The sequence below is a fragment of the Coregonus clupeaformis genome, unplaced genomic scaffold (genome assembly GCF_020615455.1).
Source record: "Coregonus clupeaformis isolate EN_2021a unplaced genomic scaffold, ASM2061545v1 scaf0018, whole genome shotgun sequence".
In the NCBI taxonomy this organism is placed as follows: domain Eukaryota; kingdom Metazoa; phylum Chordata; class Actinopteri; order Salmoniformes; family Salmonidae; genus Coregonus; species Coregonus clupeaformis.
The window spans coordinates 1,303,665-1,375,753 of NW_025533473.1; the positions used below are offsets into that span (position 1 = coordinate 1,303,665).

The following is a 72,089-nucleotide window of genomic DNA, read 5'->3' on the forward strand; positions in this document are numbered from 1 at the left end:
ATCCCACCCCGACTAGTGCCAAACAGGCTGCCTAAGTATTGTCCCCAATCAGAGACAACGAGATCCAGCCGCCTCTGATTGGGAATCACCCTGGCCAACATAGATGTAAACGATCTAGAAAACACAACATAGAAAATATGACATAGAAACTCCACACCCTGGCTCAACATTTAAGACCCCCCCCCCCAAAGGCGCGGACTGCGACCGCGCCACACAAACACAACAGGGTAGGGGCCGGGTGGGCATTCCGCCTCTGAGGTGGATCCGGCTCCGGGCGTGACCACCACTTTCTCTCCACCTCCCCGTTGCGCCCCTGGTCTGGTCTGGCACCGCTGACTGGAGCTGGACCCGACGACGGTGGATCGATCTGTACAGGCTCCGGACTGGAGCCGCTGGCCGGAGCTGGACTGGGCACCAGTGGAGCGGATTGCTCTGGCTCCGGAGTGGAGCAGCTGACCGGTGCCGGACCAGGCACCGGTGGAACAGGCACGGGCCGTGCCGGACTGGACACATGCACCACTGGCTTGGTGCGGGGAGCAGGAGCGGACCGGGCTGACGACGCGCACCACTGGCTTGGTGCGGGGAGCAGGAACGGGCCGGACCGGGCTGACGATGCGCACCACTGGCTTGGTGCGGGGAGCAGGAACGGGCCGGACCGGGCTGGCGACGCGGACCACTGGCTTGGTGCGGGGAGCAGGAACAGGCCGGACCGGGCTGACGACGCCGCACCACTGGCTTGGTGCGAGGGGCAGGAACAGGCCGGACCGGGCTGGCGACGCGCACCACTGGCTTGGTGCGAGGGGCAGGAACAGGCCGGACCGGGCTGGCGACGCGCACCACTGGCTTGGCGCGAGGGGCAGGAACAGGCCGGACCGGGCTGGCGACACGCACCACTGGCTTGGTGCGGGGAGCAGGAACGGGCCGGGCCGGACTGGGAACACGCACCACTGGCTTGGTGCGGGGAGCAGGAACGGGCCGGGCCGGACTGGGAACACGCACCACTGGCTTGGTGCGGGGAGCCGGAACGGGCCGGGCCGAACTGTGGAGGCGGACTGGAGGTCTGGAGCGGAGAGCTGACACAACCCGTCCTGGCTGAATGCCTACTTCCACACAATACGTGTGAGGCATCAGCACAGGACGTACGGGGCTGTGCACTCGTACTGGCGCTACAGCACGTGGCACTGGCGCAGGATATACGGGACCGAGGAGGCGTACTGGAGACCACGAGCGTTGAGCCGGCACACCCCGTCCTGGCTGAATGCCCATCTTTGCACGACACGTGCGTGGTGCTAGCACAGGACGTACAGGACTGTGCCGGAACACTCGTGGCACAGTACGTGGCTCCGCATAACACGGAGCCTGCCCAGTCAACCGCTTCCTAGCCCGAGTACAGGGAGTTGGCTCTGCTCTAACCCTAGGCTCCGCCAACCACCTTTTAGCCCCCCCAAAAAAAATTATTGGGGCTGTCTCTCGGGCTTCCTCCTCGGCCGGTACCCTCTGCGTTGCCGCTGCTCCTCTCTATAGCGCGCCTCCACAGTCTCCTCCCAAGGACGGCGATCCATTCCCGCCTGAATCTTCTCCCAAGTCCAGGATCCCTTCCCGTCCAGGATCTCCTCCCAGGTCCAGGCTGTCTGTTCCTGGACACGCTGCTTGGTCCTCTTTTGGTGGGATCTTCTGTCACGATCGTTTACTGATGAGACGGACCAAGGCGCAGCGTGATAAGCGTACATTTTATTAAGTACTTAACTCACACAAAACAACAAACAAACGAAATGTGAAGTCCTAGGTTACACAAAACAAACCTTAACGGAACAAGATCCCACCCCGACTAGTGCCAAACAGGCTGCCTAAGTATTGTCCCCAATCAGAGACAACGAGATCCAGCCGCCTCTGATTGGGAACCACCCTGGCCAACATAGATCTAAACAATCTAGAAAACACAACATAGAAAATATGACATAGAAACTCCACACCCTGGCTCAACATTTAAGAGTCCCCAGAGCTAGGGCGTGACACACAAGGCTCAATTTCTCTGCTGTTTTGGTCCCGTGGTGTAAAGTACTTAATTAAAAATACTTTAAAGTACTACTTAAAGATCCACTCCAGATCTTAAGCACAACAAATTCGCACAAATTGGATTTGTAACATATCACACTAATTGCAAAATTAATTTGATATCATACAAATTGCAAAATTCGTGACATATCATATGAAATGGATGATGTAGTACACAATTGAATGATGTAGTACACAAAAAACGGGGAACCGTTTTGACTCGTGAACGCCACTTTCAAAACTACTGGCTGAAATTATACAAAAGTTTGGGAGTGCATCTTTAAAGTAGTTTTTTTTGGGTATCTGTATTAAACTTAATTATTTTATTTATTAATTTATATTTTACTTCAGTCATTTTCTATTAAGTTATCTTTACTTTTACTCAACTCCTGTATGGAAATTGAGTACTTTTTACACCACTGCCCGTGTGGCTACCACGTTGTAAAAGCGTGAAGAGAACCCGTGCACATGTGCAGATACTGTGTGTGACTGTGTGGTAGCGACGTCTTGCATCTTGCTCATCGCAATATCTGCTGGTTTCTTGGACACAGATTAAGACAAATACTGGTCTAAAAAGCAGTGGAGATTCTCCTTTGAAAGTGCTTCTTAGTCCAGGACTAAACTTAATCTGAGTCTGTATACTGTAGATCTGAGCATAGACCTTATTGTCACTGGCCCCCTAGCTGTATAATACTTTAAAAACAAATATTTAGATTTTCTCGGAAGTCTATAGCTTTGATGTCGCATGCAGATTCTCGTCTCCGTAACCAAAGATCCCATTTTCACTTGGAAGAGACCTTATGAGCCATGACTGCCTGATGTACTTTCCCTTTCTTTCTGTTGATTTAGCTGTAATACTTACTATGGTGATGACATATATTCTTTTATCGTTTTTTTCTAAAACTCCTTTGATTTCACATCCAGTAGAAAATGAAAAGCGATGTTCGCTTACAAAAATATATGGGGCGTGTTTGTGAAACCCTGTGAAATCACGTGTATCTGATAGGGGGAAAAAATGCTAAGTGGAAGACAGCAGCTTTAAAAGCAGACGTTGCCACCGAGGATGGTCATTGTCGGTTATTTATGACTCCCTCCCTCTCTTTCTCTCTCCTCTCTTTCTCCTTCCCTCTCTTTCTGGGTGAGTTCCAGCCTGAGGGAGAGTTGGCATTATGTGTCTCCTCTCTCTGACTCCTGCAGTTCCCACACACTCTGTCCCAGACTGAGTCATACGGTACTGCCACACACGCAGAAGCGCGCACACATACTTGCGCACATGAATCCATGCACACGCACACAACTGTGTTTTCAGAACACAGACTGCTCTATGAGGGGTGCGGTTGCGATGTGTGTATATCTTTCCGAGTAGGCATTTTCCTTCAACAACTGTAAGCCCACTCTTTTCTCAGCCAAAGCATTTCTAAGAAGAAGTGACTTCGTTTGATGTCCTTATCAAAATGTAAGGAGCAAATGTATCATCAAGCCAGCCATGTCGAGCATCTTAACATCTTTGCTCATGTAATTGAGTATACCAGAATCAGGTTTCTGTGACGGATTAAAGTAATGTAATATCAGTCTGGTCTCATAGACTGTCTAGTCTATGAGACATAGTAAAAGCAAATCCGGGACACTTAAATTAATATGATTTGTTAGGTTAGGTATTTATTTATTTTTATTTATTTCACCTTTATTTAACCAGGTAAACCAGTTGAGAACAAGTTCTCATTTACAACTGCGACCTGGCCAAGATAAAGCAAAGCAGTGCGATAAAAACAACAACACAGAGTTACATATGGGGTAAAACAAAACAAAGTCAAAAATACAACAGAAATACATATAATATACAGTGTGCAAATTTAGCAAGTTATGGAGGTAAGGCAATAAAATAGGCTATAGTGCAAAATAATTACAATTAGTATTAACACTGGAATGATAGATGTGCAAGAGATGATGTGCAAATAGAGATACTGGGGTACAAATGAGCAAAATAAATAACAATATAGGGATGAGGTAGTTGGGCGGGCTAATTTCAGATGGGCTGTGTACAGGTGCAGTGATCGGTAAGGTGCTCTGACAACTGATGCTTAAAGTTAGTGAGGGAGATAAGTGTCTCCAGCTTCAGAGATTTTTGCAATTTGTTCCAGTCATTGGCAGCAGAGAACTGGAAGGAATTGCGGCCAAAGGAGGTGTTGGCTTTGGGGATGACCAGTGAGATATACCCGCTGGAGCGCAGACTACGGGTGGGTGTTGCTATGGTGACCAATGAGCTAAGATAAGGCGGGGATTTGCCTAGCAGTGATTTATAGATGGCCTGGAGCCAGTGGGTTTGGCGACGAATATGTAGTGAGGACCAGCCAACAAGAGCGTACAGGTCACAGTGGTGGGTATTATATGGGGCTTTGGAGACAAAACGGATGGCACTGTGATAGACAACATCCAATTTGCTGAGTAGAGTGTTGGAGGCTATTTTGTAAATGACATCGCCGAAGTCAAGGATCGGTAGGATAGTCAGTTTTACGAGGGCATGTTTGGCAGCATGAGTGAAGGAGGCTTTGTTGCGAAATAGGAAACCGATTCTAGATTTAACTTTGGATTGGAGATTCTTAATGTGAGTCTGGAAGGAGAGTTTACAGTCTAACCAGACACCTAGATATTTGTAGTTGTCCACATACTCTAGGTCAGACCCGTCGAGAGTAGTGATTCTAGTCGGGTGGGCGGGTGCAAGCAGCGTTCGGTTGAAGAGCATGCATTTAGTTTTACTAGTGTTTAAGAGCAGTTGGAGGCTACTGAAGGAGTGTTGTATGGAATTGAAGCTCGTTTGGAGGTTTGTTAACACAGTGTCCAATGAAGGGCCAGATGTATACAAAATGGTGTCGTCTGCGTAGAGGTGGATCTGAGAGTCACCAGCAGCAAGAGCGACTTCATTGATATACACAGAGAAAAGAGTCGGCCCAAGAATTGAACCCTGTGGCACCCCCATAGAGACTGCCATAGGTCCAGACAACAGGCCCTCCGATTTGACACATTGAACTCTATCTGAGAAGTAGTTGGTGAACCAGGCGAGGCAGTCATTTGAGAAACCAAGGCTATTTAGTCTGCCAATAAGAATGCGGTGGTTGACAGAGTCGAAAGCCTTGGCCAGGTCAATGAAAACGGCTGCACAGTACTGTCTATTATCGATCGCGGTTATAATAACGTTTAGGACCTTGAGCGTGGCTGAAGTGCACCCATGACCAGCTCGGAAACCGGATTGCATAGCGGAGAAGGTACGGTGGGATTCGAAATGGTCGGTGATCTGTTTGTTGACTTGGCTTTCAAAAACTTTTGAAAGGCAGGGCAGGATGGATATGGGTCTGTAACAGTTTGGATCTAGAGTGTCACCCCCTTTGAAGAGGGGGGATGACCGCGGCAGCTTTCCAATCTCTGGGGATCTCAGACGTTACGAAAGAGAGGTTGAACAGGCTAGTAATAGGGGTTGCGACAATTTCGTGGCTAGTTTTAGAAAGAAAGGGTCCAGATTGTCTAGCCCAGATGATTTGTAGGGGTCCAGATTTTGCAGCTCTTTTAGAACATCAGCTGTCTGGATTTGTGTGAAGGAGAAGCGGGGGGGCATGGGCAAGTTGCAGCGGAGGGTGCAGAGCTGGTGGCCGGGGTAGTGGTAGCCAGGTGGAAAGCATGGCCAGCCGTAGCAAAATGCTTGTTGAAATTCTCGATTATTGTAGATTTATCGGTGGTGATAGTGTTTCCTAGCCTCAGTGCAGTGGGCAGCTGGGAGGAAGTGCTCTTATTTTTCCATGGACTTTACAGTGTCCCAAAACTTTTTGGAGTTAGTGCTACAGGATGCAAATTTCTGTTTGAAAAAGTTAGCCTTTGCTTTCCTAACTGCTTGTGTATATTGGTTCCTAACTTCCCTGAAAAGTTGCATATCGCGGGGGCTATTTGATGCTAATGCAGTACGCCACAGGATGTTTTTGTGCTGGTCAAGGGCAGTCAAGTCTGAGGAGAACCAGGGGGCTATATCTGTTCTTAGTTCTGTATTTTTTGAATGGGGCATGTCTATTTAAGATTGAGAGGAAATTACTTTTAAAGAACAACCAGGCATCCTCTACTGACGGAATGAGATCTATATCCATCCAGGATACCTAGGCCAGGTCAATTAGGAAGGCCTGCTCGCTGAAGTGTTTTTGGGAGCGTTTGACAGTGATGAGGGGTGGTCGTTTGACCGCGGACCCAGTACGGACGCAGGCAATAAGGCAGTGATCGCTGAGATCCTGGTTGAAGACAGCGGAGGTGTATTTAGAGGGTAAGTTAGTCAGGATGATATCTATGAGGGTACCCATGTTTACGGATTTAGGGTTGTACCTGGTAGGTTCGTTGATAATTTGTGTGAGATTGAGGGCATCTAGTTTAGATTGTAGGATGGCCGGGGTGTTAAGCATATCCCAATTTAGGTCACCAAGCAGTACAAACTCTGAGGATAGATGGGGGCAATCAATTCACATATGGTGTCCAGGGCACAGCTGGGGGTTGAGGGGGTCTGTAGCAAGCGGCAACAGTGAGAGATTTATTTCTGGAAAGGTGGATTTTTAGAAGTAGAAGCTCAAACTGTTTGGGCACAGACCTGGATAGTATGATGGAGCTCTGCAGGCTATCTCTACAGTAGATTGCAACTCCACCCCCTTTGGCAGTTCTATCTAGACGGAAAATGTTATAGTTGGGGATGGAAATTTCAGAATTTTTGGTGGCCTTCCTAAGCCAGGATTCAGACACTGCTAGAACATCAGGGTTGGCGGAGTGTGCTAACGCAGTGAATAACTCAAACTTAGGAAGGAGGCTTCTGATATTTATGTGCAGAAAACCAAGACTTTTACGGTTACAGAAGTCAACAAATGATAGCTCCTGGGGAGTAGGAGTGATACTGGGGGCTGCAGGGCCTGGGTTAGCCTCTACATCACCAGAGGAACAGAGGAGGACTAGAATAAGGATACGACTAAAGGCTTTAAGAACTGGTCTTCTAGTGCGTTGCGTACATAGAATAAAGGGGGCAGTTCTCCGGGCGTTGTAGAAAAGATTCAGGGCATTATGTACAGAAAAGGATATGGAAGGATATGGGTACAGTTCAGGTAACCCTAAGCGTTGGGTAACAATGAAAGAGATAGCGTCATTGGAGGCATCGATTGAGCCGGTCTCGGCGTGTATGGGGGGAGGAACAAAGGAACTATATGAGGCAGTTTGAGAGGGACTAGGGGTTCTACAGTGAAATTGTATAATAAGAACTAACCCAAACAGCAATAGGCAAGGCATAATTGACATGGGAGAGAGGCATAAAGCAGTCACAGGTGTTATTAGAGAGAGCTAAGACACAACTGGAAATAGCGATAACGTTTGGGCTAAGACTAAACAGAATAAACAGGACAGGGTACCGTGTAAAGGAACAGTCCAGCAGGCATCAGCTGTGCAGCTGAGTGATCATAAGGTCCAGTGAACAGCAATATGTGAGTCCGAGAGCAGTTCAAATTGGTGCTTCAGCACAGCTAGCAGGGAGCACAGTTGTAGTTTGCGTGTGCTAGCGGGCCGGGGCTGGCAGATGGATCTTCGTGGTCGCCGCAACGGGAAGCCTGTTGAAACCACATCAGACTATTTCGTCGGCAAACCAGTCGTGTTGGATCGGCGGGGCTCAGTGTCAACACTAGGAGGTCCCGTCCGGTTGACAGAGAGGTAGATAGCCGGGAGATGGGCCTGAGGCTAGCTCAAGGCTAACTGGTGCTTGCTATAGGGCAATGGTAATGGTAATCAGCCAACAACAGGTTGCAGCTAGCTAGCTGGTTGTGATGATCCGGCGCTAGGGTCCAGTGATTCCGGCAGAAAGTCCAATAAGCTCTGGGTCGATAGCACGCTGGGTCGATAGCACGCTGTGCAGACTGGCCGACGAATTGCCCAGGCTAGAGCTAGAGCTGGCTGGTGGATAGTGTAGGCCACGGACAGTGGTGAAGACGCTAACGTTGACTAATAGTAGGTAGCCATTCAGATTGCGGCTACACTCGTTTCAGCTTACGGTTCTTGATGAAAGTTATAAAGAAATAATAGAATCCTTTCCACGTTGGGTGAGGCGGGTTGCAGGAAAGTATATTTAGTTAAAGAATGAAAGTAAAAAATTGAGAAATATATACAAAATAGACAAAAAAAACAAGAAACGGGATATTTACACAGGACGAAGAAATAAAAGCGACCACACTGCTACGCCATCTTGGTTACATAAGAGAGATGGTTACATAAGACAAAAACTAAACGAAATTAGGGTGGTTGGTCGGGGTTGAGGATTAGGTGTATAACCCAAAGGTTGTGAGTTCGAATCTCATCACGGACAACTTTAGCATTTTAGCTAATTAGCAACTTTTCAACTACTTACTACTTTTTTGCTACTTTGCATGTTAGCTAACCCATCCCTAACCCTAACCTTAACCCTTTTAGCTAACCCTTCCCCTAAACCTAACCTTAACCCGTTAACCTAACTCCTAAACTTAACCCTAACCTTAACCCCTAGCCTAGCTAACGTTATCCACATAGCCACCTAGCTAGAATTCGTAATATATCATATGTTTTGCAAATTCATAACATATTGTACATTTTGCACATTCGTAACATATAATACGAATTGTAATTCGTTACATATCATATGAAATGGGCGATGGACATCCTCAAATGATTACATACAATACAAAATGTAACATATCATACTAAATGGAGAGTCTCGGATTTACATACAGAATAATACGAAATGCTCTGAGACCAGGTTGGTAATATAGCCACAACAGCATTTGCTTCTCACAGAGGATAATCCACTGAGGTAAAGTAGGTTTTACATTCAACAGACCAGACATTCGCTGTTAGCCTATTTAAACATTGACAACAATTTCCATTCCGCTCTTATTACTACAAAGGATCTTTCACGAGCGAATGTTTTTGTTAGGGACCAGACAGATTATTATTGAAATGTTTTGACTGGTGTGAAAGTGCAATCGCTATAAGGGCCCTTGAGGCGATGATTACGTGTGTCAGTTCCATTGAGGGTCTGGTTTGAATAATTTGGATTTACTTTGATGTTTCTATGACAATCCATGAAAAAGTTATAGCGGAAAGAGATTTAAATGCAATTTTACATGATTTGATTATTTATATCAAATCAACACTTTACTTTTTATGCAAATCAAAGGTTGTAAAAGTAGGCCAGATGTTTTTACAATAACTTGCACTTGTTTTTATGTTTCTATGACAATTGCTGAAAACAATATTGCGAACAAAAGATTGAAATGCATTTATATATTATTTTACTATTTCTATCAAATAAAAACTTTTGTTTATCGTTTTAATTGTATTTGAGGTTTTTGTAACAATCAATAAGAAAGTTATTGCAGTTAAAAGATTAATACAACATTTTAAAAAAGGGAATCAACCACATCACTAACCACATTTCCATCCACAGTTTTTATGCGAGTAAAGTCATACTGTATAAAAACAAATCAGACAGCTGTGATGGAAACAGGAAGTTTTGGTACAATTGTATAAATGCCAACAGATAATTCCTTCGCTCGACATGGTGGAATCTTTTTGTGTCTGTAAAATATATTTGGAATGGGGCGGCAGGTAGCTTAGTGGTTAAGAGCGTTGTGCCAGTAACCGAAAGGTCGCTGGTTCTAATCCCCGAGCCGACTAGGTGAAAAATCTGTCGATGTGCCCTTGAGCAAGGCACTTAACCCTAATTGCTCCTGTAAGTCGCTCTGGATAAGAGCGTCTGCTAAATGACGTAAATGTAATGAATGGAGGTGGAAACGCCTTTATGCACAAATATTGATATAATAACCATCATATAGAAGTAAAGCTGGAGTCACGCAATGATATGTTGTGTGGTCCTCCCACTATGACTCAGTGCAGTTTGGCTACAGATTGGTGAAAGTGCATGGTGATCTTGATGCTCATTTCTCTTGATTTGATGATGATGCTTGACTGCCTTTTGACAACAACAAAAATATTCTCGCTCTCATCCATAATAATCTCATCATGTAGACTACCTGTATCTGTAAACTGTTGGCTAGAGCGCACGTAACAAACCCAGAGTAGGCACATTTGCTATTTAACTCAACAGTTTTTGTGACAAAAACTATCCGTAGAGTTGAAAATGCGATGGAAACACATAGAATTTTAGATTTTTATTTGGTACATGAAAATGTAAGTGAAAAAGTTAATTTTGTGTGCACTACATGATCACGCACTGATTTTGATCTGCAACAAGTCCATTTGGTGGAAACACACCACTGGTGGGAAAATTCACATATTTTCTTTATGCAGATTTTAGAATATTTGCATGAAAATCTGTTGCTAATTGGATGGAAACCTAGCTACTGAGACGTTCATCTCATGATAAACTGTAGACCACACTATTTACCAAGAGAGTTTTCATCTATATTTTTCGTAGCTGTCTATTTACCACCACAAACCGATGCTTGCACTAAGACCACACTCAACGAGCTGTATAAAGCCATAAGCAAACCAGAAAATGCTCATCCAGAAGCGGCGGTCCTAGTGGCCGGGGACATTAATGCAGGGAAACTTACATCCGTTTTACCTCATTTCTACCAGCATGTGTGTAACAAGAGGAAACAAAAACTCTAGACCCCCTTTACTCCACACACAGAGACATGTACAAAGCTCTCCCTCGCCCTCCATTTGGCAAATCTGACCATAATTCTATCCTCCTGATTCCTGTTTACAAGCAAAAACTAAAGCAGGAATTACCAGTGACTCGCTCAATACGGAAGTGGTCAGATGACGCAGATGCTAAGCTACAGGACTTTTTTGCTAGCACAGACAGGAAGGAATATGTTCTGGGACTCATCCGATGGCATTGAGTAGTATACCACATCAGTCACCGGCTTCATCAATAACTGCATCGATGACGTTGTCCCCACAGTCACTGTACGTACATACCCCAACCAGAAGCCTTGGATTACAGGTAACATCCGCACTGAGCTAAAGGGTAGAGCTGCCACTTTCATGGAGCGGGACTAACCCAGACGCTTATAAGAAATCCCGCTATGCCCTCAGATGAACCATCAAACAGGCAAAGCGTAAATACAGGAATAAGATTGAATCCTACTACACCGGCTCCGACACTCGTCGGATGTGGCAGGGCTTGCAAACCATTACAGACTACAAAGGGAAGCCCAGCCGCGAGCTGCCCAGTGACACAAGCCTACCAGACGAGCTAAATGACTTCTATGCGCGCTTCGAGGCAAGCAACACTGAAACATGTATGAAAGCATCAGCTGTTCCGGACGACTGTGTGATCACGCTCTCCGTAGCCGATGTGAGTAAGAACTTTAAACAGGTCAACATTCACAAGGCCAGACGGATTACCAGGACATGTACTCCGAGCATGCGCTGACCAACTGGCAAGTGTCTCCACTGACATTTTCAATCTGTTCCTGGCTGAGTCTCTAATACCTACATGTTTCAAGCAGACCACCATAGTCCCTGTGCCCAAGAACATCAAGGTAACCTGCCTAAAGGACCACCGACCCGTAGCACTCACGTCTGTAGCCATGAAGTGCTTTGAAAGGCTGGTCATGGCTCACATCAACACCATCATCCCAGAAACCCTAGGGTAGTGCTTACGGCCCAGTACTACCAGGTCCCCTGTAGCTCAGCTGGTAGAGCACGGCGCTTGTAACGCCAGGGTAGTGGGTTCGATCCCCGGGACCACCCATACACAAAAATGTATGCACGCATGACTGTAAGTCGCTTTGGATAAAAGCGTCTGCTAAATGGCATATTATTCTTATATTATTACATCACTGGGGCCAAGCTTCCTGCCATCCAGGACCTCTATACCAGGCGGTGTCAGAGGAAGGCCCTACAAATTGCCGAAGACTCCATCCACCCTAGTCATAGACTGTTCTCTCTGCTACCGCACGGCAAGTGTTACCGGAGCACCAAGTCTAGGTCCAAAAGGCTTCTGAACAGCTTCTACTCCCAAGCCATAAGACTGCTGAACAGCTAATCAAATGGCTTCCCGGACTATTTGCATTGACCTCCCCCTCTTTTTTTACACTGCTGCTACTCGCTGTTTATTATCTATTATCTATGCATAGTGACTGTACCCCTACCTACATGTACATATTACCTCAATTACCTCGACTAACCTGTATCCCCGCACATTGACTCGGTACTGGTACCCCCTGTATATAGCCTCGTTATTGTTATTTTATTGTTGCTCTATTATTTTTTGCTTTAGTTAATTTAGTAAATATTTTTTCTTAACTCTTATTTTTCTTAAAACTGCATTGTTGTTTAAGGGCTTGTAAGTAAGTATTTCACGGTAAGGTCTACACCTGTTGTATTCGGCGCATGTGACAAATACAATTGTATTTTATTTGATTCAAGGGCCCTTATAGTAATTGCACTTTCACCCCAGTAAAAAAATAATAATTAAAATTAAACATTCGCCCGTGAAAGATCCTTCATAGTAATCAGAGAGGAATGGAAATAGTTGTCAACGTTTAAATAGGCTAACTGCGAATGTCTGATATAAAACCTACTTTACCTCGGTAAATGCAGGGGTGTCTCATTTTGCCCCGGGGGCCGCATAGAAAATGTGTTATATTTCCTTGTCAAAATCTATCCACATTTATTTATATTTTTGATGCTACCTGATTGTCTAGCTTTCCTTTCGGTGATTGGAAAGGAGCTGGACATAGTCAAGAAACTGTATGAATGTAGGTCCATTATAATTCTACAGTTTTGATTTTATTTCATTTGAAAGTATATTGAGTAAGTTCCCCACCGAAAAAACAAAACAAGGTGTAACCTAATGTAGCAAGCATAAAAAGACACCTGAGCGGAGACCCCACATAGGTTGAAAATACTGTATCTTTAAAACCCGGAAACATCCGCTTTCTACCAACCTCGCGGAAAGCGCACAAAATGCTATGTTACAGGTCATAACTATGATGTTAGCTTGATTTTCTGAAGGGGCTTTGAAACGGTTATAGCCGAGCGGCTTTGATTTCATGACCTAGTAGCCATGAAACGGTTTCCCAATGTCGCTATCAGACAGCTGATCAATTGGGGTGTCTCGGTTTTTATACAGGACTATAGAGACCGAGGACAAGACAGGGTAGGGTGTCATTAATGTTTTGATAGAGCTCCCATTCATACACCAGCGGCATAAATAGACACACCCTTTGCATAAACAAAGACACACCCAACCACCCACAAACCTTACCCCCCTTAAAGTGCAATAAAAACATATTTTGCTGAATCTCCCACTGGCTGAGAAACCAGGAAGAGAGAAATTGGCAATCGTTGGCTGGTAGTCAGCTGAGAGATTGCGTCCCAAACGGCACCCTGTTCCCTATAAAGTGCACTACTTAAGCAGACAGAAGCAATAAAAAATTTAGAGCACTATATAAGGAATAGGGTGCAATTTGGGACACAGATTGAGAGAGTTGGGAACTATGAACTCTGAATTTTTGCATCCCAAAAGAATAAAAACAGAGGAGGCCGCAATCCCAAAAAGACGACTAAATGCCAACATCCTCTGCTCATACCCCAAATAATCTCCAGATCCGAAGAAGACTTTCACTACTTATCAGACTCCATCCTGTATGAGAAGTAGGCTATCCCTCTCCTCCCAATGACAAAGTTTGTGTAATTTGTATAACTGCAAATAAAAAACGCACATAAATGCTACTTTCCCATTTTTCAACCACAGCGTAATAGGTAGGGACAAATCTCAAAGTCAGGGTCAAGTCAAGTGGGAGGAAAAAGCTTGCTTGTTTTTTCCATTTGGAGTGATTCCTCTATACAGTGAGGGAAAAAAGTATTTGATCCCCTGCTGATTTTGTACGTTTGCCCACTGACAAAGAAATGATCAGTCTATAATTTTAATGGTAGGTATATTTTAACAGTGAGAGACAGAATAACAACAAAATAATCCAGAAAAACTCATGTCAAAAATGTTATTAATTGATTTGCATTTTAATGAGGGAAATAAGTATTTGACCCCCTCTCAATCAGAAAGATTTCTGGCTCCCAGGTGTCTTTTATACAGGTAATGTGCTGAGAGTAGGAGCACACTCTTAAAGGGAGTGCTCCTAATCTCAGTTTGTTACCTGTATAAAAGACACCTGTCCACAGAAGCAATCAATCAGATTCCAAACTCTCCACCATGGCCAAGACCAAAGAGCTCTCCAAGGATGTCAGGAACAAGATTGTAGACCTACACAAGGCTGGAATGGGCTACAAGACCATCGCCAAGCAGCTTGGTAAGAAGGTGACAACAGTTGGTGCGATTATTCGCAAATGGAAGAAACACAAAAGAACTGTCAATCTCCCTCGGCCTGGGGCTCCATGCAAGATCTCACCTCGTGGAGTTGCAATGATCATGAGAATGGTGAGGAATCAGCCCAGAACTACACGGGAGGATCTTGTCAATGATCTCAAGGCAGCTGGGACCATAGTCACCAAGAAAACAATTGGTAACACACTACGCTGTGAAGGACTGAAATCCTGCAGCGCCCGCAAGGTCCCCCTGCTCAAGAAAGCACATACAGTGGGGAAAACAAGTATTTAGTCAGCCACCAATTGTGCAAGTTCTCCCACTTAAAAAGACGAGAGAGGCCTGTAATTTTCATCATAGGTACACGTCAACTATGACAGACAAATGGAGAAAAAAAATCCAGATAATCACATTGTAGGATTTGTAATGAATTTATTTGCAAATTATGGTGGAAAATAAGTATTTGGTCACCTACAAACAAGCAAGATTTCTGGCTCTCACAGACCTGTAACTTCTTCTTTAAGAGGCTCCTCTGTCCTCCACTCGTTACCTGTATTAATGGCACCTGTTTGAACTTGTTATCAGTATAAAAGACACCTGTCCACAACCTCAAACAGTCACACTCCAAACTCCACTATGGCCAAGACCAAAGAGCTGTCAAAGGACACCAGAAACAAAATTGTAGACCTGCACCAGGCTGGGAAGACTGAATCTGCAATAGGTAAGCAGCTTGGTTTGAAGAAATCAACTGTGGGAGCAATTATTAGGAAATGGAAGACATACAAGACCACTGATAATCTCCCCTCGATCTGGGGCTCCACGCAAGATCTCACCCCGTGGGGTCAAAATGATCACAAGAACGGTGAGCAAAAATCCCAGAACCACACGGGGGGACCTAGTGAATGACCTGCAGAGAGCTGGGACCAAAGTAACAAAGCCTACCATCAGTAACACACTACGCCGCCAGGGACTCAAATCCTGCAGTGCCAGACGTGTCCCCCTGCTTAAGCCAGTACATGTCCAGGCCCGTCTGAAGTTTGCTAGAGTGCATTTGGATGATCCAGAAGAGGATTGGGAGAATGTCATATGGTCAGATGAAACCAAAATAGAACTTTTGGTAAAAACTCAACTCGTCGTGTTTGGAGGACAAAGAATGCTGAGTTGCATCCAAAGAACACCATACCTACTGTGAAGCATGGGGGTGGAAACATCATGCTTTGGGGCTGTTTTTCTGCAAAGGGACCAGGACGACTGATCCGTGTAAAGGAAAGAATGAATGGGGCCATGTATCGTGAGATTTTGAGTGAAAACCTCCTTCCATCAGCAAGGGCATTGAAGATGAAACGTGGCTGGGTCTTTCAGCATGACAATGATCCCAAACACACTGCCCGGGCAACGAAGGAGTGGCTTCGTAAGAAGCATTTCAAGGTCCTGGAGTGGCCTAGCCAGTCTCCAGATCTCAACCCCATAGAAAATCTTTGGAGGGAGTTGAAAGTCTGTGTTGCCCAGCGACAGCCCTAAAACATCACTGCTCTAGAGATCTGCATGGAGGAATGGGCCAAAATACCAGCAACAGTGTGTGAAAACCTTGTGAAGACTTACAGAAAAAGTTTGACCTGTGTCATTGCCAACAAAGGGTATATAACAAACTATTGAGAAACTTTTCTTATTGACCAAATACTTATTTTCCACCATAATTTGCAAATAAATTCATTAAAAATCCTACAATGTGATTTTCAGGATTTTTTTTCTCATTTTGTCTGTCATAGTTGACGAATTACAGGCCTCTCTCATCTTTTTAAGTGGGAGAACTTGCACAATTGGTGGCTGACTAAATAATTTTTTCCCCCACTGTATACAGGGCCGTCTGAAGTTTGCCTATGAAAAATCTGAATGATTCAGAGGAGAACTGGGTGAAAGTGTTGTCAGATGAGACCAAAATCGAGCTCTTTGGCATCAACTCAACTCGCCATGTTTGGAGGAGGAGGAATGCTGCCTATGACCCCAAGAACACCATCGCCACCGTCAAACATGGAGGTGTAAACATGCTTTGGGGGTGTTTTTCTGCTAAGGGGACAGGACAACTTCACCGCATCAAAGGGACGATGGACGGGGCCATGTACCGTCAAATCTTGGGTGAGAACCTCCTTCCCTCATTGAAAATGGGTTGTGGATGGGTATTCCAGCATGACAATGACCCAAAACACACAGCCAAGGCAACAAAGGAGTGGCTCAAGAAGAAGCACATTAAGGTCCTGGAGTGGCCTAGCCAGTCTCCAGACCTTAATCCCATAGAAATTCTGTGTAGGGAGCTGAAGGTTCGAGTTGCCAAACGTCAGGCTCGAAACCTTAATGACTTGGAGAAGATCTGCAAAGAGGAGTGGAACAAAATCCCTCCTGAGATGTGTGCAAACCTGGTGGCCAACTACAAGAAACGTCTGACCTCTGTGATTGCCAACAAGGGTTTTGCCACCAAGTACTAAGTAATGTTTTGCAGAGGGATCAAATACTTATTTCCCTCATTAAAATGCAAATCAATTTATAACATTTTTGACATGCGTTTTTATGGATTTTGTTGTTGTTATTCTGTCTCTCACTGTTCAAATAAACCTACCATTAAAATTATAGACTGATCATGCCTTTGTCAGTGGGCAGACGTACAAAATCAGCAGGGGATCAAATACTTTTTTCCCTCACTGTAAATGCATTTGCAAGTGTCTCATTCTGTTTATTTAGGTGAAAGACAGGCTTGTTCCCACGCAGGTTAGGGCTGTGTACAGTCCTTTTAAACTCTCTGACATGTCTGCTGAGACTGTGCGTGCATGTGTGAGAGAGGACAGGGATGGTCGAGGCTCAGACAAAGTCGTCATTGTTCAACACTCAACAGCAAATGCGGCTCATCCGCCATATCGTCTAGTCTACACCCGCCGACTTACGCCACCAGACAGAACCTTTGCCCCAGAAAGCAATGGAAAACACACCAAAAACGAAGTTCTCTTTTTGTACAAAATATTTTAATAAATATTACTTTCCAAAACAAAACAAGACTTATTGCCAGGAACAACCTCCCCCCAAAAATACTTTAATTCTCAAGTTCTTAACACACTAAAGTGAAATGTACACAAACACTTTCTCTTCTATCATGATCTTAAGGGCAAACGATTGAAATAAAAATTAAAAATGTTTACAGCCTCGTGGTCTCCGATCTAGAAAGGCTATGTGTCACATGACAGTTCTACAGTGTTCTTATTGGACCTCCTCTCTTCAAGTATCTCATTGGTCGAGTTCGTTTTGCATGGCCCGGTGAACAGAGTTTCCTCATTGTAGACCATTCCATTGGTCCTTAAGTGAAATCTCCACCCACCCGGGGCATGCAAAACGAATTCCACCATTTATTACAGTTCATTACCATATATGCAAAAAAAGATGCAAAGTAAGGACATTTTTTTCTGGCCCTGTTCTTGACACTTTCTTTTGTTATGCTGTACATGCAAACATCAAGCAACCAAAAAAATTAATAAATGTTGTTCCCTTAAAAGTATTTAATTGGCAAGCAATGTGTCTGCCACATTTAGTTGTTTTAAATGACCCTGCAGCAGCAATATCATCCTCCATGTTATTTTGTCCTTTCCCCTCCCATCCCATTTACATTTAAGTACTTACAAAAGAGTCCTGGCAAATATACCATAGAAATGGTTTCAAACAGACGTCGTTCAAAAACATGTTTTTTGGGGGGCCAAAAATGCCCATCCAATTGTTAAGAAATAAACTATTCTTTCAAGAACACTTTTGGCATTTATGAAACAAAGTGAGGTCCAAAAGTATTGGCTCTGTACTCCAGGACTTTAGATTTGAAATGATACAATGACTGAGGTTAAAGTGCAGACTGTCAGCTGTAATTTGAGGGTATTTTCATCCATTCATGTGGATGCTACCATGATTACAGAAACCCTGATTGAATCATGAATAATGAGTGAGAAAGTTTGAGGAATAAATATCATACCCTCCCGAAAAATGCTATTCTCCCGTTATTGTAATGGTGAGAGGTTAGCATGTCTTAGGGTATGATCTTTGTGCCTCCAACTTTCTCACTCATTATTATTCACAATTAATTCAGGATTATCTGTAATTATGGTAGCATCCACATTAATGTAGAAGTGTTCAGAAACATTCTTATTTAAAATAAAAGTGACTCCAAAATGACATTACATTAACATTTAATTCATTTAGCAGACGCTCTTAACCATAGCGACTTACAGTAGTGAGTGCATACATTTTCGTACTGTTCCCCACGTGGGAATCAAAACCACAACCCTGGCGTTGCAAGCGCAATACTCTACCAACTGAGCCACATGGGACATTATTTACCATTCAAATCTATTGGGCACAAAATAATCTGAAACTGCAACTGCATCCAACAAGTTTGTAGAGTCACAAGCTTGATGTAGTCATTGCGTGCTAGGAATATGGGACCAAATCATAAACGTTTAACTACTTTAATACACAAGTGAATTTGTCCAAATGTTGGTTCCTTGAAATACGTGGACCATGTACAAAAAGTGTGGTAATTATTTTAAAAGGTTCACCCATTATGGATGAAAATACCCTAAAATTAAAGCTGACCGTCTATACTTTAACCTCAGTCATTGTATCATTTCAAAACCCAAAGTACTGTAGTACAGAGCAAAAACAAAAAATTTCAATGTCCAAATACTTTGACCTCACTTTATATATTGAAACAATATTTTCATCAAAAATAAGGAAGTTGTAAGCTTACAAAGCTGTCAAACCTTCAAATCTAAACAATGCATATAAATAAAAGGAATGATATTTTAAGGCTCTTGATTATTAAGTTAATAAATCAAATATACACAATGATTAATAAAAAAATATTTACAGATCTATACAACATTCTACATTGACACAAATTCTTCATATCGGCAGCAACTGCTGACAGACTCAACCTGCCCCTAAACAAAAATAAATAATATTTTTTGATAGTTGCTGTGGTATGGTGATGCAGAAGCGCGTACAAATACAAAACCAGTTAGAGGCTAAACCCACATAAATATTCATCGTACACTTCGTAAGACTACTGGGAAAAAGCCTGTAAAAAGCCTTTGACAGCAGCTTACCGAACAACGTAGAGATGTTCTTACACGTACATCGATATCTCCATTTAAAGAAGTGGCGCCTCGAAGCTAGCTAGTTTTGCAAAAGACCGCAAACAAACGCAGCACCCGGAAATCCAGCCAAACCACAGCCAACCGTTATTGCCAGTGTGAGCCAGCTTGTCGAAACATAAATTAAACACAGGGAAATTTGTCTTCTTTGTGAAGGGTAAATCACAACTTTTTGATTCAAAAACGGTATCAACAACTTTGGAGCGCCCCTCAGTTGACCTTCCAACGATGATAAACCGGTTGAAGTGGCCGGGCCAAGGTCGCCAAGCTGTGCGCTATACAATGAATTCCATTCGGTTTAAGCTCTGCGCCGACTCCAAGTCTCTGTTGTCCTGTTTATTAGTCCAGTTGGGGTGTTTGCCGGCCGTGCTGAGGGGCTGTGGGCTCCGCTCCTCCCGGTCCACTAGCGTATACGGCGTTTGCCTGGGGAACCTAGCCTTCTGAAGCCTCTTCTCAGACTCCTCGTCATCCGAATGGTGGCTACCCACGTCGGAGTTGTTTGTTCTAATTTTGGCATTGACAAGAGAGTTCTTGTCCTCGTAGTGATAGTGGTGGTGGTTGGGGTGTTCTTTAACTGGGGGTAGGCCGTTGGTCGGACCGTGTTTATCGATGGGGTTCTTGATCTGGTTGAGCTGCTCACGCACGTTGTTGACCGCGTTGTTGGTGTCTTCGGCTGTCGTCGCTGGGGATGATGACTGGGTGTTGACACCCGTGTGGGTGCTGGGCTTCCGGCGCCGCTTGAGGCACCAGATAAACGCAGAGGCCACAGCCAAGAGCCAGATGACGATGACTACAGACACCAGCAGGGGAACCAGGTAGTCTGCTGGAAGGAGAAAGGGAGGGAGGGAAGGCGTCAGTTATCAAAGACTAGAACGAACGAGGGAGACTCACATATAAAAAACTATAGTCGAAGCAGAAGTTGACAGCAGCAGCAATGTCATCTTCTCCCTCTTCCCATTAACAATTTTGAATTGCAAAATTCCCCAAATCCTTCAACCAGGATTTCTGGAAAACCTGGGAAATGCTCAGGAATTTTTCAAACCTAGGTACATAAAACCATCCCACCACTAGTGAAGGTCAATGTCCTTGCAGAAACAAAAACTGGCTGCCTGTGCTCTGTGTTCTCACCATTGGGGTTGTGGCTCTGCCTCCTCTGGACTCGGACCTCGACGATGGCTGTGATGATAGTGCTGTTGCCGTTTCGCTTGCTGACCAGGTCTATGAAATTGTCTGTGATCTCCTTGATAGGAGCCTTGCCTCTTCTGGGGTCCTCCGTCGACTAAAAAATAAAAAAGTAATTGAGTTCTAAGTCTTCGTACAAGCAAAGTAACTACTATGTAGACTAACTTCCATATATCTCATTTGAAAGAATATTGAGTATACTGTGAGAAACAGGACAAATTCTTTAGTGAATGTAGTTATTCTTAGGATAAGAGTGTCTGCTAAATGACTAATGTATGTTTCAAAATGGCCATTTGCTTGTTCTTGATAATCATGGAATTGAGGGCAATATTTGAGCCAAGCGGTACTCACGATGGCTACATGGATCTCGTTGGCAGTTGCCGATGGCTCGCAGGTCATGGACACTGAGTACTCCGACGAGAGGTTCCTCACCACATACAGACTCCTTAGCTCGCTGCAGATGTGCTCAACAGTCAAGCCCTGCCACACACACAGAGGTCAAAAGGTTCAACATATAAGTTCAAAGTATCGGCATCACAGTTCATCCAAAACTGCATACTGCTCCTAGTCTTACCAAGGTATATGAAATGCTGCCAAACTGGATGTGACAATGTTTTGCCATTGGTTAAATGTACTTCCTAGTTTAAGTTAGAATACATTTCTATGATGATGTGGCTTGCGCCAACTCACCTGTGGCATGGTGTCCTTGTTGAAGGTGAAGGTGACGTTGGCACAGTTGCTCTCGGGGTGGCACTTGGCGTGGGGCGGGGGACTGTGGGAGGCCGACCAGCACTCGCCCTGGCTGGGGCATGGCTTGACGAAACAGCGCTCATCCCGGATGGGCACACACGTCTGACCGACTGGGCACTCGCCACCGCTGTGGCTTTTACTGTGGACCCGGCAGGATTTTGGACCGCACCAGATCTGGAGGGGGACAGGAATGTGGTCAACTGTGGTCAGAGGTGGTGAGAATTTGAGGTCATTCATTGCATAGCTAGCTCACATCACTATGGGGATGGAATATGGTACAAACAAAAGCTAAAAAAGCCAGCTTGTCGTAGAACCTGAGGTTTCGTACCTTTGTACAGGTGACCTTCCCATTGTGGCACTGGCAGGTGTTGCAATCGTCTTCCCATTTGGTCCCGTCCACGGCCACCAGACCGTTGACAACACAGGGTTTCCCAGTAACTGCAAAGCAAGAGGCGGCCATTTTAGTCTCTCATCACGATTGAACCTGAAACATTTGCTATAGATGCCCAAAATCCTAGATGTACTGCGTTTTATTCAGGTTGACTGTTTACACCTACATCGACTCTTGTTAAGACTTAGGTTCTTGTGATGTTATGGTAATAAAGCTATTGTACCGTGCACTTATACTTTGTTTATCTGATGTCCTGTAAACACCACCTAAAGAGCTATAGCACAAGGAACAAAAATTCAGACCAAGTTTCTGACTAAAATACAGTCCATTGTCATGCCAGAATCCAACAGGGATGATTACACTGCTGATCATGATGGGAAATGTATTTATTGAAGCAAGTATAAGGCTCCAAAGGAACACATGGAGGCTAGAGGTCTTACCTTCTTGGCATCTGGGGCCGGCCCTCCCTGCTGGACACAGGCAGCGGTAGCCGTTGATCTCGTCTACGCAGGTGGAGCCGAATGCGCAGGGTGACGACTGGCACTCGTTGATGTCTGAGGGGACAAGATCGGCAACTGTTAGGGTACTACTCTATTTCTGTCACTTCATCTGTTCATCAATCTATATGCATCGGTCCATCTATCCTACCGACTAACAGACTGAGTGACTACAAGTGAGACTTCCAAATGACACATGATACACGTCTTAGAACCATTTTGCTGAGACTGATATTTTGCAGAGCCACAGACCAAACTTTGCTAATTACAAACATATCAAACTATGCTAATTACATAGCAGTATAACTTCATCCCAAAAAAAAAAAATGTTGAAGATCAACTAATTCATTCAAAACTCTACCCTAGTTTCATTCCTAGTCCTTGGTGGTTAATAGTTGATAGTTGGACTATCTCTGGGTGGTCAAGTTATCATTGGGAATGAGTGCAGGTGATCAACTTCTCCATCTGAGCTCTCTTTAACTGGATCAAAGGGCTAACAGCAGCGTGAACTTATCTAGCCAACTTATAAGCCTCATCCTCCATTGTGTTGTCCTACAAGCACCACCAAATCCAAGAGACTTAAACCCGATTTAGCCCCGACTTAACTGACTTTTGTCACAGCTTAAGAATAGTGAGGGGGGTGGGGGGGAGAGGAACGCAAAGGGTTAATACTCACTAATCCTGCAGTCTGGTCCGGCGAATCCCGCGGCACACTCACACCGGTACCAGTTATCTCCGTCCACACAGGTTCCACTGTTATAGCTGCAGAGAAAATGATAGAGAGAGACAGAGGTCAGGGGTCACAGCTCTTAACCAATAATAATTAACTAAATGGGTGGGAAATGTCTTAGAAAGTATCTAAATAAGCATCAGTCAGAATTCCCTCTGTATTAAATGATTTCACCACAAAAATATTGTTTCTTTAAAAGATAAATGTATAGTATTCTTACAATGGTGTTGGGAAGAGGAGGAAGTGGAACAAGGTACAATGTCTGATTGTGAAGTCTTGAGCAAACAGGGTTATGTGAGTTGTTTGTGGCTCTTTGTTGACGCTGAGTGTATGCGCAAGTCTGTGTGTGTGTGTGTGTGTGTGTGTGTGTGTGTTATCAGCAGCAGGACATTCCTGAGGGAAGATATGTTTACTGGGCCTAATTTGGCTTGGGATTGACTTACCAAGGGTGGGGATTGCAGTCGTTGGAATCTGTAAAATGAGAAATAAAAGAAAGTTCGGTTAGACAGAGTGCACGTCAGAATACTAACTCAAGATGAATTTGTGGCTAGCTGAGAGGCCACGTGCAATTAATCTAAAAAATAAAACAAAAAAAAAGTTTCCTATCGTTAAGATTTAGCTAGATAAATTCTTTACATAAAGGACAAAGGCCAAACTGTGCAAATCTACTACGGCAGGTTAAAATGTAGTGCTACTGAATATTACACGTTATCAAGTTGTTATGAACAGCTAATAGTGCACAAGACTACAATTCTCTACCAAAGATGTATTACCTACCCCAGTTACTAGGACAAGTGAGGACACACATACACACTCTGGGGTCACTCACTTTGGTTGCAGGTCAGGCCCTCCCAGCCCTCTTTGCAGACGCAGGTGAAAGAGTCTCCACTGCCCACACAGGTGCCTCCGTTCTCACAAGGGCTAGGCAGACAGCTGCTGTTCTTAGCTGGAGAAGCAAACACAACCTTTAGCCAACATGCTAGCTAGCTGGAAAATGCTACACATTCAAACATTACCTTTAGCCATCCTGTTAGCCACCCAATGCTACATAGGCAAACACAACCTTTAGCCTACCTGCTAACTAGAAAATGCTGAATGGGCAAATGCAACCTTTAGCCTAGTTTTGGACCTAGCCTTTTGCTATAGCACTAGTTAACAGAGGCAGCTACCTCAGCCACCACAGTTTAGCAATTCAGTATCTAAACTAAGTGTTTTGTCAGACTCAAAATGTCTATTTTTAGGAATTTAAAATGTGCAGGACATTGCATTACTGTCAAATGTTGAGGGAAAACAAAATCATAGTGGTTGTGGTGAATGCTCAGGTGGAATAGCATTAGCTGCAATAATTTAGCACTGCCGGCTATGCTACATACCTATATTACAGGTGGCACCCTCCCATCCGGCGGCACACATGCATTTGAAGGTGTCCCCTTCATCGTAGCACGTTCCGCCATTGTTGCACGTAGCCTCGTCACACTGGCTCTCCCCTGGAAGTGAAAAAGACTACATGTTAGCAACTGTTCATAGTCAATGTCAGGAAACCATTAGTCCCTAACACACATACCTGCATATATAGGTTTCATTTATGTACATAAACACACCCTTTTTGAACACGTACAAGCATGCACACATGCTTACATCCCACCCACACGCATACTTCACACCACACATGGCCGCCCCAGGGCGAAAACAAAAAGCGTGCAATACTGTAGTAAGGGGTAAGGGGGTCTTACTTGAGTGACATGTCTTGCCCTTCCATCCGTTCTTACACTCACAGTAGAAGTCGTTTACCAGGTCCCGGCACGTGCCGCGGTTGCGACAGGGGTTGGTGTTGCAGTCGTCAATGTCTGAGGAGACAAGACAGAGACAAACATGAAATTTACAAAACAAAAAAAACAGACTGTTCAGCATCTTCAAGGAGAAGAAAAACAAGCAGGTGTTTTTCTGCCATTATAATCCTTGGGCGGGCTGCCTAACAGTTTTTTCCGGGTCGCATAAGTCAAACGTTCAGGATGGGAAAACGCTTTAAGTGTCAAATTCAATGACAAACCAGATATAAAGTATGCAGAAAAGATAATGGTCCTATATATTTTTTTATAATATGATCTTTGTTCGTTCTCAAATCACCTAAATAAAAGCTTGACAGTCAGCGAGAATAGAACATTTCCAAAATAATGAATTTAGCAGTATTCATTTTGTTATGTTTGAGCAAAAACACTGCATTATCCATGGCAAAATGCATAGAATTGCAGGACATTAGCTTTAAAGCTGCAGAAAAAGAATCTAAGCTCCACGGAGAAATGTGTAGAATTGCAGGAAATTGGCTTAAAAATGCAGAAATGTCTCTACAGTGACAAGATGGGGGGCCTCTACAATTTTCTCTAAAATGTAGCCGGCAACTAAATAACTTGTATATAACTTCAATAACATAATGTATTATCCACCGGTGGTTCAAAGAAAGTGAAAGCCATTATTCATATAAACAAATATGACTACATAACAGTAGTGTGTGGTGAGAAGACAATTCACTTACTGTTTTTGCAGTTGGGTCCCTCCCAGCCCTCGGCACAGATGCACTGGTACAGGCTGACTTTGTCAATACACGTTCCCCCGTTCTGACACGGGCCGCTCTCACAGTCATTTATATCTGAGAGAGTGAGTGAAAGAAAGAGGAAAAATAAGCACAAGTCTGAGAATATGCACAATATCAAGCCATGCAATCAAGGCGTGCACCAAGGACTTATTTACCATTTCCATTTACAATTTTTCTAGAGTTTCTTAGAACAAGTGAACAACTCGCATTGTTTCCACATTACACATTCAACGGAGGCCTTGCAGGTTCCCTAGTGCCCCATTTATTTTGGCTGTCGTCTCCGGTCAAGTAACCTCCCACCAATAGCCATTCCAAAAACTCCCTCTTCTGTCACCCAAAACCAAAACAGAGATCTTGGTGTTGGGTGTGTGTGTGAGTGCGTGGGAGAGACAAGGCCAGGCAGACTTCCTGGCTAAAGAGAATGAGAGTTAGGGGTGGGGAGGCATGGAGCCCCCCTCATTTAACAACTTCCCCACCCCCTGACAGGCTAGCGAAGGCTGGGCAGGGTCATTAATCAAGGCCTGTGTCTGAGAGACAGCATAGGCCTCGCCTGGGGCCCTCCAGTCCTCCATTAGAGCTGATAACCCAGTGACTGGCAGGGCCAGGGCTAGGCCGCCTGACCTCTCTGAGCTAGGGAGCCGGCGGCTAAAATGGCCATCCATTAAACAGGGAGCTAATAATTATCATCAAGGGGGTCACCACTCTCCCCTGAAAGAAGTGTTGGGGATAACAAAGTCTCCGGGTTTGGAGGGAGCAAGAGCATGTTTTGAACCCAAGGATGCATGTGTCGTGACAGAGGGAGATCGCTTGTCAAGCGCCAGGAACGATTGCTATAACGGGGAGGGAGATTCTTGTGGTGTACTTGTGGTCGGAGTGAAGGAGGGTTTGTAAAGAACATCCACTTCTCAAGAAGGGCCCATCCCGTCCTCTACCTCTGCAATAACATTCTTCCTCCATTCTCTGCCCTCTCCACTTCAACCTCAATTCTGCCACATTTTCTCCTCTATCCATGCCTCCATCACACCCCCACATTGACCCCTTAATTCACACTTTAACCATCCACCATCTATCCAAGGCTCCATCCATCCACCTCCCTAGCCATCCTCCATTCTGCCATTAATCCACCGTTCTTCACCTCTCGGTGGAACTGGTGGAGTGTAGGGGTCACTTACTCTCATGGCAGTAGGTCCCGGTGAAGCCCTCCTGGCACTCGCAGCTGAACTGGCCCCCAGCCTGGCTCCGGCAGCGCCCGTGGGGCCCGCACACATTGGACGAAATCAAACGCACGCCCCCAGGGGTGCTGTTGGATGCCACGGCAACCGTGCAGCTGTCAATCACTGAGGGAGAGAGACCGGGCGAGGTTAGGACAGTGTGCATATATGGCAATCACAAATGTTGATATCTATTGCACAAAACTGACGTTGCCACACATCGTATCAACCTTCACAAATGCTTTGGCTGCTACACCTTCCAAAAAATAAATAGTCAACAGATACAACACATGCCAAGGCCCTCCTAATTTATTTAGTCTGTGGTGTGTGTTTAGATAAAAGTAGTTAACTAAATACAAGGGTATAAACCCTTATCACACTGTTGTAATTACTCTCTCAAAAAATGCGCACGCACACACACGCCAGAGTGAGAAAACGAAGGGGGTCTATTGAGTATTTAGCAGGAAGAACACACACAGAGCACTTCACAGTTTGTCAGATTATTCTGGGGCGTTTTGGAGAGACGAACAAAGTCCAGTAGGGAGGGGAGGAAATATTTAAGAAGCAGAGGCAATTTGTCAGAAGGAGGAGGGGGGCGGTGGGGGTTCTTGAAGGGAGTGTCTTGTCAAAAAAGTATTCTGTCAGCAGTAGCTGCTCGAAGACAAGAAACCAAATCTTAACCCTTCCCATGGTAACGAGGCCCTGGGGGACCGGCGGAGAACGGGTTAGCGCCGCGCAGGCTTGCTAACCCTAGGTCTTCACACACAATAGTGTGACACACACACCCAGCACAATGGCCTTGAGTTAGCGGACTAGATTACAGGCTCTGCTCGGCTAAAAAGCCCCCCTCTCAGATTTACAGTTGGCTATAAAAAAAATCAAAGTGAGACGAGTGACCTCAAATTTTTGGTGTTACCTTTCATTAGCATTAGCCAAGCTAGCCGAAACTGGCTAGGCTAACACTGAAAACCAACAGACTTTTACAGCACTGTAAAGACTGCACAAGGCTAAAGCAAAAAGCTAATATGAACCTTTGCAGGGTGTGGTACGACAGTGGTCCTTCAAATGGGAACAGTTCTTGCCCTCGTAGTCTTCGGGACATTTGCAGAAGTAATCGGTAGCCAGGTTGAAACACTTGGCCCCGCTTTGACACGGGCTCGGCATGCAGTAGTCGATATCCAGCTGAGAAGGTGAGAACAGAAACAGAACGGTTTAGACATAAGCCATGTAAAGTAATACCTGCCATTTTACCTTTTCCATAATAACCTATTGTAGACTTCACCACGGAAACCTGCTAAAGAACCATAAACAAACGCTTAGCAGTGGGGAGTTGGAGGAGGCGGGAAAAGAGAAGACAGACTTAGCCCAGACAGAAGGTTCACAAGTGTTAACAAGCGCAACAAAGCTCTGGTTTAGAGTTGCAAAGAGAAACGATCGCAGAGCGAAACGCAGGTGCGATTACAGTGGGGCGAAAGGTAGCACCAAAAAAACTAACAGAACGGGGGAAAAAAGGAGGGAAACAATTGAAGAGGAGGATATCAATGAAAACAGATCATGGTGAGGAGATTCACGCAGGAGAGAGGGAGGCAGTCAAGGAAAGTTGGCCCTAACCACCGATCTAGGATCAGATTACCCCATCTCCAATCCTAACCTTAACCATTAAAAGTATGGGGAAATACTGTATCTGACCGTGGATCAGTGGTTTGAGGTGACTGCAACTTACTCTGGATTTACTCAAGATAAGTTGGCCCTAACCACAGATCTAGGATCAGATTATACTACCTCCTATCCTAACCATAAACCATTACAAGGATGGAGCAATATCTGCACCTGGATCAGTGTTGTGGTTTGAGGTGACTTGGACCAACTCTGGGTGGGCTCTGGGCACAGTGAGGGGGTGTGGTGCCAATCTCTGCTCACCTGACAGAAGTTGCCAGAGAAACCGGGCGGACACAGGCACTGGAAGCCGTTGACGTCGTCCTTGCAACGGCCACCGTTCAGGCACGGGCCACTGGCGCACTCGTCTATGTCCTTCTCGCAGTGCTCGCCGCCGAAACCCGACAGACACACACAGCGGTACCCGTTCACCATGTCCTAGGGAGGGGAGGGAACCGGAGAGAGGAAAAAATAAAGAGAGAACAGGGTGTTGGTGGTGAGTGTGGGAGGTACGGAACGGGGCGGTGAGGAAAACAAGCCATTGTGAAAGGGTTGGAAAAGAATTAAGACAGATTTCTTTTTCCTGGCAGGGGACGAGAATGTTTATGGTAATCTGATCTATTGTAGTCATGAAGACCTTCCGCCTATTCCCTCCCTCCCTCCCATCCTTCACAAGCATTCATGTCTTTCTGCCCCTCACTTTGTTAGCATTGCCCGAGCAACTCTGTCATGTCTGTGTTCTGAAAGCAGTTTGCCATTTTTAAAACTGCTATAAAAGGAAAAAAGGGGCAGAAAGAGGAGAAGGGGGGAGAGAAAGAAGCCAAAAACAACTCCAATATGCAAGGAAGTGTCCGAAATATGTAAATTGCCCAGGACCGGTACATTCCGGTAAAATAAGAAAACATCTGTGTCCCAAATGGCACCCTATTCCCCATGATAGGGTTCTGGTCAAAAGTAGTGCAATATATAGGGAATACGATGCCATTTGGGAGGAACCCAATAAACATACCTTGCAGGTTCCCCCATTTTGACACTGGTCCTGGCAGTCATTGATATCTGCGGAAACAATTTGTAACAATACAAAATAAGAAAAGAAAAAAAAATATAAATTATGTATACAATTTGAGCTCCGCCGAGGCGAGGCCTTGATAAGAATTTATTGTCAAAATTTCCTGCAAGCTTTCCTCAAGATAAGCCTTGTTTGAGAATGGGTGGGGAAAAAAAGGTGCGATTCAGTCGGGCCTCGGTGCGCTGGGGCTTCACACGATTGTTCGAGCACCCATGTTATCTGGACATTATCGTCTGCCCAGCTGTGCAAGCAGACAATGACTCCAGATAAAAACATGTATTTTATTTATTTATTTAATATATATATATATATTTTTTTGCTGTTGTCCATTTTCAGACTGACCACTCCAGAACTAGTAGTCCAGGTCCAAAAAACACTGAGCCAGCCTCAGTCCTTGCCTTCATTGTCATGAACTCACTTCCAAAACTGGCCCTAGAACAGTTGTTTAAAGTTGCTACTGGCACTTGACAGTGTCATTGCTTCATTGTAGAACAGGGGTGTGCAACTTTGGACTCTGGAGATTGAATGGCAGGGTGAGCAGGCTTTTGTTCTACCCCGGCACGAAGACACTTCAACTAATCATGCTTTCAATTGCCAACCATGATTAGTTAATTAGTTGAATTACCCATGTTAGTGCTGGGCTGGAACAAAAGCCTGCATCCCCCGCTGCTCCCTGGAACCAGACTTGCCCACCCCTGCATTAGAACAAGCGACAGGCTTTTTCATTGAAAACACTCACTGGTGTCACAGTTCTGGCCCATCCAACCGGGGAGGCACTCGCAGAAGTACCCTCCAATCAGGTTGCGGCAGGAGTTGGCATTCAGGCAGGGGTCGCCTTCGCACTCATTGGCGTCTGAAACCCACAAAAACAAACCGTTGAGAAAGACACAGATAGAGGAAAAAGGACCATTTAATTCCTTCATTCCTCTTACAGGGCATTGGCCTGCGACTGTGAGGTGTCGGCAGCCATAGGATTTGAATTTGGGGATGCCTATTCTAAGAATTCTATTTATGGTATTTTCTGGTGGTCTGCTGTGGTTTGCATTCAAACCGCGTCGGAGCCAGTCCCCATGGTGAAAGGCGATTGGGGACAAACAAACACAAATGTTCCGGGGGTGGGGGGGGTGAAGGGTAATGGATCAAGGCAGCAGTGAAGAGTTAGTGGCACCCATCCTCTCGCTCCTCACACTAAGAAGGGGTGAGGAAGAGAGAGAGGAGAAGAAGAGGGAAAGGAGGAGTAAGAAGGAGTGGGGGGGAAGGGTAGTTGTTAGTGGATTAAAGCAGGAGTGAATAGAGTTGGTGGCACCCATCCTCTCGCTACTCATTCTAAGCCCTTTAAACACACTGCCATTCCTCAAAGGATGACCTCCCGGCTTAGGAAACCCCACTTTATCCCTGCCCCGAGGATTCCCAAAAGTAGCCATGGAATGGAATGCCGAAGGAACTTTGCCCCATCCTGGCATGCCCGTTTCCAAATCTTCACACTAGAGCGCCACCAAAAGACAAGGGTGGTATGACGAAGAGGAAGATGAATTTGCACTTAGAAGCTTTTCTAAGGTTAGTTTTGAGATTTCACCCCCTAATGGTTAAAGTTCAGATTTGGAGAGTGTAAGCTGGTCCTAGATATGTGTACTAAGGACATCCTTTAATTGTAGCAAGGTTGTTAGAAGTTGCCCTCAACCACAGATCTAGGAAACTAACTTTAACCATTAGAGAGAAGAAGAGATATTTGACCCTGTATCAGTGGGTCAAATACAGTATATAATCTACCAACTCCGTAGTGGGCATAGAGATCAATACAGTACTCTCTCTATGGTAGTAGGATATATAATATATAGGTGGTAGTGGGATAGAGAAGGACTAGGTTGTTGTTGTTGTGAGATAGACGGTAGAGGTTTGTAGGATATACGAGTACTCAGTCGTTTCTGTGATAGAGGGGATACAGTAGAGGAGTTGCATGGGGTTTGTGGAATATCAGAGGTATACGGTTTTTAGGATAGAGGATGAATGAGAGATCAGTGGTTGTATGATAGGGTTCCAACTAGATGGCCAAGCTGCAAAGTCAGACTTCGCAACTAGGCCAGATAGTGACGACCGTATGATAGCGGAGGTGCGGGGTGTTATGGGATAGAGGACTGACTGACCGATGAGGCAGGTCTTGCCGCTCCACTGGGAGGGACAGGTGCACTTGAAGCCGTTGACCTGGTCCTGGCAGGTGCCTCCATGGCCACAGGGGTTGGGGAAACACTCGTCCACATCTGGAGGGAGGGAGAATGTCAAATCAAAAGTCCATGACTATGGTCTCTAGCGCTTGAAAGGCTGATCGCATCATAATGACACAAAATACATTTACATTTTGAAAGTCATGTCCCCGCAGTTATTGACTTTTCCTAAATAAGTCAATACAACACACTGTGGTTGTTAGAATCTTAACCCCTATTAATATCACAAACAGAACTGGTGTTATAACCAGTTTTATGAGGGCATGTCATTTTTTGTATGGTTTCCGCCCGTTGCCCCTCCATCTCCCGATAGTAGGGCCTGCTCCCCTCCTTCTCTCGACAGTTGAACGTGCCGTGCCCAGTTGATAATCACCCTGATAATTGCTTCGAAACTGAACCTAAACTATAACTAAACTAATTTCACACATAAGAGACGAAAAAAAGTAAATTATGATGGGGGTGAATGGGTTGATGAGCGAGGGGAAGCGAACAATGCATATTTATGTAATGACCAGTTGTGAATGAAGAACAGGGCGGGCCATTCTACTGTATTAATCTATTCAAATTATAATCTCAAAACGGTAGCGGAGAAATGTCAACACGGACAACTTCTTCATGTCACGGTCATTGGCGAACAAGTTGGTTGCAAAGAAAACAAGCCTGGTCGGCACCATGAACAAAGTGAGACGGGAGCTCCCTCCCTCTGCGCAAAACAAGGCACCTGCACAGCAACAGTACTCTACAACAGTGCTGAAGAGTGTCAAGTCAACACTCACACCTTACCAATGCAAGGCAAGAAAGAACGTTTGTGTCATGAGCGCCATGCATCCAACAGTTGCCATCAACAGGGCCACAGAGACCGAACAAAGGTATTTCAAAATTAGGCTACATAATACGCATTCAGTGGTGTAAAGTAAGTAAGTAAAAATACTTTGAAGTACTACTTAAGTATTTTGGGGGTATCTGTACTTTATATTTTTTACTTCACTACATTCCTAGAGAAAATATGTACTTTTTACTTCCATACATTTTGAATGCTTAGCAGGACAGGAAAATTGTCTAATTCACGCACTTATCAAGAGAACTGCCTCTGATCTGGCGGTCTCACTAAACACAAATGCTTAGTTTGTGAATGATGTCAGTGTTGGATTGTGCCCCTGGCTATCCCCACCCCCAAAAAAGAATATCATGCCGTCTGGTTTGCTTAATATAAGGAATTTGAAATGATCTATAGCATTTACTTTTACTTTTGATAATTAAGTATATTTAAAACCAGATACTTTTAGACTTACACTCGAGTAGTATTTTACTGGGTGAAATTCACTTGAGTAATTTTCAAATTAAGGTATCTTTACTTATAACAATTGTGTATTGTTTCTACCACTGTACGCGTCGCCATATATAGATCCACTTATACAATGCATTATGCTCTTCTGTATCACACGTGTTGTTTTTCCTATGAGAAAACGATCCTAATGTTCTCTACTTCTATTCCATTCTATTGTTGCGGATTTTTTGGATCAGATGGCACGGCTGTACACAGTGAAAGGAGGAACCTGCCACTGTGTTCTACAACATGCTTGACTTGGCTGCTATCAACGCACGTGTTGTTCAAGCATGAACACCATGAGCAGGAGAGACTTCATCATGAGTCTAGCACACGGGCGACGTGAGAGACATACAAGGGCCAAGGCAGCAGCAAAGATTCCACGCGAGCCGTTGCGCAAGCCAAGGAGCAACGAGGCCAGGCTTTTCTAGTGCTAGAGGCCGGTGAATGTACAAGGGTAAACCCACTGAGTATAATATTGAATTTAAATTACCTAAACCTCAGGTATTACATACTATAATGTATTACTTACTGATGCTGCAGGAGGGGCCACTCCAGCCGGGGGCACACTGGCACTCGAAGCCCTGACTGGTCTCCACACAGCTCCCTCCGTTAAAACAGGGCTCCGACAGACAGGCATGCTCTGCTATGGACCGAGAGAGAGCGAGACAGACAGCGAGCGAGAGAGAGAGAGAGAGCGAGTGAGTAAAAGGGAGAAAGATGGGAGAGAAAGAAGGAAGGGGAGGTGGAGAACGGATAGAGCGGGTAGAGGAGAGAGAGAGAGAGAGTTAAACTCCTAAACTCCGTTAGTTCTCACACTGCAGGAGGGTGGGGTGGGTTTTCCCCTCGCTGCTGTCGGTTCCCAGCAGCTCTCTCTGGCCCAGCTAGGCTACAGCCAGTGGAGTGGAAAGCCCCTTTGACCTCTCACTAACCAGCTCTGGACCACACCGCAAGACGAGGTGCAAGAGAGGGAGGGAGAGATAAAGGAGAGTGCTGAGTGCAAGAGAAATAAACAGAACAAGAGAAAGAATGACATTTCTCACTGAGAAAAAGACAACCAGACAAAGAATAAAATACACAGAAAGAAAGTGACAGAGTTACAGAAAGAGGGAGAGAAAGACTGAGGGTCCGTTCCCCCACTAGGCCTACGTCGTTAGAAAAAACAAACGCAAAAAAAACATCCCCTCTCCCATTTCACTCTCACTAGCCCCCCAGGGCCCTAGCCCTATAGCCTTAGCGTTAACTCTAGCTAGCAGGAAATCGTCTGTCATGGCATGTTGACCCACCGAGCGACGCGCCGTGACTTCCACCCGAGCACAAATCATTGTCCATCCCTCCGCGGGAGGACGAGAGAAGACAGGAGGGAAGAGAATAGCAAACTCACAAGTCACGACGGATTCCACCGCTCAAATCAATTAATGCTCTGCATTCTTTGGCCGGCAGACCGAGGCTGCGTCCCAAATGGCACCCTATTCTCTGTATAATGCACTACCTTTGACCAGAGCCCTATTGACCCTGGTCAAAAGTAGTGCCCTGAATAGGATGCCATTTGGGACTCAACCCAAGGGGGAGGCGAGAGGGAGATGACTGTTGATTGGTGTCAGCGGGCTAGGGGCAGGGGAGGAAGAGAAAGGGATAGAGAAGGAGCATAGGAGGGGGGTTTAATGTTGTTGGGTCTGGCTGGGAGAGAAAAAGAAAAGGAGAATTCAGGCTTGACTGGAAGCTGGAATCCCCCTCTTCTCTCCCTCCACTCCCTCCCTCGCTCTCAAGATGACCGGCGATAGTTTTCAAACCCTTGCTACAAACAGAGGTGGCAACTGTCCCAGACTAACACAGAGCGGGCGTGTTTGACTGCCAACGCCTACAGGGAGCTTCCCCCTCAATTGGCTGAGTCATGTCTCCATTGACCCCCATACAAAACAAGGGCCATCTACTCATCCTAATGTTTGAATTCGACCCAACTTCTTTGAAACGTCCTCAACTCAAAACAAATTACATATACAACTCATCCCTATGATCAAAACTAAAACGTTATAGAAACCAACCTTAATTCAAACAAATGACACATTTAAACAACTAAAAGATGTGAGGTAACTGTTAGATTTGTTGATGAAGGTGGAATACAATCCACCCTCATAGAAAGGTTAGCTCCGTTAATGGGTCTCCTCCCGTTCCCGTTTCCCTTGACAACACCTTAACGAGGTCGTCACCTCCTGGCCGGAGTGACGCAGGAGACCGCCCGACGAACGGAACCTCCCTGGATGGGGTTAAGCACGGGGCTGACCCCCCCTAACCCCTGAACTATGACCCCTCGACCTGTCGCACCACATGACTTGGATCTCACCGACCGGTCTTGGGAAAACAAATACCTTTTTCTCTCAGTCTTCACCAGAAAATGAAAAAAATTGAGAGTGGTGTTCAAGACTAATATCCCTCTGTGACAATAAAGTTAATCTTATCCTGTCTTGTTTTCTACTCCAATGTCACTCTCATAAGGAAGAAACATTGAGTGGAACCAGACCCTAGACACTACAAGCGACTTACCTAATATATATATATATATATATATAGATATATGTGTGTGTGTGTGTGTGTGTGTGTGTGTGTGTGCGCGCGCGCGCGCAAGTACACGTATGTGTGTCTGTGTGTGTGTCAGGCGACTCACCTTTCTCGCAGGTGACACCAGAGTAGCCGTCAGGACAGGCACAGTGGTACTTGTCAGGTCCAGTGTTGCTGCAGGTCCCCATGTTCAGACAGGGCTGGAGCGTACCACATGTGTTCAGATCTGGAAGACAGGGAGGGAAAAGTATGAGTGTGTGTGTGTTGGTGTTTCACAGCAAATGGGTGAGTGTGTTTGTGGATGGCACCAGTTATCAGCTGTATATCTACAGAGCAGAGTGGTATACTACAAAGCAGGATCAATGAGTTAGCCAGCTAACTTGCCCAAATATTCTGAAATAAATAAATAAATAAATAAATAAATATATATATATATATATATATATATATATATCTTTAAGATAAGCTTGAAATGGGCATGGTGTAATTGACTCAACAACCAAAAACATATCTAAGTTGAACTTTCTTAATGAACCAGAAATTCAGTAGGCCTATTTCTGGTTGTTTGTCAAAGAGCTGGCCAACTCAATGATCATGCTTTGTAGTATACCTCTCTGGTGTGTGTTTGCATGCGTACCTTTGTCGCAGAGCTGGCCACCAAAGTTTGTGTCACAGAGGCACTGCCACGGTTCCACGCAGGTTCCGTGCACACATCCCGGGTGAGGGATGCACTTATCACAGTACTCGCCCTGCCAGCCATACAGACACCTGCAGGACACATGCACACACTCGATAAGTACTCAATGCACGGGACGTCCGATCTTAACAAAAACACATATTCAGTGCTCAACACTATCCCGCTTAAAAACACACACAATGTATCGCAAGCTCTCTTTTAACACACACACAAATGAGTTGGGCAGGGCTAAGACTGCTCCTTGAGTAAGTAAAAGTGCTTGTCTGGACAGGGCACTAGCGGGGGTAAACTTTCCACTGAGTCATTAGGATAACAGAGCGAGTCGAATACACCCCCCACACACACACCTTATAATTCATCCCTGGTATCCATGCCCAGCCCACCCTTGCTTGAGGCAATGGATAATTATTCCAGCTACCCAATATATATACACCTCCTACCTAACACATAATTTGCTTCTGAAAGGCTTGAATCAGAGCTGCAAAATCCATCAAAATGTGAAACCATCAAAAGTCCCCATTTCACTCCAGCCTCCCTTAGGAATCAGACGTGTGTTTGAGTTCAGATAAAGCCATAGAAGCTTCTCCAGAATCTCCACAACATGCTAACGTCTCCTAGCGGCGCTTTCCATTTTTTCTTGGCTGCGAGACTAAAAGGCTAACGCGACATCAAAGTGTGGCGCTGAAGGGAGGTGAAAGAGGGTGGGGGCGGGGAAACAGACAGGTGAAAGAAAAAAAAATCCTTTGAATTTGACAGCGGTCTTCGAGACCAGATTCCGCCGCCGCCATTAAGCTCTCACCACTCTGGGGGCCCCTGGCAGACGTGTGCAAAGGGGGTCGAGAGGGGTCGCGATAATCTCCAACCACCCCACATACACTCCCTTCCCAAAACACGCAAAGGTCTGGGCCCTTCACAGCTCTGGATGATGGGAGGGGGATTCATTGGTTTGTGTTTATTTGCAATGGAAAACTTTTTTTAAACAGTCACTTCCTGCTTCAGTCTGTTTTCTTCTGTGTTGGTGTTGGGAATTCCCCCTGTCAATGGTGTTGTTATCTCCATGTGGAACAAGGGTGTTGCTGAGTGACAAGTTGCAGCGAGATTCTGAGTCTGGCTCTATTCATTGAGCTTTTTACTAACTTAGGTTAACTGAAAATGTTTGTGTTGGGAAAAAGCGGTGCTTACTTGCAATCTCCGGGCAATTTACAGGAACCATGTTCAGTGCTGCAGCCTTGCCTGCAAATAGCTGAGCGAGATAGAAAGAAAATGAGGGAGAAGGTAAAGGAGAAAGCGAGAGAGAGAGAGAAATAAAGTCAAGAGGGGTGACAGTGAGAGTCAGCAAGAAATTCACAGTAAAAGAAAGTAAGAGAGAGTGACGAGAGAGATAGAGAGAAAACACGAAGAGTCAGCATGATGATGTCAGACAACTCCCCCTCCCACCGCCACTATCTCATCTACAAATTCGTGGGAATGTCCTAAGCTCCAACCGGGGCAGTAATCCTACAAAATCCAAGACTTATCCCGGAGCCCTGCCATCGCTCCCCGCTAGGATACTAGGGCCTAAGGGGTGCGCTGGTGCGTTGCAAACAGCCCAAATTCCAAACGGCAACGCTAACTATTTGTACAAGCCTGCCAGGCCGGCTAGCTTGACTCCACCCCTAAATGATATTTAGCCTAGAGTTCATTCTCTCTCTGGTTGGATTCACCTCAACACAGTTGCTATCAATTGCTGGCCATTGTCACTTTCGCTAGTTTTGGACTTCCCTTCCCTGCCTTAATGACGGCATGCTAACAAAAGGCACTAAAGCACAAGTTGCCCTTAAAAAGGCACACTGTTATTTATAGAACATTTTGATCATTGAAATTATATATCGCAATTGATTCTTGATGAATGTCACTTAGTGCCTTTTGATCTTTGTTCAACTGTCTAACCTCATGGTAAAAATAACATCTTAAGCCTTTGGCTTCACGTTGCTGTAAAATTACAGATAACTACTTTTGTTAAACCTCTCCCTCTTACCAGTGCTGCATTCTGGTCCGGACCACCCTTCGAGGCAGGTCTTGTTGCCGTTGTGGTCGCAGTTGTAGTGGCCAAAAAAGTCGTCGCGCGGGCGACAGAACTTGTTGCAGCCGAAACCGTAGTAGTGCTCGTCGCAGCTGACCCGGATCTGGTACTCGAACTGGCCCACCGGCCCGTTGTGCTTCAGGCTCTGCCACTGGCGGCTGGGGTTGATCATGCCCGACTGAACGGCCTTCTCAATTATCTCGCCTCCCACGCCTGATGGAGGGAAATGGATTGCGGAGAGAGAGGAGTCAGAGGGACTGGTAGGAAACACATGGGCATAAGGGGGAGGGGGAGGGGGGAGGCAAAGCCATAAATGCAGTCATACAGACAGAATACATACACAGAAGTCAACAAATGAGGATGAGAATGCCCATTCAGCAAGACCAAGCGTCTTGCTTTGGGACATTTCAATGCCGCTTCTCGGTCTTTACTAGTAGAGGTTCTCCAAATATCAGTGGGTAAATGCCCAAATATGAATTGCCATCCAAGTCTACTGCTGCCAACAGACATAAGAGGTGATGCCCCCTTCTGTCCCTGCCCACTTCGCCACCCTCTGCTACCCTTGCACCCAAACAATCTCGACCTCGCCCGGGGTCAGCGCTCGAGGGAGAGAGGATGGCATCCCTACCATGCCAGCGCTGCCATGTCACACTGCGTTAGGGCAGTCGCTGCCTCCTAATCCCATTTTCCATAAAGAAGTCCTCTGGTGCTCAAGAAATACAGAAAGGCAGTAATGCAAACACAACCCCAACGCAAATGTAAAAAAAAAACTGTACAAAACATTCTTCCCACTTAAATTCCGTTCAGCCTCTGCGAGCTTTGACAAGGGGGTGCGAAAACGAACAAAAACGTCAGCTTAGAATTTGTTTACTCCTCTTTTCTTGGAGGGAAAGCTGCTTTCTTACGGCAGTGCTAGTTGTAGTGGCGGGCCGTAGTAGTAATATTCCAGGCCGTTCTAGAATCCTGAGCTCCAATGTGGTATTTCGCCAGTGGAGTGCAAAGTGTGGTCGGGGTGAGGTGACGCCCTCTCACTACCTGAGGCCCGGAATAGTTTGACGGCGAGGGGGTTGTGGTTTGGCTAAATAATGGACAAAATTAACCCAGGGTCCTCGAACTGATAATTTTTTTTTTAAATACGACCTTGAAGCAAACTGTGACCCGCCATATCAAACAGGAATGTCCTGGACGGTTGACGGTGCGAGAAATAGCGCTAACGTAGCATATTTTTTAAATATAGCCAACCTCAAGAAACTGTACTGGACCATCCTGGAGATTTGACCAAACATTTAAACCTCTCAGTTCCGTGGTGAATACAGCTCGTGGCAACGAGTCGAGTCGGCACCGACATGATAGTGAACTCGGTAACTTGTAATTTAAGCTTATGTAAGCACAATTTAGAGATGCTAACTCTAGGCTAAGGTTAGCCGTAGCAGTGTATTTGGCTAGCATTAGCATCACAACTGTGATAGGCTTTTAATGAGTCTGCTTATTGGAGGGTAATTGGCCACGTGCCCAGGGCACTTAGTTTGTTGACGCTAAGTGAGACGGTCAATATTTGGCCTGTCCTCGTTTGGCCCTCTTCCTTGGCAGACGTTTTCATTGATCTAGCTGGCTTGTTGTGTGTGCTTGACGGCAGGAGGGATTTCGAAAAATAAAGTCTTCAACCTCACACTAACCTTTTCGCATTTGGCCTTTATTGGCCCGAATGCGATGCTTAGTTTCATGCTCGATGTAGACTTGGCTGTGGTGGAACTAATGCCCTCCTCTCCTTCTGGGCCAAAGCACACCTGGACAGTGGTCAGCGTACCCTGGGGCCGATTTAACACGGGAACTATAATGGTTCCCTAAGGGACGCCAAATGCAACACACAGCCATAACTCCCACTGACCGCCTAACGGTCGGGCTGAAAACAAACAACGCTCAAATCTGTAGTGTGATCTCGCTCCATCTCCTTCTCACTCTCTCCCTTACCCGTCTATACTACCGTCACTGTTTTCTGAATGAGACTATTGCGTAACATTACAGTTGAGAGACAAATCGATAGTTGGGGATAACGAGAGCCAGAGGGAATGACTCAAGGTTCTTTATGCTTCATAGTTTTCTGCCCAATTTTGGTCAGTAATGCCAACCAATGGCTTTTCAAATGGGGGGGGGGGGCTGAATGTGAGTATCATAAAGGCCAATGTGTGAGTGTGTACCACACACACACAGAATGGTGGCGTGACCCTGGCCTGCACCTGCCATCAGTCATAAAGCCTTTAAAAACATTTTTATAAGCACAAGTCTAATTTCCCTGCCCCCAATCCCCCTCCCCCCTAATTGTCCCTTACCAAGAAATCAGTCCCCCACCCCCCACCCCCCACACACACACCTCTGCCCCTTTACACACAAGTAAGTGACTGCCTTAAAGGTTCCTTATTTTTGTCCTGGGACCACCACTTCCAGGTCACGGGGTCGTGTTGCTTTTGTAATGTGAAACCGAATGGAGCAGAGAGAGAGCGATGTAACATAATGCTGGGGGATAATACTCACTGCCCGTAGAAGAGTCATTGTTGAAGTCCAAGGCCTCCACGATCAATGTATAGGACCTCTAGAGAGAGAGATAAGATTGATAAGATAGAGAGAAGGGTCAGGTAAAACAACTCACAGCTGCATTAACCCTTTCACCCCTGGCTGACAAGTTCACTTTTAGATTCCTTTCTGCATAGTTCCTGCTAACAGAGTTGGCTATAGGCTACTTCTTATTTAGCCTACTGTTTGAATGGACATAACATTTTCGCAGAAATCCAAAGAATTGGGGGAGAGAAAGTCCCATTTTAGGTAATAATTGTCCTTAGATCTGGTATAACATTAATGCAGCGTATCAATAAAACAAAACATTTCTTTATTATTAGGCACACATTCACAGGGAATAGTGTAAATACAGCCAAACTCCTTCCCATTCGTGAGGACACACACCAGAGAGCCGCGAGCGAGTGGGTATGGTGTCTGTCCATTGGCAGTTCTCCATATGTTGCAGATTAGAGAGAGCGCGGCTATCCCCCCCCCCAGGCACCAGCAGCCCTCTGATCCGGGCGGGCTAAGCCACTCTCCCTTATAGCAACCCACCCCAAAACTAACCCACTGCCCCCCCCCCCGGATAGAGAGAGATCAGGTGGCGATAAAGAAAGCAAACCGCTGGCATTGTTTAAAAACATCCTGGGCTCCTTTATTTTTTTCCTTCCACTGCACTGTGAGTAGTTATGTGTGGAGCGACTTGAGCGCGCTGGAGTAGGTAGAATAGAATGGGTTTGAGGTAGTGGGTTTGCATCTCTGGAGATCTCTGCTGTGTGTGTGTGTGCTTGTGTGTGCGTCGTGGGGACGGGGAACGGGAGGGGGTCCATTATTTCGGCACCTCTTTGAAACTCTTTGTCTCTCTTAAGGCCCCCATAGCTCTCACCGGTATCGGATAACGGACAGCGGAGAGCCGTGGAGGGCTGGGCTGAGGGAGGAGTGTGTGTGCCAGAGTGTGTGTATGCGTGCCTTCATTAATTTGAGACTGTTGTGTACAGTATCATACGTTTTTATCTGGGTGCGTCATATATCGGTTTGTGTGTGCGTGCAATTGAGTGTGTGTGCGCAAATAAGTGTATGTGCGTGCCTGAATGCAAGTGTGTGTCCATACTTGGCTCCAGTCAGAGGGCATGGGCCTCTCTCCACACTCACTTGCCAACATTCACATGAGCACTCCTTGTAGCACTTGTCAATGAAGCTCCAAAAATATGACGGGAGGAAGGTGTGTGGTGGTAGAAACAGGGGGTGATGGAGGGGGTTGGGGTGGTCGGGGCAGACAGCACTCGCTCGTTCTTTCCCTCCCTCTTCTTGGAGGCATGCCCGGCCTCTTGTGCGGGACTTACGGCCTTGCCACTTTGTCTCATTTAAACAAACACACCGCTGGTTCGCTGGCACACATAGCCCTGCACAGCCTAGCAGCAGCTGAAGCTAGCTATATTGTTCCATTGAATCACTGATTGTTATCTTATATGGATGTCAGTCTAATTACTGGTTGTTTTACTCCTAGGAAATCCAGATGATGTCAAGATATGGGTAAAACCACACAGCAGCTCCAACTGTGTGTGCAGCCATTTTGCGTATCATGATTCGTGATCATAGCCATTGAAATGGAGAGACAAGCTAAACAGTGGTAGCCAAGTCAACTCAAGTTTCCTTTACTATCCATAGCTTGGGAATTTCACTTGGCTAGCTTCACAATTTAAAAGCACTGTCCTTAAATAAAAAAACAACTCCACTCAAAACTGTCCTTTCCTTACAAATATCAAAGAAAAATTATTGTAAAACATTTCCCCCTCCCAAACCCAGCCGGTTAGTACATGCCACCTTTCGTCTGTGCCAAAGTCATGTTTACCAAAATGGTAAATAGCAGCCAGGTAAGAAGGCAAATCACACCATCCCTTCTTTCCCCAGACTAGTGGTGCCTCTCCAAACATTGTCCCACTTTCTCCCCTACGTCACTCCCTCCTTGCTGCAATATCATTGAGTATTTTTGGAATGGGGCCTAACTACATATTCCGTACCCAGTTTTGGTTGGGGACAGAGGCACGGCCGGGCGCTTTCGCTAGGCTGAGATAAGTGTGGGAAAATAGTTCAAAAGCAAGTGAAACGAGCAGACAAGCCTGGGCACGTCCAGGAAGGGAGTTGGCAGGGTGAGTAAGTGCCTGTGTTTTGCAGAGCGGTAGGAGCAGGGCTCACGCTATGGTGGCCTGAATGGCCTCTACCTATAAAAAGGGGAACTGATATAATGCTCTTTTTTAAAACCCCTTTTTCTCCCCAATTTCGTGGTATCCAAATTGGTAGTTAGTCTTGTCCCATCGCTGCAACTCCCGTACGGACACGGGATAGGTGAAGGTCGAGAGCCGTGCATCCTCCGAAACACAACCCAACCGAGCCACACTGCTTCTTAACACAATGCCCAATTAACCTGGAAGACAGCCGCACCAATGTGTCAGAGGAAACACCGTACACCTGGCGACACAGGAGTCGCTAGAGCGCGATGGGACAAGAACATCCCTGCCGGCAACCCTCCCCTAACCTGGACGACGCTGGGCCAATTGTGCGCCGCCCCATGGGTCTCCCGGTCGCGGCCGGCTGCGACAGAGCCTGGACTCTAAACAGGATTTATAGTGGCACAGCTAGCACTGCGATGCAGTGCCTTAGACCACTGTGCCACTCAGGAGGCCATATAATGCTATTCTTTTTGGGGGAAGAAAGGATGAAGTCATCGTTGCCCACATTGAATGAAACCACAATGGTGGATTTTTTTTCATCATGGTTTATTTGCAACCGGGGTCCTTTATCAAAGGTCAACTGATATGGGGCCGGTTTCACAGACACAGATTAAGCCTAGTCCTGGAATAAAAAGCATTCAATGGAAATTCTACATCGAAATTGTTTTTTTGTCCAGGACTAGTCTTAATCGGTTTCTGGGAAACCAGCCCATAGTGTTTTGACATTTACAAGCTTTCAATGCTTCTGGAACCTAAAATGTCCAGTATACGTGTTGGGTCAAAATGTCCAGTTAGACATAAACACTAAAAATAAACTTCTATATGGACGTGTTGTGCAGAATGTGCACAGATGAAATCCCAAGACGGTACAAGCAGGCTGTTCTGATTACCCTCACCTCATAAGTCACTGTGTGCTTATCAGTTCTGTACTGTCGGACCTCTCTCTGTTCATCCCCCTCGCCATCTCTCCCTCTTCATTAGACATTCCCCCTGCCTCTCCTAAACACACACACGCACACACTAGGCCTGATGCAAGGTAGATTAGGATTTTACGACAGTAAGGGGGATAGAGAGAGAGGAGAGAGGGATGGAGTGAAACAGAAAAAGAGGAGAAATAGAGGCAGACAGATGGATTGGAGAGAGAAAAGACAGAACGAGAGATGAGCGAGACTAAGAGAATAATCCTAGCTGAGAAGTGAGAGCGAAAAAAAAATAATGAACAGAGGAAATCCAAGCATCAACGTTGTCACTCTAGCTGAACTCTAGCCCGCTGTCTGACCATGGGGGGGGTCTACGTCCCATCAGAGTCAACTATCCCCACTGGCCTCCATCCTTCTCTAGGCTTTGGCTCTGGGGGCTGCTGGCTGGCAGAATAATAGGCCTACCGGCATTATGTGAGTAAGGCAACCGACGGGCCATAGGGGCCGAACTTCAAAATAATGGCAACTTCAGCACAACGGTTTAGTCTGGGAGCCCCGAACGAACCGCTGCACTGCTGAGTCTACTGCTGCATCCTGTTGCTTCCCCCCCAGCCACATTATTCCCATCCTGGCCTCCCATTATCTCCCATAATCCTCGCCGCCAGCCCGGCCGGGTCGAGGCTATTGTTCAGCCCACCCCACCCCCCACCCTGTTAATATAAGCTGTCACTGCTTCTGTCTGGCTAGGGCTGTCGAGCCAGGGGCCGAAAGAGAGAGAGTAGCGAGCTCCTCTCTCCAAACTCTGAAAAAGAAAGAGAGAGAGGAGAACAGTGGCCTGTGTCACATAAAATAGGGGGAATGAAAAGTTCAACAACCGCGAGTGAGATGTTGTTGGCGATACTTTTGGCCACGACAAGAGGCTGCCATTCAAGGGCCCAATAAACAGAGTGACGCACAGAGTGAGGTTGTTTTGGTTCACCCGTGCCAATTTGGGGTCGGGGTTGTGGACATATAAAACAGACCCAGGGCCCCTCTAGCCTAGCCCAAAATGTCTAGCCAAGCCTGGGGTGTATTCTTCACTAGGAACCAACGGAAGCAAACGGGCCAATATGGGGAGGGACTTACCTGAAGTCATCCATTAAGAAATGTTTGTTGCAAAACGTTTCCCGTTGTAGAATGTTTTGCTACGGTGTGCACTAATGAATACGCCCCTGTTCTTCAAAAAGTAAAGGGACGGTGACTGCTTCATTTAACACGCCAGTTACTATAGGGTGGCAGGGTTAAAAAGATGGAATGTCTTGGGTCCAGTCAAGCGCAACCGCCCAGGCCCAGGTTGACAAAGAGCGGAGGGGGAACAAGAGGCCTTTATACTGCCTGTGTTAAGGTCAGGGGCGAGGGTACACGCCCAGACCTTTGTGACTTAGGCAATGTCGACTGCCCCTAAACAGTAGTGGCATCGTGTCCTAAATGCTGGCTGACTGTCCAGTTTATGGAATATTTGGGAATATTCCGAATATTCCATACTCAGGAATCTCAAAAGTGTCCACACCTGTGCCCTGTGCCACCAACTAAACAGAACAAAATGTTGGCATAGTTCCAAAAGACTCCTATTTCTAGGAATATCCTCTTTGCAATCCACCTAGAATTAAAAAATAATAATAAAAAGAATCCACATATCCTAATTCTATGGGAAAAGCAATACAAATCCAACATTTCCCTTCCACAACACACATCATTATTCACCCATTAGGTCTAGCCATGGAGAACACTGTAAGCAAAGGGTCTGGAGGGGGGGGGGAAAGCAGGCTCCATTGACCATGCCCCCCTTGCAGGTGCACTCCTCCCTCTCTCTTGCTCCCAGTTCCATTTCTCCCAGTGGGAGGCCTCGTTACCTAGCAACTCCCTCAAACATCCAGTCACTTCATCCCATTGATGAACTGGCACCTCTTCACTGAATGCTGATGAGGCAAAAATGTACAATTCATACCAAACAGGGGGTATTGTATGACAACAAATTAAAGTGTGAAAAAAAATGCCAATTCCCCCATTCAATCTTTTATTACCCTTTCCCCTGAGCTTGTCTTTGTTGTATTTCTGGGAAAACAATCTTGAGTAATTAACCATGTTTCCAAATTGCTAGGTAGAAATTGGATGGAAAAGAAAGTATGCGATATGTCAATGGCTTCTTAGCTAGGTCTTTTCATAGTGATATTGGAGCATGTCTAGAAATCAATTTGGGGGCCACATCATTGTGTGTCCAAAACATATTTTGATGCTGCCAGGGCAACTTATCTGCATTGAAATATCGTCAGTCCACTTTGGTTGTCATGTTCTTAGGTCAACTATAGCCTAATCCTTGAAAACAATTGCTGTGTACAACTAGCCTACCTCATTCAAGCTTTATCCACTCAATTCTCAAAACTACAGTATAATCTCACACAGCCACAGAAAAAATGAGCTCAAAACATGGTCAAAATGGATGGCTCAAGTCATGAAAATTGTGGCATGGTAACAAAAAAACGTGCGCGAACACACATACACGAGAACGGTCAACCAGAGGAATGCGTAGAGTTCATTGAGTGAATTCTGTGCTTCCTGAGAGCGCATTGTGTGTAAACGCCGTGGCTAGATAACCCAGCTGTTTTATTGCCTATTCTTGCAGAAGCCATTGTTTGACGCTCCGCTACTGGCCGCGCTCTTTAGGAAAAGACAGTGGGGAATGAATCCCGTTTAGGCAGCGCGTCACTGGTAGAATGATGCGACGCTACAGTTCTTCATAAATGATTAAACCTATTTGGAATTGTCCATTTTGGTTTAGAATTATGGCCTATTCCAAGGAACTGGCGCATGAACACTAGTGATGAGTATTCAGACAGCGCAAGTTTATGGACCACCTCACCTTGAAATATTATATGTCAATCTGATTGAACCATAATATACTGTATTTGTAAGAATAAGGTAACCCCCCAAAAAAAACCCCCAAAAAAAAAACGTTACTGTGTCTTGTCGTGGCACATGCACTTACATTGTGTAGCCTGCCAGCCTCACATGACATGCTGACATTGACATATCCAAAAGTTACTTATTTGTCCATCGTTTTTGTAGTCTAATCATGTCCATTAATCTAAATTGGACTTTGCTGAGCCAAAATATTTGTGGTTCAAGTTCTCAGCAAACTCGCGCGCCCGAGAGGGAGAACATGTTACATAAACATAACTACGCAATCAACTCACCGGCCAAGCAAAGCTGAAAGGTAATACAATCCTCGACTTGTCACTCCTCATGCTCCGCAAAGAAAAAGTATTCCCTCCGACCACGGGTGTAGAAGCCGTGCCGAAACTGCATGGGCCCGCGGAAGAGACCTTCAACTGGTACTCCTTTAGACACACTTTAAAATAGGTATCACACTCGTCCCTCGTGCATTTGCGATCTGCGGCATTCCGAGATCCATCGCAGCACACGCCAGTCTGCAGTTCGCCATTCACGTTCTGCATCGATACAATTTGCAATTCGAAGTGTCCTGATGCCACAGCCACCTGTTTTGGAAAAATAGCGATATTACGTTGTTATTTGAATGAGTCTGCCTTTTGATACCTTAATTTCAAACTGTATGCAAGCTTGAACGTTTCCAACTGTATAAGTAGCTAACTGCTAAATAGAAGTAGCTAACTGCAACAAATCTTATTAAGCTAAAGTAGGTAGCTAAATGTTTAAGTCAGCAAGCTAATATCGACATTAGATAAATGTGTGCTTTGTAGTCACTAACTTGCAACAAACTATTGCAAAGAAATCCCCATACTGTTATTTTACAGAGGGACGCGTTACTGGTTTTTCTAGGCGTGAATTGCAAGTTATTTTAGAATATAAAATTGATGGTGACATGAAAACATGCTCAAGTTTTCCAGCGCATCCTCCTAAATCCACAACCAGTTCTTGAAAATGTGCAAGTCGAAAACTGTAAAATTAGAGCATTACTGTATGGACAAAAGGTGAGAAATTGGCTTGAATATGCACTTACCTTAATCCACAAGCATTGCAATAAGACATGTATAGAAAAAGCAGCACAGATTGAACTCAGTCTCAAAATCATGCCTTCTGTTTGATAGTGCCGTTTGCTGCGAAACTAAAAGTCCGGCCGACCTACGGCTCTATATACTCCTCCGATTTGAACATGCACGAGTGGAGAACAACACCTTTTCAAAAGAGCATAGATTTCCAATGCAAAATGGCCTGCCCCCTTGTCTCACTCTTTTGTCCTTTCGACTATTGTTATTTTTCTTTATATATTTCTGATCGACTCTGATACAACAATACCCACGAGCTAAGAAAGCGCCGTCTGTAGACGAATGACTGTCCCAGACTTTACAGCAAGTTCATGGGAGGAGGGGGCGGGGGCAATATCTCTGTTTAAAATTCATACGTGGGAGAGGCCCTTAGATCGAAGCCACACCCAATGTTGAATATGCATGTGTGTCGTGCATCGTGTGTTTACTCCACAATCAACTGCAAGTGCCATCATACGAGAATGCTACTTTCAAATAAGTCCATAGAGCACACAGAAAAGTACTTAGTATTTGGTTCATAATTATACATTGAGATGAAGCCTCGTGCAGTGGGCTTATTGATCTTGTGTAGTGTAATCCAATCTGGTAGTAATGAGCAAGAGTTAATTATTCTGCTTTTATTGGTCAAAATTGACATATTCTAATGTAGGCTACTAAATCAGACCAAGATATTGCAATGATATGAAAACCACTTGATGTCTGTGACAAGTACATGGCATATGTCCAACAAAATTCATGCATATTCACAGAAAAGCCACCTGATGATGTAACCATCATCCTTACATTTGACATTTTAGTCATTTAGCAGAGGCTCTTATCCAGAGCGACTTACAGTTAGTGAGTGCATACATTTTTCATACTGTGTCTTATTGTCTTGTTTGACAAGGAACATGCCTGCATCCTCATACATCTATTGCCTATGTTCAGTGAGCTGAGACGATAGTAAAAAATCCATATGATCCACATTAATATCGTATTATGTTGCGGATACCCCTATAGTTGACCCCACTTACACGGCCATTGTGGAGCCCAGCGACAGAGAAAGCCAAGCTATATCTCCAAATCCCAAACTGACAGCTGTGTGGTATAAGGAGATTTGCTGTTTTTCTGTGGTGGTGCCACAAATTATGATTGAAAAACCAGGAGGGCGCCCGTGAGGGTAAGGGGAGACTTACGGTCGGGTCCACCTATTGCGGTGACTGTGAGAGCCCTTTTTCCAACGAAGTCACTCCCTGTTCCAATGACTGTGAGAGCCCTTTTTCCAACGAAGTCACTCCCTGTTCCAAATTTCAGCATGAAAAGAATCACATAATGGGGAGTGCACTGGAGAGCGATGGGAGGGTGAAGGGGTGTAGTAGGGGGGGTCATTGATTCCCGTATGAAATAGAGACAAAGGTGGGCCAGTCTTTATTCTCAAATTAGAGCAGCTGGGCTCTTCCCCCTTAAAGAGCCCCCATGAATAGATTATGGCCCCTTTCCTCAATAGAGACAACCCCCTTTCCTCAATAGAAATACCCCCCCTCTTTGCATTGGGGAAAGTATCGCCTGGATAACTGTGTGACATTCACCCGACGACAACAACAGAGAAGGAGGGTTTAATGAGGCAAAGATAGGCCCCCGAAGCTTTTCAATGGATTAAGTCGACGGTTGTGTCCGAACGACGAACCTCTCTGCTCGTGCCTCGGTGATTCGGCGAAATCTGAAAAGGCAAGTGGGCTGCTGCTGCCTGCCTGCTGCCTGCAGGGATCAATTCTCTGCGACGGTTGTCGTTCGTCAGTTCAGTCACTCTGTTCTCAATCTACTTAGGGAAAGGAGACAGCGTGCGCTCTATGATCCTGATGAAAGCTTTGCTTCGCTCCTGGCAAAGAAGAAAGAGAAGCCATTGGAGCAGAAGCCAGTGGTTAGGGGTTAAGCTGATATGGCGCCCACTTGCATCTGGTGTTTTCGGCCTTGCAGTACCCCTTCAGTCTAGTCAATGTGCGAATAAAAGCATGATGCGAAAATTGTATCCAACGCAAGCACGTGCTACAACCAGAAGTTTGAATATACTGTATGACATGTCTATTGATTATTTTGTTTCCAGGCTTCTTTTACAAACCAGAGCATTTTGACCCATTGTTTCACATTGATGTAGAGTCCCTGGTGCTATAAGGTTGAGGATTTGAGGTCCCCGGGCGTCATGCACCCCAAAAATCTGAGGGGCCACAAAGTATGTGAGGATGGTTGGAGAATTTAGCATTTTTCAAACACCTGAAACATATTTTTCCTGCAATCTAGAGCCATAGTCATTATGCTTAATTCTATGTAAAAAACATGTTTATTTTTCTGCATATCTAAGCATACCTCTTGAGCTGTCTGTATCCTCCTGACTGGAACCTAAATATGCTTCTCTGCATCTCTGATCAAATCTAGGTAAAAGATTGAAAGGAATGTGAGTCTTATAGATTTAGTAATTGCTTGCTTTTCTAAAGTCTACCAACATTACCAGCAGGCATGCCAGCTAAGATTGTTTGACATGCTACCTACTCTAACTTCATTGGTAATTAGTTATGAGGTTGGGAGATTTGGAACCTATCTGGGCTATCTAAAGCCAACTTCATAATATGGCCAGGTGGCTAGTAGTATTATAGAGAAAAAATAAATACACACACACACATATATATACAGTACCAGTCAAAAGTTTGGACACACCTACTCATTCAAGGATTTTTCTTTATTTGTACTATTTTCTACATTTTAGAATAATAGTGAAGACATCAAAACTATGAAATAACCCATATGGAATCATGAAGTAACCAAAAAAGTGTTAAACAAATCAAAATATATGTTATATTTGAGATTCTTAAAATAGCCACCCTTTGCCTTTATGACAGCTTTGCACACTCTTGGCATTCTCTCAACCAGCTCCACCTGGAATGCTTTTCCAACAGTCTTGAAGGAGTTCCCACATATGCTGAGAACTTGTTGGCTTGTGTGCGGCTGCTCAGCCATGGAAACCCATTTCATGAAGCTCCCGACGAACAGTTCTTGTGCTGACGTTGCTTCCAGAGACAGTTTGGAACTCGGTAGTGAGTGTTGCATCCGAGGACAGACGATTTTTACCCACTACACGCTTCAGCACTCTGCGATCCCGTTCTCTGAGCTTGTGTAGCCTACCACTTCGCGGCTGAGCCGTTATTGCACCTAGATGTTTCCACTTCACAATAACAGCACTTACAGTTGACCGGGGCAGCTCTAGCCGGGCAGAAATTTGACAAACGGACTTTTGGAAAAGTGTCATCCTATGACGGTGTCACAGATTCTGCCGAGGCTGCCCTTCCTCCTTGCTCGGGCAGGCTTCGGCGTTCGTCGTCACTGGAGTACTAGCTGCTGCCGATCTATGTTCTATGTTTCTATGGTCTACCTGTTGTTGTCTGATTGTTTCACACCTGTTTCCCATCTTGTAATTACTCCGTCCCTATTTAACCCTGTGGCTCCCATTGTGCTCTGTGCGTGTTTGTTTGTTATTTCGTCTGTCGTTGGTGAGCGGGGTTGTTCCTCCCTGCGTGGAGGTTTACTTGTTTCTTTACGTGTTCAGTAAGGTTACGTTTCCATTTAGTTCTGTGTCCTGCGCCTGACTAAGTCTACCGCATTACACTGACACCATGACAGACGGTGGCCCGTTGAAAGTCACTGAGCTCTTCAGTACGGGCCATTCTACTGCCTATGTTTGTCTATGGACATTGCATGGCTGTGTACTCAATTCTATACACCTGTAAGCAACGGGTGTGGCTGAAATAGCCGAATCCACTAATTTGAAGGGGTGTCCACATATTTTTGTATATATAGTGTATTTAAACAGGACAAATCTGAGGGGGCACGTGCCCCCTATGGGCATGATGCCTCTGGAGGTCTCTACTGAACACTGGAAAAGCCTGTTTCATCAGCACACATATATAAAACAACGGATGCATCTCAATAGTGTAAAGTTGCTTGCTCTCCTCCTCTCCTTCATCTGCACTTCATCCACAATATGGAGGGTGACTTTCACGTAGTTCCTTTCATTCACCCTCCCTCAAATTATTTCCCCTTAGTGTTGATGAAAGAAAGGAGATGAGGAGAGGAAGCCACTTCAGACTATTGAGATGCATGCAGCCAGTGTGTAGCACAGGGGGGAGCGGAAGGTAGTTGTGGTTGCTTTTAGATGGCTCCATCACGTGTGTGTGGCTTTACGAGCTGAGAGAGAAACTGAGGCAGGATGGTGTAGGAGAGTGTTTTCTGAGCAGTTGTTTAACTAGTTGTGTAACCCTTTGTTACCATACTTATGCTTCCCAGGTCAAGGTTTCTCATCATTACATTGTACAGGATTGTGCAAAAGGGTTTGCCAGTTCCAAATATATCAACCAATAAGCTTCAGAAATGGTTTGGCCTACTTCTCAAATTACATTTGTCATTTAGCTGACACTCTTATCCAGAGCGACTTACAGGAGCAATTAGAGTTAAGTGACTTGCTCAAGGGCACATAGACAGATTTTTCACCTAGTCGGCTCAGGGATTCTAACCAGATACCTTTTGGTTACTGGCCCAACACTCTTAACTGCTAGGCTACCTGCTGCCCACATCAGCACACTGATGATCCCAGACCTAGGAAATGTTGGGGTATCGCTATTCTAATTTCATGATCTGTCTGTCCAGCACAGAGCTCGCCAGTTTGTAGTCGTAATGAGTTACCTCTGGTTCGTTCAGCCATTTCTATGGGGAAAATGAATGGGGAAAGAAAAGCGTTTTGGTATAAATGCTGAAAATAAGGTCTGCGGTTAACACAGGCTTAGGAGATCTTATACGTTTTGTTCTATGAGATAATATCAGTTAACATGACCTTTATGAATTATGAAGCTTTTATCTGCTTTATGTCCTTTTTTTGATGACATAAATGCTTCAAAATGTAGTTAGCTGATGAAGATTATCTCATAGAACAAAATGTATAAGAAGATCAATTAAGACTGTGTTTATTACATACTTATTTTCAGCGTTTATCCAAAAACCCTACAAAAACTCAATTCATTTCCACATAGGCTTTGTCCAACTAACCATGATGGAGTTAGTGCGTACAAAAAGACGGCATTACTATTGCTCTCTATTCACCTTCCTATTCACCACCCCCATAACAATTGAAATATCATTGTTGGCCACCTCCACAATTGTCAAAGATATCGACGTCCCCCAAGAGACGTACTCTCAAAAGAGGGAGTGCACCCCCAAGAGTCTATTTTGAACTATTCTCCTTACTTACAACACCCCCTGGTGGTGGTGTGTAAAGACACCTTATTGTCCATACATCGCCAGATGGACAATACCATTGATGGGTGTCACGTTCGTTCATAGACGGGTCAGACCAAGGCGCAGCGTGATATGCATACGTTTATTTTAAACTTAATAAACAACGACAAAACAATAAACCAACGAAACGTGACGTCCAAAGGTAACACACAACAAACCTCACACGGAACAAGATCCCACAACACCTAATTGCCAATAGGCTGCCTAAGTATGCTCCCCAATCAGAGACAACGAGCGACAGCTGCCTCTGATTGGGAAACACACCCGGCCAAACATAGAACTACAAAACCTAGATCACAAACATAGAAAATACAACATAGAAAATCACACCCTGACTCAACAAATGACAGTACCCCACCCCCCCAAAGGTGAGGACTCCGACCGCACAACCTTTACTTAACAGGGTAGGGGCCGGGTGGGCATTCTGCCTCGGAGGGGGATCCGGCTCCGGGCGTGACAACCACCTATTCTCCGCCTCCCTGTTGCGCCCCTGGTCTGTTCTGGACCTTGGCGCGCTGATTCCCCTCTCCTTCCTCCCACTATACTCCAAGCCCTGTCTGGACCCTGGTGTGGGAGACCCCGAACCTGGAGAGGGGCTGACGTCTGGGTCTGGACTGGAGCCGCTGACTGGAGCTGGATCTGGCACCGGTGGAGCGGACTGCTCAGGCTCCGGACTGGAGCCGCTGACCGGAGCTGGACTGGGCATCAGTGGAGCGGACTGCTCTGGCTCCGGAGTGGAGCCGCTGACCGGATCTGGACTAGACCCTGGTGGAGCGGACTGCTCTGGCTCCGGAGTGGAGCCGCTGACCGGAGCTGGATCAGGCACCGGTGGAGCGGACTGCTCTGGCTCCGGAGTGGAGCCGCTGACCGGAGCTGGATCAGGCACCGGTGGAGCGGACTGCTCTGGCTCCGGACTGGAGCTGCTGACTGGTGCCGGACCAGGCACCGGTGGAACGGGCACGGGCCGTGCCGGACTGGACACACTCACCACTGGTCTGGTGCGAGGAGCAGGCATGCGCCGAACCGGACTAGGAACATGCACCACTGGCTTGGTGCGAGGAGCAGGAACGGGCCGGGCCGGACTGGCGACACGCACCACTGGCTTGGTGCAAGGAGCAGGAACAGGCCGGGCCGGACTGGCGACACGCACCACTGGCTTGGTGCGAGGAGCGGGAACAGGCCGGGCCGGACTGGCGACGCGCACCACTGGCTTGGTGCGAGGAGCAGGAACAGGCCGGGCCGGGCTGGCGACGCGCACCACTGGCTTGGTGCGAGGAGCAGGAACAGGCCGGGCCGGGCTGGGAACACGCACCACTGGTTTGGTGCGAGGAGCAGAAACAGGCCGGGCCGGGCTGGCGACGCGCACCACTGGCTTGGTGCGAGGAGCAGGAACAGGCCGGGCTGGCGACGCGCACCACTGGCTTGGTGCGAGGAGCAGGAACAGGCCGGGCCGGGCTGGCGACGCGCACCACTGGCTTGGTGCGAGGAGCAGGAACAGGCCGGGCCGGGCTGGGAACACGCACCACTGGCTTAGTGCGGGCAGCAGGAACGGGCCGGACCGGACTGGCGACACGCACCACTTGCTTGGTGCGAGGAGCGGGACTGGGTTCCTTTATTAACCCCCGCTCCTTCTGCTGCCTAACCAGCTCCTCTCGCCGTGCCTCTACACTTTCCTTCTCCCTTTTAGCCTCCTGTAGCGCCTCCCTCTGACCGAATAACTCCTGCTCCCTCTGAACCAATAGCCCCCGTAACATGGTGGCCTCCTCTCCTAACCTGCAGATTTGCCCTTCCACGGCCTCCTGCTGCCTCGTCATCCACCCCGTGTGGCCCCCCAAAATTTTCTTGGGGTTGCCTCTCGGGTCTCCGTCGTCGGCACGGTTGGCGCCGTTTCTCCTCTCCTACCTGGGCATCAACCTTCATCGCCTCCCGATAACGGACGGCCTCCTCCTCAGTAATTCTCCCCCAACCGAGGAGGACATCTACTAAAGTTACCTCCCGTTGAATCCCCGGCGTTTGCTCCTTCTGGGCACGCTGCTTGGTCCTTGTTTGGTGGGATCTTCTGTCACGTTCGTTCATAGACGGGTCAGACCAAGGTGCAGCGTGATATGCATACATGTTTATTTAAATGTAATAAACAACGACAAAACAATAAACCAACGAAACGTGACGTCCAAAGGTAACACACAACAAACCTCACACAGAACAAGATCCCACAACACCTAATTGCCAATAGGCTGCCTAAGTATGCTCCCCAATCAGAGACAACGAGCGACAGCTGCCTCTGATTGGGAAACACACCCGGCCAAACATAGAACTACAAAAACTAGATCACAAACATAGAAAATACAACATAGAAAATCACACCCTGACCTAACAAATAAGAGTCCCCAGAGTCAGGGCGTGACAATGGGCTTTCTTCTTTTGCAAACAACTAAAGCCTTGTTCACACTGCAGGCCTTAATGCTCAAATCAGTTTTGTCTTCAAATCCGTTTGGGACTACTGACTGTCCAAACAGCAAGTTACAAGTGACAAATCGGATTTGTGTGTGTTCAAACAGCAGTCATTTGCTGACAAGGCTACGGTAGTTGTCATAGTAACGATGGGTGTGTGTGCAGTGGTGTAGGCTGATTGTGCTTCCTATCACTCAGAAGATATGTAGCAAGCTAAGGTGACAACAATGCCTGCCATGGACCATTTCCCAGTTGCTTTGAATGTTCAAAATTTGACTTTAAAAAAAAAACATTTTAGCAGATGCTCTTATCCAGAGCGACTTACAGTTAGTACATTATTATTATTATATATATATTTTTTCATACTGGCCCCCCGTGGGAATCGAACCCACAACCCTGGCATTGCAAACACCATGCTCTACCAACTGAGCTACATCCCTGCCAGCCATTCCCTCCCCTACCCTAATTGTGCGCCGCCCCATGGGTCTCCCGGTCGCGGCCAGCTACAACAGAGCCAGGATTCGAACCAGGATCTCTAGTGGCACAGCTAGCACTGCAATGCAGTGCCTTAGACCACTGCGCCACTCGGGAGACCTGATTTATTTGCCCTCAAGTGGTTTTTAGACTGTTATTCGGCATATCTTGTTGCTTGCTAGCTACTCTGTTGAAAGCTAAATCATAGGGTAAGAACACTTTTAAAGCCTCAAAGGATAAGATGATCCAACTTTCAAAACAAGTAATTTTTAGCTAGCCACAGCAGTTAACTAGCTAGCTAGTTAGCTGTTTAGCTTTCTAGCACATTCACTAATTTGTTTGTAAACAATTAACAAGCTAGTTAGCTACCACATGTTCTTGTCAAACTGTCAACAGAGTAGCTAGCAAGCAACAAGATATGCCGAATAACAGTCTAAAAACCACTTGAGGGCAAATAAATCAGATTTGACCGTTCAGACACAAGTCACATTGCCAGGAATCAGATTTGTATCTGACTTCAAACCACCTATGAAGGCGGTTTGAAATGTGGTTTGAAATATCAGATTCCATGTGCTTTTTGGCTGTTCAGACTGCAGGAAAAATAACAGATTTGAATCGTATATGTAAATAGGATTTGAGTCACTTCAAACTGCCAATGTGAACACGGCTTAAGAGTCTCACTTCCATAACGCAAGTCTCCTAAAGATGACTCACTCTCTTTGCAGCCACTGTGCCTTTTGGTCACCTTCCTCTTTGTTTAGTCATCCCTCTCTCCCACCCTTCCTTAGAATCTTTAGTGTGGATTAACGAGTGTTGTTTTACTGGATTTGAAAGGTCCCGAATTCGCCATTGCTGACTCTCACTATGTCCGTGTGTGTCTGGTCTCGTTCTTATCAACAGCCAATAAGAATGCTGTCCTTTTTGTCTCTTCCACTAAGCATTAGGCCTGCCAATTTCGTGATTTAGTTCGTAATTATTACAGTAGCAACAGAGTGAACATTTTCTGTAAATTTGCAGTGAGGTGGGCCGCCACAAGTTTTAGAAGTTTGGACATCAGGTCTATTACTTTCTAATTCTCTGTCTCCGCTGCCCAGTGCTTTTGTATTTTGTCCCAGTCTTCCACCCTCTCTCTCTTGTTCTCTCTTTCTCTCTCTCTCTATCTCTCGCTCCCTCTCCTCCCTCCGTCCCCACCCCCAGATGAGACAGTGCTACGTTCTAAGACCTGAGCAGCACGGCCGGCTCCGTCCATAGATAAATGACTGATTCTCTCTACACTAAGGTCAAACCCTTTGGCTGTGTGAAAAGTTCCCACGCTTTCCCACTTCGCCTCTCTGCCTACAACCTCAGTGTCATTCCCTCCCGTAGGGAGGTGGCTGCTGGTTGCGAAACGGCAGATCTACAGGCAGGTTAATCAGCTACCAATGTAACGTTCCAGCCTGCACCGCATCAATGATTCATTCGGTTACTAGTTCACGAAGCCAACACACTTTCTCAGGATAGCCAGACAGATTGTCCCATAGAAAGCCAGGGGTAAGGGTTGAATGGCTGACCTCATTGGGAAATCATTGTGTAGTCTTAATGTGGTCTGTCGTCGGTAATGTAGTATGTAGGTTATGTATCACATGCAAGTCAAACAAATGCATTCCTCAAGTAGTCATTCAAGTAGTCATGTATTGACCAGAGGGTGTGTAGTAGTCAAACAACTTTTGATACACTTTATTGACCATAGTAGCGTATCTTTAGATGATTGAAATGTTTGCAGGGGGTTATGTTAGTTTAGCTAGCATTGGCATTCAGAGTATCCCCCTTCTGTGTTCAATTATATGTCGTGAGTCGTGTGTTTACTGACAGGGACACTGGCTGCTCATCTGGATTGACCATTAGGTACTTTGTTGGACCTGCACAGGTTAACCTCTTCCTGTTGCGGGATGAAAGGTGTCTGTTTGTGTATAGGACTTTGGGTCATTGGCCTTTTTCAGATGTTCCCTGAACATCAGTCCACTCTCAATGTGTTGATAAAGGTCACATAATTCTGATACTAGTTCAGCCGTTTCTCAGAAAGGCCTACTATCAATATAACAGGAATTTAGGCAACCCAGGCTTCATTTCCCTTATAAAACCAGTATTACTGTGTATTTGCCATGCTAAAATGAGACCCCAAAATGTTTCAGTTCAGATAGTGTGTTCTAAGTTAATCTGGCATGCACTCCTCTAGAAAAAACATTAAAGCTCTGTCTATTTTGGCAGGGCTAACCAATTTGCCACTGTTTACTGACAAATGCTGAGAGAGCCCTTGAGTCTGTTTGAAAGGAATGCAATTAAAATAAGCTCCTTCTTTGTTTTGTCAAATTAAATTGCTTGGCAGGAGCACCCATCGGTAAATAGCATTCTTATGACAAAGGGTTTCCCTTTTTGGTTCACTCTAGATTTATTGTATTAATTTGAGGAGTCATAGTGGGTAGCTAAAGAATGGTGCCAGGGCATCCCAGGACTTCAATAATAATGAGGAATCAACTGCCTGGCTCAATGTAACACGGAGGATTTATATAAAATAATCTGTTTAATGACAACACTTTGTATAACATAGTACTCTGGTTTCCCGGTTGTATTGGTACAGTATAAATAGAGGCAAGTATGTTTAATGACAACACTGCATATAAAATAACACTCTGTATGCATCTGAAATGGCACTCTATTCCCTATATAGTGCACTACTTTTGACCAGGGCCCATAGGGCTTTAGTCAAAAGTAGTGCACTAAAAAGGGAATAGGGTGCCATTTGGGATGCAGGCTCTCTTTTCCTGGTTGTATTGGTACAGTATAAATAGAGGCAAAGGAGGGGTTTTCTTGGTATGCATTCTTGAATTATAAATGAATTATAAACATGAATAAAAACGTGGTCATTATAGACAAACCACACACAGATACTGTACACATCTCTGTTATTGTTTACTTTTTGACATGCATCTAAATGAGTTGTGTGAACAGAATATCTCATTAGATGGCATGGCAATAATGTCAAATATCTCTATGAGTATGTGTTTTTGTCAGTGGAGGCTGCTGAGGGGATGACGGTTCATAAAAATGGCTGGAATGGAGTCAATGGAATGGTATCAAACATGTGGTTTCCATGTTGTTGATACCATTCCATTGACTCCATTCCAGGCATTACTATGAGCTGTCCTCCCCTCAGCAGCCTCCACTGGTGTGAGTGCACGTGAGCCATATCTCTTCATTAACCCAGCCCCGTATGAATGAATTACGATTGATGAATTACAAAGTCATTACAAGCCTTGGAAGACCTCCAGTTCGGATGCTTTGTTCCCGCAGCACTGAGAGATGATACAATCATTAACATGCTCGTTGTTTGGATCTCTACCTCAATGGGCTCCAATACGTAACTCCTGAGGGTGTGTATGGGGAGGGCATCTGGCACTCCGAGCACTGTTGTCTTACTCTGCTTTGGTCCAGATAGACCATTTACCAACAAGGAAGGGGACTCAGAACATCTTTCGAATTGAAATCCAGTGTTAGATGCTCTATCCATCCCCAAAAAATGTCAGATAAAAACTGAATCGACCCCAAAGGACATTTGGTGGAGACCCCCCCCACCCCCAATCCCCTCAAATTAGATGATGCATATAACCAGAGACTTCAAATCTCAGGTATCAGGCATTGGAGTCCAATCTCCCACTGCTCTGCTCAACTCAGTTTATAATCCCATACATTTTGGACAAACCTGCCATTGTATAATGTTGAGCTAAGCATCAACCATTTTGCATTGTGGCAAACTGATCAGGTGATTCAATCGATTGGTTTGGAGAGTAGTTTATTGAAGGTATTGTTTAGCTTTTCTGTTCTCATCGTGCAAAGAAGTTTACCTTACATTGTGTCGTTTTCTCTCATCTGACACAAATCCTTTGCAAAAGGAGATGCAAATGAGATAATGAATATTAATTAGTCATGCAAATTTCACCACACATTGGAGTTATCACCGAACTTGAGATCTCTACTAAGCTGCTGTATGACTGTTTGCTACTGGCTTGTGAAGCCTTATTTGTGCATGGAGCAGAATTCATGACACACCAAATAATACATCTCTGAATATCGATGAGTAATTATGTGAATGTTTATGTGATCAAAAGTGTTTATTTACTATAAGTTATTCTGTCAAGCATGGGTGTTTCTTAGTGTGTGACATCAGTCCCTCTTGGTGTAGCTTGCTCATTAACAGAGGGAGCCCACAGTTTGCTTGCTACAATGCCTTCAGAAAGTATACCCCTTAACTTATTCCACAATTTGTTGTGTTACAGCCTGAATTCAAAATTGATTAAATTGATGATTTTTCTCACCTATCTACACACAATACCCCATAATGACAAAGTGAAAACATGTTTTTAGAAATGTTTGCAAATTTATTGAAAATGAAATACAGAAATATCTATTTTGCATAACTATTCACACCCCTGAGTCAATACTTTGTAGAAGCACCATTGGCAGCGATTACAGCTGTGAGTTTTTCTGGGTATGTCTCTAAGAGCTTTCCACACCTGGATTGTGTAACATTTGCCCATTATTCTTTTAAAAATTCATCAAGCTCTGTCAAATTGGTTGTTGATCATTGCTAGACAACCATTTTCAGGTCTTGCCATAGATTTTCAAGTAGATTTAAGTCAAAACTGTAACTCAGCCACTCAGGAACATTCACTGTCTTCTTGGTAAGAAACTCCAGTTTAGTTTTGGCTTTGTGTTTTAGGTTATTGTCCTACTGAAAGGTGAATTAATCTCCCATTGTGTCACGGATCCCCCCGGTACTGCTGCTCATTCCGTTCACCAGTTCCGGAGGTCTACGTCACCGGCTTTCTAGGCGTCACTGACATGGATCATTACCACCAACCCCGGACTGTCTTGTCTCATTACGCACACCTGGTTCCCATTCCCCCTGATTAGTATGTGTATATATGTGCCCTCTGTTCCCTATTGTCCTTGTCGATTATTGTCCCATGTCCGTTGGTCTCGTGAGTTACACCTCACTCTTTGTTTGGGTTACATCCCTTTTGTATATACACTACCGTTCAAAAGTTTGGGGTCACTTAGAAATGTCCTTGTTTTCGAAAGAAAAGCAATTTTTTGGTCCATTAAAATAACATCAGATTGATCAGAAATACAGTGTAGACATTGTTAATGTTGTAAATGGCTATTGTAGTTGGAAACGGCTGATTTTTAATGGAATATCTACATAGGCGTACAGAGGCCCATTATCAGCAACCATCAGTCCTGTGTTCCAATGGCACGTTGTGTTTGCTAATCCAAGTTTATCATTTTAAAAGGCTAATTGATCATTAGAAAACCCTTTTGCAATTATGTTAGCACAGCTAAAAACTGTTGTGCTGATTAAAGAAGCAATAAAACTGGCCTTCTTGAGACTAGTTGAGTATCTGGAGCATCAGCAATTGTGGGTTCGATTACAGCCTCAAAATGGCTAGAAACAAAGAACTTTCTTCTGAAACTCATCAGTCTATTCTTGTTCTGAGAAATGAAGGCTATTCCATGCGATACATTTTGAGCCTGTAATCGAACCCACAATTGCTGATGCTCCAGATACTCAACTAGTCTCAAGAAGGCCAGTTTTATTGCTTGCTGTGCTAACATAATTGCAAAAGGGTTTTCTAATGATCAATTAGCCTTTTAAAATGATATATATATTTTTTTGTCATTTAGCAGACGCTCTTCTCCAGAGCGACTTACAGGAGCAATTCGGGTTAAGTGCCTTGCTCAAGGGCACATCGACAGATTTTTCACCTAGTCGGCTCGGGGATTAGAACCAGCAACCTTTCGGTTACTGGCACAACACTCTTAATCACTAAGCTACCTGCCGCCCATGATAAACTTGGATTAGCTACAGTGCCTTGCAAAAGTATTCATCCCCCTTGGCGTTTTTCCTATTTTGTTGCATTACAACCTGTAATTTAAATTGATTTTTATTTGGATTTCATGTAATGGACATACACAAAATAGTCCAAATTGGTGAAGTGAAATGAAAAAAATAACGAATTTCGAAAAAATAAATAATGGATTTAGTGGTGCATGTATACAGTGGGGAAAAAAAGTATTTAGTCAGCCACCAATTGTGCAAGTTCTCCCACTTAAAAAGATGAGAGAGGCCTGTAATTTTCATCATAGGTACACGTCAACTATGACAGACAAATTGAGAAAACAATTCCAGAAAATCACATTGTAGGATTTTTTATGAATTTATTTGCAAATTATGGTGGAAAATAAGTATTTGGTCACCTACAAACAAGCAAGATTTCTGGCTCTCACAGACCTGTAACTTCTTCTTTAAGAGGCTCCTCTGTCCTCCACTCGTTACCTGTATTAATGGCACCTGTTTGAACTTGTTATCAGTATAAAAGACATCTGTCCACAACCTCAAACAGTCACACTCCAAACTCCACTATGGCCAAGACCAAAGAGCTGTCAAAGGACACCAGAAACAAAATTGTAGACCTGCACCAGGCTGGGAAGACTGAATCTGCAATAGGTAAGCAGCTTGGTTTGAAGAAATCAACTGTGGGAGCAATTATTAGGAAATGGAAGACATACAAGACCACTGATAATCTCCCTCGATCTGGGGCTCCACGCAAGATCTCACCCCGTGGGGTCAAAATGATCACAAGAACGGTGAGCAAAAATCCCAGAACCACACGGGGGGACCTAGTGAATGACCTGCAGAGAGCTGGGACCAAAGTAACAAAGCCTACCATCAGTAACACACTACGCCGCCAGGGACTCAAATCCTGCAGTGCCAGACGTGTCCCCCTGCTTAAGCCAGTACATGTCCAGGCCCGTCTGAAGTTTGCTAGAGTGCATTTGGATGATCCAGAAGAGGATTGGGAGAATGTCATATGGTCAGATGAAACCAAAATATAACTTTTTGGTAAAAACTCAACTCAACTAAAAACTCAAAGTCGTGTTTGGAGGACAAAGAATGCTGAGTTGCATCCAAAGAACACCATACCTACTGTGAAGCATGGGGGTGGAAACATCATGCTTTGGGGCTGTTTTTCTGCAAAGGGACCAGGACGACTGATCCGTGTAAAGGAAAGAATGAATGGGGCCATGTATCGTGAGATTTTGAGTGAAAACCTCCTTCCATCAGCAAGGGCATTGAAGATGAAACGTGGCTGGGTCTTTCAGCATGACAATGATCCCAAACACACCGCCCGGGCAACGAAGGAGTGGCTCCGTAAGAAGCATTTCAAGGTCCTGGAGTGGCCTAGCCAGTCTCCAGATCTCAACCCCACTTTGAGGGAGTTGAAAGTCCGTGTTGCCCAGCGACAGCCCCAAAACATCACTGCTCTAGAGGAGATCTGCATGGAGGAATGGGCCAAAATACCATCAACAGTGTGTGAAAACCTTGTGAAGACTTACAGAAAACGTTTGACCTGTGTCATTGCCAACAAAGGGTATATAACAAAGTATTGAGAAACTTTTGTTATTGACCAAATACTTATTTTCCACCATAATTTGCAAATAAATTCATTAAAAATCCTACAATGTGATTTTCTGGAGAAAAAAAATCTCATTTTGTCTGTCATAGTTGACGTGTACCTATGATGAAAATTACAGGCCTCTCTCATCTTTTTAAGTGGGAGAACTTGCACAATTGGTGGCTGACTAAATACTTTTTTTCCCCACTGTATGTATTCACCCCCTTTGCTATGAAGCCCCTAAATAAGATCTGTTGCAACCAATTACCTTCAGAAGTCACATAATTAGTTAAATAAAGTCCACCTTTGTGCAATCTAAGTGTCACATGATCTCAGTATACAGTGGGGAAAAAAAGTATTTAGTCAGCCACCAATTGTGCAAGTTCTCCCACTTAAAAAGATGAGAGAGGCCTGTAATTTTCATCATAGGTACACGTCAACTATGACAGACAAATTGAGAATTTTTTTCTCCAGAAAATCACATTGTAGGATTTTTTATGAATTTATTTGCAAATTATGGTGGAAAATAAGTATTTGGTCACCTACAAACAAGTAAGATTTCTGGCTCTCACAGACCTGTAACTTCTTCTTTAAGAGGCTCCTCTGTCCTCCACTCGTTACCTGTATTAACGGCACCTGTTTGAACTTGTTATCAGTATAAAAGACACCTGTCCACAACCTCAAACAGTCACACTCCAAACTCCACTATGGCCAAGACCAAAGAGCTGTCAAAGGACACCAGAAACAAAATTGTAGACCTGCACCAGGCTGGGAAGACTGAATCTGCAATAGGTAAGCAGCTTGGTTTGAAGAAATCAACTGTGGGAGCAATTATTAGGAAATGGAAGACATACAAGACCACTGATAATCTCCCTCGATCTGGGGCTCCACGCAAGATCTCACCCCGTGGGGTCAAAATGATCACAAGAACGGTGAGCAAAAATCCCAGAACCACACGGGGGGACCTAGTGAATGACCTGCAGAGAGCTGGGACCAAAGTAACAAAGCCTACCATCAGTAACACACTACGCCGCCAGGGACTCAAATCCTGCAGTGCCAGACGTGTCCCCCTGCTTAAGCCAGTACATGTCCAGGCCCGTGTGAAGTTTGCTAGAGTGCATTTGGATGATCCAGAAGAGGATTGGGAGAATGTCATATGGTCAGATGAAACCAAAATATAACATTTTGGTAAAAACTCAACTCGTCGTGTTTGGAGGACAAAGAATGATGAGTTGCATCCAAAGAACACCATACCTACTGTGAAGCATGGGGGTGGAAACATCATGCTTTGGGGCTGTTTTTCTGCAAAGGGACCAGGATGACTGATCCGTGTAAAGGAAAGAATGAATGGGGCCATGTATCGTGAGATTTTGAGTGAAAACCTCCTTCCATCAGCAAGGGCATTGAAGATGAAACGTGGCTGGGCCTTTCAGCATGACAATGATCCCAAACACAACGCCCGGGCAACGAAGGAGTGGCTTCGTAAGAAGCATTTCAAGGTCCTGGAGTGGCCTAGCCAGTCTCCAGATCTCAACCCCCATAGAAAATCTTTGGAGGGGAGTTGAAAGTCTGTGTTGCCCAGCGACAGCCCCAAAACATCACTGCTCTAGAGGAGATCTGCATGGAGGAATGGGCCAAAATACCAGCAACAGTGTGTGAAAACCTTGTGAAGACTTACAGAAAACATTTGACCTGTGTCATTGCCAACAAAGGGTATATAACAAAGTATTGAGAAACTTTTGTTATTGACCAAATACTTATTTTCCACCATAATTTGCAAATAAATTCATAAAAAATCCTACAATGTGATTTTCTGGATTTCTTTTTCTCATTTTGTCTGTCATAGTTGACGTGTACCTATGATGAAAATTACAGGCCTCTCTCATCTTTTTAAGTGGGAGAACTTGCACAATTGGTGGCTGACTAAATACTATTTTTCCCCACTGTATATACACCTGTTCTGAAAGGCCCCAGAGTCTGCAACACCACTAAGCAAGGGGCACCACAAAGCAAGCGGCACCATGAAGACCAAGGAGCTCTCCAAACAGGTCAGGGACAAAGTTGTGGGGAAGTACAGATCAGGGTTGGGTTATAAAAAAATATCAGAAACTTTGAACATCCCACGGAGCACCATTAAATCCATTATAAAAAAATGGAAAGAATATGACACCACAACAAACCTGCCAAGAGAGGGCCAAAACTCACGGACCAGGCAAGGAGGGCATTAATCAGAGAGGCAACAAAGAGACCAAAGATAACCCTGAAGTAGCTGCAAAGCTCCACAGCAGAGATTGGAGTATCTGTACATAGGACCACTTTTGGTGTTTGCCAAAAGGCATGTGGGAGACTCCCCAAACATATGGAAGAAGGTACTCTGGTCAGATGAGACTAAAATTTAGCTTTTTGGCCATCAAGGCAAACGCTATGTCTGGTGCAAACCCAACACCTCTCATCACCCCGAGAACACCATCCCCACAGTGAAGCATGGTGGTGGCAGCATCATGCTGTGGGTATGTTTTTCATCGGCAAGGACTGGGAAACTGGTCAGAATTGAAGGAATGATGGATGGCGCTAAATACAGGGAAATTCTTGAGGGAAGCCTGTTTCAGTCTTCCAGAGATTTGAGACTGGGATGGAGGTTCACCTTCCAGCAGGACAATGACCCTAAGCATACTGCTAAAGCAACACTCAAGTGGTTTAAGGGGAAACATTTAAATGTCTTGGAATGGCCCAGTCAAAGCCCAGATCTCAATCCAATTGAGAATCTGTGGTATGACTTAAAGATTGCTGTACACCAGCGGAACCCATCCAACTTGAAGGAGCTGGATCAGTTTTGCCTTGAAGAATGGGCAAAAATCCCAGTGGCTAGATGTGCCAAGCTTATAGAGACATACCCCAAGAGACTTGCAGCTGTAATTGCTGCAAAAGGTGGTTCTACAAAGTACTGTCTTTGGGGGGGATCAAATGATACAAACCCCCCAAAAATCCATTTAAATTCCAGGTTGTAAGGCAACAAAATAGGAAAAATGCCAAGGGGGGTGAATACTTTTGCAAGCCACTGTACCTTCTAGGCAGAGTTGCAAAGAAAAAGCCATATCTCAGACTGCCCATCTTAATATTTTCTTTTTATTGGCCAGTCTGAGATATAGCTTTTTCTTTGCAACTCTGCCTAGAAGGTCAGCATCCCGGAGTCGCCTTTTCACTGTTGTCGTTGAGACTGGTGTTTTGCGGGTACTATTTAATGAAGCTGCCAGTTGAGGACCTGTGAGGCATCTGTTTCTCAAACTAGACTCTAATGTATTTGTCCTCTTGCTCAGTTGTGCACCGGGGCCTCCCACTCCTCTTTCTATTCTGGTTAGAGCCAGCTTGCGCTGTTCTGTGAAGGGTGCAGTACACAGCGTTGTACGAGATCTTCAGTTTCTTGGCAATTTCTCGCATGGAATAGCCTTCATTTCTCAGAACAAGAATAGACTGACAAGTTTCAGAAGAAGGTTTCTGGCCATTTTGAGCCTGTAATCGAACCCACAATTGCTGATGCTCCAGATACTCAACTAATCTCAAGAAGGCCAGTTTTATTGCTTCTTTAATCAGCACAACAGTTTTCAGCTGTGCTAACATAATTGCAAAAGTGTTTTCTAATGATCAATTAGCCTTTTAAAATGATAAACTTGGATTAGCAAACACAATGTGCCATTGGAACACAGGACTGATGGTTGCTGATAATGGGCCTCTGTAAGCCTATGTAGATATTCCATAAAAAATCAGCCGTTTCCAGCTACAATAGCCATTTACAACATTAACAATGTCTGCACTGTATTTCTGATCAATTTGATGTTATTTTAATGGACAAAAACATTGCTTTTCTTTCTGATAAGTTGCGTCAATTCAAATCTGGTATTGGAACAAAAAGAGGTCAATACACGTCTTCTAAAATAGACTAGTATTTTAATTAATGCAAAACACTTCAATGGTAAATATGATGTTCGTATATACGGGTCCACTGAAATACCACGCAGGGCAGACAGAGAACTGGTCCATTGTTATAAGTTCTTCTTTAAATACTCTGACAGAGATAGTTCCCTCTCCCTGCTGGCCTATCAGAGTAGAGGCTGAGTGTGGTTTAGACTTACTCAGCCTATCGTTGGCGCACAGGCTGGTCCCAGCCCCTTGGCGCTTCACTGTTGCCAGGTGTTTAGTTGTTTTGCAACTTGTCCAGAGAGTCAGCAACCTCAGACATCTTTGTAGCAGAACACATGTCCTTGAGCGTTCTAACAAAGAGGCAGTGTTTGTGTCTGTGTGAGACACAAGCCTTATCTCAGCCTACCCCCTAATAGTTCCCCACATTAATCACAGCCTGTTATGTTAAACAATCTATGTCAGTACAGCACAAACCTATTATGTTTAATCATTAATGCTTTCTTATTAAGCTAACAGCACATCTAAAATATAAGAGAATAATTTCCCACATTTCGAAAACAAGGAAATTGACCGCAAACTTTTTGAACGGTAGTGTATATACGTGTTTGTGTTGGGTTAAGTAATAAAACCCCTAATACGTATTCCTGCGCGTGTCTTCTAATCATTATACAACGTGACACAGTGTCTGGTTGAAAGCAGACTGAACTAGGTTTTCCTCTAGGATCTTGCCTGTGCTTAGCTCCATTCAGTTTATTTTTTATCCTGAAAAACTCCACAGTCCATAACGATTACAAGCATACCCAAAACATTGTGCAGCCACCACTATGCTTGAAAATATGTAGAGTGGTACTCAGTAATGTGTTGTATTGGATTTGCCCCAAACATAAAGCTTTGTATTCAGGACAAAAAATGTATTGCTTTGCAAAATTTTTTGCAGTATTACTTTAGTGCCTTGTTGCAAACAGGATGCATGTTTTGGAATATTTGTATTCTTTGCAGGGTTTCTTCTTTTCACTCTGTCAATTAGGTTAGTATTGTGGAGTAACTACAATATTGTGGATCCATCCTCAGTTTTCTCCTATCACAGCCATTAAACTCTGTAACCATTGGCCTCATGGTGAAATCTCTGAGCGGTTTCCTTCCTCTCCGGCTACTGAGTTAGGATGCCTGTATCGTTGTAGTGACTGGGTGTAATTACACTTAAAGGGATATTCAATGTCTGCTTTTTAAATTTGTACCCATCTACCAATAAGGGCCCTTTTTGCGAGGTTTTTTGTGTTTGAAATTCACTGCTCGACTGAGGAACCTTACAGATAATTGTATGTGTGGGGTACAGAGATGAGGTAGTCATTCAAAAATCATGTTAAACACTATTCTTTTATACAAAGTGAGTCCATGCAAATTATTATGTGACTTGCTAAGCAAATGTTTACTCCTGAAATGATTTAGGCTTGCCATAACAAAGGGGTTGAATACTTATTGACTCAAGACATTTCAGCATTTCATTTTTTATTAATTTGTAAACATTTTGAAAACATAATTCCACTTTGACATTATGGGGTATTGTGTGTAGACCAGTGACAAAAAAAACCCCTCAATTTAATCAATTTTAAATTTAGGCAGTAATTCAACAACATTTGGAAAAGGTCAAGGGGTGTGAATGCTTTCTGAAGGCGCTGTACAGTCATGGTCAAAGGTTTTGAGAATGACACAAGTATTGGTCTTCACAAAGTTCGCTGCTTCAGTGTTATGAGATATTTTTGTCAGATGTTACTATGGTATACTGAAATATAATTACAAGCATTCCATAAGTGTCAAAGACTTTTATTGACAATTACATTAAGTTTATGCAAAGATTCAATATTTGCAGTGTTGACCCTTCTTTTTCAAGACCTCTGCAATCCGCCCTGGCATGCTGTCAATTAACTTCTTGCATAATCAATGCTTGGAGTTTGTCAGAATTTGTGGGTTTTTGTTTGTCCATCCGCCTCTTGAGGATCAACCACGAGTTCTCAATGGGATTAAGGTCTGGGGAGTTTCCTGGCCATGGACCCAAAATGTTGATGTTTTGTTCCCGAGCCACTTAGTTATAACTTTTGCCTTATGGCAAGGTGCTCCATCATGCTGGAAAAGGCATTGGTCATCACCAAACTGTTCTTGGGTGGTTGGGAGAAGTTGCTCTTGGAGGATGTGTTGGTACCATTCTTTATTCATGGCTGTGTTCTTAGGCAAAATTGTGAGTGAGCCCACGCCCTTGGCTGAGAAGCAACCCCACACATGAATGGTCTCAGGATGCTTTACTGTTGGCATGACACAGGACTGATGGTAGCGCTCACCTTGTCTTCTCCGGACAAGGTGTTTTCCGGATGCCCCAAACAATCGGAAAGGGGATTAATCAGAGAAAATGACTTTACCCCAGCCCTCAGCAGTCCAATCCCTGTACCTTTTGCAGAATATCAGTCTGTCCCTGATGTTTTTCCTGGAGAGAAGTGGCTTCTTTGCTGCCCTTCTTGACACCAGGCCATCCTCCAAAAGTCTTCGCCTCACTGTGCGTGCAGATGCACTCACACCTGCCTGCTGCCATTCCTGAGCAAGCTCTGCACTGGTGGTGCCCCGATCCTGCAGCTGAATCAACTTTAGGAGACGGTCCTGGCGCTTGCTGGACTTTCTTGGGCGCCCTGACGCCTTCTTCACAACAATTGAACCTCTCTCCTTGAAGTTCTTGATGATCCGATAAATGGTTGATTTAGGTGCAATCTTACTAGCAGCAATATCCTTGCCTGTGAAGCCCTTTTTGTGCAAAGCAACGATGACGCCACGTGTTTCCTTGCAGGTAACCATGATTAACAGAGGAAGAACAATGATTTCAAGCACCACCCTCCTTTTAAAGCTTCCAGTCTGTTATTCTAACTCAATCAGCATGACAGAGTGATCTCCAGCCTTGTCCTTGTCAACACTCTCACCTGTGTTAACGAGAGAATCACTGACATGATGGCAGCTGGTCCTTTTGTGACAGAGCTGAAATGCAGTGGAAATGTTTTTTTAGGGATTAAGTTCATTTTAATGGCAAAGAGGGACTTTGCAATTAATTGCAATTCATCTGATCACTCTTCATGACATTCTGGAGTATATGCAAATTGCCATCATCAAAACTGAGGCAGCAGACTTTGTGAAAAATAGTATTTGTGTCATTCTCAAAACTTTTGACCACGACTGTACAGTATGTGTCTTTGAGACAGTCTGTGGTCCTTTATCTCCTTGTGTCTCGGACACTGCCCGTCTAGAATCGAATCACCTGATATTCATTTAGATACTTTGAGACACTTGAGGCATGGACTTTCTCAACTGGGCTTTTTGCATTTAAGCGCCTTGCTCTCTTGGTGTGTTCAGTACTATACTGTGTATCTTTGATTTACCACCATGGTCATTGAGATGTATCGAAAAAACATACTGATAAACCCACAAACACACAGCAGCAAGGCCTCTAGCTGGGTAGGTTACTTTATTTGTCTTGCAAAGTCTGTTTGCGAAGAGACTCATGCTGGAAAAAGTCAAGATGTTCCACTTCAAAGATTCACTCGAGGGACAAAACAAGGAGTTATTTCGGAGGCCACTGACTCACATATTGAGTCAGTTCAACTTCACTCGTCGCTGATGTACAGATGGCCGCAATGCTAGCTAGCATCCAGGTTTCCCCAATTGAAACCTAACGAGGAAATGAAAAGCCTAAGAGGCACAACACTCCTGTTCTTTAAATTATCTTTGTCATGACACACCACCTATGTCATTATGCACATGACGCAGACCCCTTGGTTCCAAGCCAGAGGAGGCATTTTCCCTCTGTTTTCTTTGTGTGAACCACTGTGTGGATGCCTTATCTTTGTAAGTCTACAGAAACTGCCAGATCTGTAATAATCAGATCAGGCTTAACACGTTTCTTCTCATTATCCTGCCTTTTAACACGAGGGAAAGATGAGCCGGAGCAGCAGTGACTTCAAAAACAGAGGCATCTGGACCAGAGGAAATGAGAATCACTGGCAGGCAACCAGAACTAAGAATCCCCAATGAAAAAAGAAAGGGGGGAATTACAAAATCCAAATGTTTCCTTTGGAACCGTTATTAACCAAATGGATGCTGTTGGATCTAAT

General features: G+C 44.9%; 1 protein-coding gene across 3 annotated transcripts; it reads right to left on the bottom strand.

The window, feature by feature from the left end:
* Positions 1–18,837: 18,837 nt before the first annotated feature.
* Positions 18,838–48,564, bottom strand: LOC123480992 (protein jagged-1b-like). Of its 3 annotated transcripts, none has more exons than XM_045212518.1 (26): positions 48,241–48,564; positions 47,456–47,758; positions 41,051–41,108; positions 38,474–38,731; positions 37,639–37,699; positions 36,397–36,527; positions 35,866–35,985; positions 33,733–33,843; positions 31,796–31,909; positions 30,391–30,504; positions 29,592–29,638; positions 28,847–29,020; positions 27,958–28,108; positions 26,888–27,052; positions 25,656–25,769; positions 24,856–24,969; positions 24,496–24,609; positions 23,952–24,068; positions 23,566–23,593; positions 23,069–23,154; positions 22,336–22,449; positions 21,833–21,942; positions 21,445–21,678; positions 21,106–21,234; positions 20,701–20,851; positions 18,838–20,395 (listed from the first exon to the last, which is right to left on the bottom strand). In XM_045212518.1, the coding sequence occupies exons 1-26, from the start codon at positions 48,310–48,312 to the stop codon at positions 19,848–19,850; spliced, it is 3,738 nt and encodes a 1,245-aa protein (XP_045068453.1). In that variant the 5' UTR covers positions 48,313–48,564; the 3' UTR covers positions 18,838–19,847. The 3 variants fall into 3 exon arrangements, with proteins under 3 accessions (XP_045068453.1, XP_045068452.1, XP_045068451.1); XM_045212517.1 differs by having other exon boundaries at positions 18,838–20,392; positions 33,733–33,846; XM_045212516.1 differs by having other exon boundaries at positions 33,733–33,846.
* Between the last annotated feature and the right edge of the window lie 23,525 nt (positions 48,565–72,089).

Bases quoted from the DNA above. Each gene is read 5' to 3' on its own strand.
- LOC123480992 (XM_045212516.1), bottom strand. From the start codon at position 48,312: ATGATTTTGAGACTGAGTTCAATCTGTGCTGCTTTTTCTATACATGTC. The intron at 29,021-29,591 runs GTATGTTTATTG...TCCCCTCCCTAG, and splicing joins AAAATGGGGGAACCTGCAAG to GACATGGTGAACGGGTACCG. The intron at 20,396-20,700 runs GTGAGAACACAG...TTCTCCTTCCAG, and splicing joins GCAGAGCCACAACCCCAATG to CAGACTACCTGGTTCCCCTG.